A 72089-nucleotide genomic window follows, 5' to 3' on the forward strand; every position below is an offset into this window, starting at 1 on the left:
TTTTGAGTTATCGTGCCCGCCATTCGCAAAAGAGAAAAACGCGTTTAAAGTTTGAGAAACCCTTTAGCCGTCACTTGATGCTGACACAATAAATCGGCTATATTTTCAAGAGTTCTTAAGATGTTCACTTGAAATTTTGTTGGGACATTTTTGAATTAGTGTAGATTCGAATTAAATCAAAAACAATTTTGACCCCCCCATGCATGAACTCAAGGTTACATTTTTGTTTTAATTCCGTAACAGATGATATGGGCTCATCTCGAACTCTTCTTAAGATTCTTTTTTCATCGCCCACGCGTTTCATTTTCGCAGAACAGCCAACTACATCTTGTATAAATTTGTAAGTTTTTCCTTCAGAAATAAATTTTGAGTGAGTTCTCGTTTTTCTTTTGGTCAATGTTTTCCGCGGCCCATTTTTCCAAATCTTTTTAACATAAAGTGCACGTATTTGGATTTTTTAAAATTATTATTAGCTAAGAATATTCTTTTGGGAAAACATAACTTGAAAAACTTCACCCGAAAGAGAGATGTACGCAATTTACCTCAAAAATAGTGTGCCCTGAGCCATCCATGGACCATGGCTCTTAATGGAACGCATTGTAATAAGTATAGATCGATGTATTTCTTTTTAAGGTGCACACCGCAATCGGATGCGCGTTGAAGCCATATAGACTTTTCGGAAATTATTCGCGTTTTACGAGTTGTTGGGCACTTCAATGCAACATGTAGTACGTCTTAGCCGTCAAATGAAATTTCACAAAATATACATGGATGGGAAGATAAACTTTAGCACTTCCTGGAAAACGCATGCGCATCTAATGATTTTAGGTATTACGCGATTTAGACGCAATTTTAAATGTATATTTAATAATATAGTTTTCTTTTAAGATTTATTTCTATTTATAGAACACAATATTGCCCATATATAGTTTATGGGGTCTCCGTTAAATATTTTAAGGTTTTCAAACGGAGTGCTAAATTCCACTCCACTTTATGGTCTTATTTGTATACAAAAAATTTTTGTAATATCCATTCACCCAATAAGTGGAAAATCCATTATTGGCAAATAACTTCCGACGGCATGAAACATATATATATGACATTTCCACCTTAAGTAAGGTAAGCATAGAATCGACAAAAAATACTCTACACAACTACCACTAAATTTCGCGATATTTTGACTCTCTTATGATAACCGTATTAGTATATCTCCCATCTCCGCCCTCTTACATTAATATGATGGATATAAGCTAAAGTGATTGAATTGGTATCAGTATCAAACACTGTCAACTTTTCCCGTACATGTGTTTTTGTGAGTTGAATTTGTGCACCATAATATGCTAATTTTCTCATAATTTTGTATTTTTCCTGCCACGCATGCTGCAAATCCACGTACCAATGGGTAATCATTTAATTTCCGCACCACCAAATTGCCCGGCAATGTTGAGAGCAAATTTGAAAATAATGCTTTTATTAAAATATACACTAAAATGAGTATAATACGAACTGAACATATACCTATCGGTATACTTAATATTTCGTGGCGTTACAAATTATCGTGTAGCTAATAATAAAGATATTCTATACATGTCCACACATATGATGTTGCCCAATATATGTATTTTTCAGACTTACAATTATTGAGCATAAAATAAACTTGTTTCTGCCGTAATATCTAGAAGCCAATATATAAAAATGAGATTATTTTATCCTATTTCATTATTTAGAAAAATCTATTTTTTATTAATTAAATACAAAACCATCTGTAGCTGAATTATGTGATTCCTGATTTTATTTCCATTTCCCAAAAATTCACTTTGTAGAGTCATAAAATACAATTTCATACGATATTTGTTCTCTTTAAATTCGTAACTTTACAACGTTTTCAAATAAATGTCTCATGAAATTACGCCTTATTATTTGTACTTTAGCACTCATTATATTTACAGTTTATTTTTTTTTCTATTCAACTCTTAAAGAGACCACACCCGATGTCTGGTGTCATGTTTTTCTCACATTGCCAACATAGGTACAATATGAAACGGCAACAAGCATCGAACCAGCCAGCCAACCAACTACAAAACAAATGATTATCAAATGATAGAATCACATGGTAAGCCGCACGCAGATGCATTACATTTCATCGGAACCCTAAGCCGCTACGTTAGCAGGAGCAACGCTCAACCAAGCACCAATAAAGCAACAAAACCATGTCATTTTTAATGGTAATGAATGAACACGATCGACAACAATTTATGTTACACCTGCGTGCATAAAATTCAAAACGAATCGAATGATGATTGCCGAATGTTTATTTTACTCTGTGGAAGAGGCAGTTGATAACGACACTCAAAAAACCATACATACTTGTATGTACATAATGCAGCCGCCAAGATAAATCCAATAGAAACACAAAAGGGGCCATGTAATCTTCAAAAACAGAAAAAGAAACGATGAACTAGCAATAGCCTAAAGCAGATGCTAGAAATAATTCAAATATGTACTCTTTGATATATGAATACAACCATATAACCATGTAATTAGCTGTGTGAGTGTGTGTGTATTTGTATGTACGACTGCATCCGCCGATAAGTAACCAAAAAAGGAAACAACAAACATGATTACCAAACCTCATAAAAAATCTACAATGTAACACAACACAACAACAAGAATTGTGTTTGATTAGAGACTAGCCTAGAACGCCCCGCATGCGCTCTGCCTGTTTGCAGATGTTTGCCCGGCTTCACAAATAAAAAATACAAAAATAAAACAAATCCTAATTACTTTTGACGCTCAAACTCTGTGTTCAACAAACATTTTGTGATGTCTGATCTTTGCTGTTGTTTGAATTGTTGAAGAAAATCGCACTTTTTAATTATTAACAAAAGCTTAGGCGTGTAGCAAAAACAACAATAATAGAACACTCAGTGAGGGGAGGAGTTATTTAGAAGTCTACCAGATTCCAAATATAGTCTACATATCATAAGACTCTTTTGGTAGACTACACACATTGTGGCATTCTTTTTTTCTTGTGTGTGTTCCTTCAGTCGAGAGAACAATTCGAAAAATATCATGGTGTGATATACATACACACACTACTCACGGCCATCTGATGAGAGTGAGAAAATTCATTAAACTCAAGCGTTAACAATTACACTTTGCAATGAAGTGAATGGCGAGAAAAATGGAGTTTCCCAAAACGGCAGACATTCATTAACAGGGGGCTTCTGCTGTAAAAACAAACAACACAATGAGAACTCACTCCCTTTTGTAACGGCAATTGGCTGTCTCACTCTCTCCCACTGTAATCTCTCGGCTTTATTCGTCTTAACGGGGGTTGTTTGTTAAACCAATCAGAAGACACCAAAGATGGCATGCTCTGAGCAGGTAGTTGTTTGTTGCCATATTGCCTGTGTGTGTGAGAAAAAGAGATGCAACATACAAGGGGACTTTGTTTGTGTAGGAGAGCCTTGTTGTTTTGCGTCGTTGTTGTTTGTCCTCTTCACCATGCAAAGAGAGATCTTGTTAAACTGGATTTTGTTTGAACAGTGTTAAGAACTAACTCATCTTCATAGAAGATCAGTTTGTTAAGAGACGTTTAGCCGTTCAGATCGTCGTTTGTGTTTATGAGAAGAATTAAAGTGACTTGTATGTGCCGTGTAGAAAATAAAACAAGTTATCATACAGAAACAAATTATATTAACTGAAATATCTAGAAAAAAAAAAGAATAATTGAAAAGCGTTTTTATATATGAAGAAAAATTGAAATTTATAATCAAAAGAAATATTAACAAAAAATACAATAGAAAATGTTTAACGTACACGATTTAATGGAATATCGCATGCAACAACAACTTGCCCAAGAGATTTATCGACAACAGATCATGCAACGCATACCAGGTAAGTTTGAAGAATAAAAACAGATATTGAGTACAAAAATTCCGACGGCAAAAGTTAAAAATAAAAATATAATAATTTAAAAACTATTTTTTTAATTAAAAGAACTGTTTGAAAAATAAGTCAATGTTAGAGAAAAAAATGTATAAATTAATTTGAATAATTGTTTATATTTATTAAATTAAAAAAATGTATAAATACAAATAATTATAAAATTCACAATGACAACTTTTAATAAAAATATATATTCAAAATATTCTAATTAAGAAATTGAATAATGCAAATATTTTTCGTAGCCAGATTCTATATATGACAAAATTTTTGTTTTTTTTATTGAAATATTATGTTATTTCTTACTACCTATTTCAGTCGAAAATGTTTCATTAATACATCACCCAACAAAGGGGGAATTCCATATTCACGCCATTGAGATTTTCGATTACATTCGCCTTATTATAAGATTTTTGGGAATTCCCAAATATTTTATAATAAGGACGAGAATAATTTAAGAATATTAATACGTTCATATTTTACATTAAGAAAATAAACAGAAAAATGTATAAATGTCCAAAATATTAAAACATTTTCTAACGAAATCAATATAATTTTTTAATGTCAAAGAAAAAATTGAACAAAATCTATAAAATTTAAAAATATTCTTAATTCCGATTTTGATCATTTCTAATCCCTTACTCTTTGTCTTCTTTCTGACAGATCCCTTTCCACCCATGCTGCCAATGCATGTACCCATGCCACATCATTTAATGGCCGCACCACCTCGTCCCAAGCTGCCCGGCAATGTTGAGGCCAAATTGGAAAATAATGATTTATGGCAACAATTTCATAAAATTGGCACCGAAATGATTATAACCAAAAGTGGAAGGTAAGTTGATATACATAATTCATTCTTTTTTGAATTTAAGATTTATTGATTTTTCAAATCCTAAACAAACACTTTTCCAAGTAGTATTCTTCAAACAAAACAAACAAACATTAAGGTGGCGCCTATGAATTAAACTGCAATCCTATTTAAATAATCACAAAAAAAGCAAAAACAATTTTGAAAATTTGAAGCGGTCATTTAAACTACCAGAGTTTACAATGCATACAAATAAAATCCTAAATAAATATACTACTTACGATAACAAACAATCCGTTCGATAAATATTGGAAAACATATCGTTTAGTCTGAACAAATATTTAAGAAATGGCGCCATTGAAAAGATTTTCAAACAGGTTAGATTTTCAAAATAAAAATAATTTCAGAAATTTTCTAAAATTTTAAACGATAACAAATTTATTGAAATCATTTTTTAATTTTACCAAAAAATCGATAATTTTTCCAATTTTTATCAAACGATAACAATTTTATCGAAATATTTTTTTTAAAACAAAAATGTAAATTAAACATTTTATGTATTTTAAAAATTTCCTCAAATTGTTTTCATATTTCTGAAGCAGAATTTTCATTCTTTTTAAAAATCCGTCTCAGCTATTTTCAGTTTTTAACATTGAAATATATTTTTAAAAAGAAATTAATCGAAATTAGGCTTAAAACAAATTTTCATTCATTTTTGAAATATTTTTCTTTTATTGAAAAAATAAAAATAATTCCCAATAATTATCATTAGTTACGCTTTTAATATCGTAACGAATAAGATTTTATTATTTTTTTTGTTGAATACGACTTTTTTCGGTACGACTTTGTTGTGGCAGAAACAAAACATTAAAAGCAACCTACTTGCTGGCGCCAGTAGGGTCATAAAACCAGCATTAGGTCTCTTTTATGGGCCCTTCATCATTTTCCAATTTTTCACAAAGACAGAAAAAATTACAACAACAAAAATCTAACCAAAAACACTTGTCCATAAGCGGAATGTGAATAGGAACGAGGAGGATAGCGGCAAGCGGGTTATTGTTGACAATAATACAGATTTTTTGTTTAGAGGAGAGCATTTTTTTCTGGACGGACAGATTGACAGACAGACATGGCTATGGTTATTATTTTTATTGACAAATATGAAGAGAAATATAAAAGAAAGGGTCAGTGCAAAGGCTAAGACTGATGCTGCCGCCAGGTGATCAACTACCTGAGATTTCACACATTTTTGTTGGAGTTGTTGTTGCTGTTGTGTGATATCACTAGATATGTTTTTCTTGTATAAAGGCAACCCGAAAGATTGTGACGTTGTCGTCGGCTTCTTTTAATAATTCATTAGGTCCATTGTTTTTTTGTTTTGTGATCGACAGAAAGAAGAATTTTCGATTCCATAAAGCAGGTAGCTGCCCAAAATCCACTAAATTACGACAGGCGACATTATTTATGTTGTTTCTGTGTGTGTTTAACATAACACAGAAATTAACATAATTATGTAGATTTTTCATTTAGTTTTTCTTACTGACAAAAATTGGGTATCGCATTCGGTTGGGCTGCTTTGGGTTGGGTAGGGTAGTCTTGTTGGAAGTGACCTACCTTTTTCCTACTAAAAGTTCGTTTTGGGTGAAATTGTGTTTGATTTTTTTTTTTCAAATGAGTATGTGTGTGTGTGTTAGTACACTTCATTAGTTAGTCATTAAAAATACATAAAAATGAAATTAGCCAAAAATCGACAGCAGCGGGTTCGAAGGTTCTCACAACTAATTGAATTCTTATGAAAAGGAAAAATAAATATTTTAGGGATAATAATTTTTAATTTGAAATTCTTAAAGGTAGTTTAAAAATAATTAAGGGAGATAGAAAATCAATTCTATAAAATATATATAAATATGTTTAGAATTTGTATAATTAAGAAGGGAAGGTTAAAAAATAATTGTTCAAAGGGAAATATTTTTGGAATCAGACAATATTTTTTTAATAAACATTTGTATTTTTAGCAGATCGATAAAGAAGTTTTCAAATATTTTTTTTTTTTTTTTTTTTTTTTTGAAACCATAAAAAATTTTTTACTCAGCTGAAAACAAATTAAAAATTTTCAAAATATATGTTGTTAATTGTCTTAATTTTCTTTCATAGAAAAATGTATTATTTTATTTTTTATAAAAATTCCCAAAATTTTCTTTGCCACATGTCTCAGCCCCTAAAAGTATGCCCCAATTTACAATTATTTTTATTTTACCTCTCAATAGTGTGTTTGTTACTTCTTAGTATTCCCGTCTAAACAATAATTAATCATTTTCTTAACAAGATTTGGTATCGTTTTAACTCCTTCCAAAAAAACCACAAGCCAAATTCCCCACAGTAACTACCCACATTTCAAATGTTGTTAACTTGTTTAGCCTTCTGGGCCTTGGGATTGAAATTTGTTCGATTGTCTGTCTGATCTGGCTGGCTGAGAGAATACACAAATCTGTCAAAAGGCGCCAGTACTCTTTTTTTCAATAACTCCTGCTGTTATAATAAAACACCCTACCTTGATGATGATCTTGATGATCATCATTCTCATGATGATAATTATATGCTGCCAAGTCATTTCACTTGTTTGTGTGTGAGACATAGAGATTTTGTTTGTTTGTTTTTTTTTGAACTCTACTCAAATGCAAAGCCACAAATCAATAGCCGGTTAACACCCAGTTTTTTGTTTGTAGAACATGATTCAGAAAAAAATAATAAAAAAGAAGAAGCAGATGTGATGGTGATAATATTTTCTTTTATTAATTTTATTTCTCTCCCTCTCTTTTGCTTTGCAGACGTATGTTCCCCTCAATGCGTGTATCGGTAACGGGCCTCGAAGAAGATACCCAATATTGTGTGCTTTTGGAAATGGTACCCATTGGCGATTGTCGCTACAAATTTTCCGGCTCACAATGGGTTCCAGCTGGCGGTGCCGAACCCCAATCGCCTCAAAGAATGTTTTTGCATCCCGACAGTCCCGCCAATGGTTCACATTGGCAATCCCAGGCCATACTCTTCAACAAGGTTAAACTAACCAATAATACCCTCGACAACAGTGGTCAGGTAGGTTTCCTCAACAAACCCCCAATTATTGGAATAGATTACTAATTTCATCATTCTTTTTTCTGCTTTCTTATAGATTGTTTTGGCCAGCATGCATAAATATCAACCACGTTTACACATCATCAAGACCTCGGATTTAACTCAGCTTCCATGGTCTCCCCAGCAAAATTTCGTTTTCCCCGAAACCGAATTCATTGCCGTGACTGCCTATCAGGTTAGTAGTAATAGTAGCAATATTTAAAATAAAAAACATACTTAAACTGTCTAGACAAAACTCCCTAACCAACAATGACACCACAGGACTCCACTCCACTGTGTAAAGTGACACTCAATGTTCCATTTCAGGACACTTTTCATTATCCTCATGTTTGAGGACAATTATTTAAATAAAAATGTCACGCCTAGCAAGGTCACACGCAACAGGATATTAAAATGACACATACACTCAGACACAATTCAAGTGATCACTTAATGTGACGCGTCACCATGCACTTAATGACGCTGACAGTAGTAGTGACGACATCAGTCGAACATCTCAGCTAATTACTGGCGGCAATTTTGACAATTTCAAGTGTTTTTGACACTCCCCGGAACCCGACCAATAACAAGAGACACTCAAAGAAGACTCCTCTCTCTCCTCCTCTATTTGAATAACATTATTAATGAATTATTTTCTCTTCTTCTCTTTATTTTTAGAATGATCGCATTACCAAACTAAAAATTGACAACAATCCCTTTGCCAAAGGTTTTCGTGAAACTGGTCAGTCAAAATGTAAAAGGAAGCTAATGTCGTCCTCCTCGTCAACATCGCCCTCATCCTCCAATTCCACACAAGGTGAAGAGAGTGATGATTGCCAATCTAAGACCGAAGATGATCGTTCCAGTGTTGGCAGTTATGAATCGCCCCAGCAAAAACGTTTAAGACCTTCGGAAAATTCCGACGAAGAGTCAGGCTACAGTTCATCACGTTCCTCTCGATCGATTTCACCACGTTTTGAGGAATATGCAACACAGCAACATCACTTACACCACCACCAACAACAACAACATTATGGTCATCAGTTATCCGCCTACTCTACCTCACCCACCTCATCGTTTTATCATCCCCAACAGCATTTAATGGCAACGGCATCATTGATGCAACATCCTCTGCAGACCCTGCTGAGAGATTCCCCACCAACACAGCAGACAACTATTTCTTCACCAGCAACATCTTCTCCCTCAACGGATAACACCGAAACTTCATCAAATACTTCATCGCCAACAACATCTCCCACACCTCCTGCCAATCAATCAAATTCCAACTCCCAGAAAAGAAATAATTTCAGCATTTCAGCTATTTTGGCATTTTAAGGTCGACTGTTTTTTTTTTTGGCTTGAGATTGGAATGTGATTCGTCGTCTTTTGTGTGGTGTGGAAATGCTGAGCATCTCTGCGCGCCCTCCCCCTTGCCCTATTCTCGTAAATTCTACCTTTCAAAGAATTTTAATTGTTAAACAGTAATCAAATGTTGTTAAATTAGTTTTTAGGTTAGTTTTTTAAGAAGACTCTTTGTAAACAAATTTAGTTTTAAGTTTAAACATTTAAGAATAAATAAAGAACAAAATAAATACAAATTGAATATGTTCTCTTTTATTAATTCGAAAAGCGAACAAGATAAGACGAATTATGGTGCGGAATAAGCACTTTCGAGCATCAGATCAAATAAGCGCTATTACCAATAATAAAATTAGCATCATAAAGTAGATTCGGATGTTCAGATATATTGCAGGAAAATCACCCGATGAAGATTTGTCCCTTGGAAACATTCGTTCCCAAAGTAAAAAGCAACAACAAGCAACGACAGGTCAAATGGGAATACGCAAAACAATTAACCGTATATGCACCTGATACTACTGGTCGGGCATGACATGGGACATAAATAGATTCGTTCGGAGCTTTAATTTCTGTCAACGCTATAAACCGTACCAAGTTACGCCGGCGGACAATGTTGGTTCCAGAGAAGCACTGGGTCACCGTTTGCACGGAAACACGATGTTCGTGATTTCCTTCGATAGTTTCTCGAAGGGAAACTGACTGCAGAATGTGTAGAGAAGGGGTTCCACGAAAGAATCTGCTCGCTATGGAACCCAAAAGATCCTCACAACCGACAATGGAAGTAATCTTAGCCGCATTTTCAGGAAATCCTTAGATGAAATCGAGGAACGCCACAACCATATTGCCCACAGGAAAATCCGATCGAAGTCGACACGATTAGTCCGGCCTATTTAACACAATGTCTCGAATCAAGACTATCAAAAACACTATACGACTTGTCTGTAGCCGGAACTGGACAAACCCTTAAAATTCCTGACGAGAGAGAGAGAGAGTAAGCGACTTGCAAGAAGTTTTTAAAATAGCCCGGAACCAACTCAGTCTGGAGGCTAAGGTACAGCGTCGACACTATAATCTCCGTCAGCGGCCTTGGAAACCTGTAATAGGGAAATGTATTGGTAATGCAGCACATGCACTTGAAATCAATAGAACAGTTCGCTGCTAAGTTGGTTTCAAAATGCCATGGGTCATTCGAAGCTATGGAATTTGAAGATTTTCGTTTTTTAAAAGATTTTTAAGAAAAATAATAAGGTTTGTAACTTTGCACATATATACAAGATTTTAATTTACAAAAAATGTTTGTTTTGTTGTTGTTTTTTGTAATTAAAGAAAAGTCATTATTTTTGATGGCGGGCATGATAACTCCTCACTGAAACATCGGAATCGGAAAATTCCAACGGTGTTAGGATTATCGACTTCGCTCGAAAAATTAACAAAATGGCGGACCTTTGAAAAAAATCGGAGATTTTCCAAAATATATGAAATTTGGAATCGATTGGGTGATTAGTTTTTGAATTATCGTGCCCGCCATTCGCAAAACCAATGTTTGGAGAAAAACACGTTTAAAGTTTTAAGAAGCCCTTCAGCCGTCACTTGATGCTGACACAATAAATCGGCTATATCTTCAAGAGTCCTTGAGATTTTCTCTTGAAATTGAAATGACACCGAAATGGGGGGTCCCCTTAAGTGATCTCAAACTATTTGTAGCTTATTAACGTTTTCCCATTTACAGATTATACCATAACCATAGAAATGAGAACCAAAGCAACATTGAAGAAAGTTATTGATGGGCCAATCACCAAACAGTGTCAGATTCGCCTAAACCTGTTGACGACCGGGGCCTCCTCCAGGTAATGGGGGACCGAAAAGCTCAACCCTTCCCGAGACCACTGGCAATTCTAGAATGCCCAGGAATCACCGAGGAAGTCGCTTCACCAGATACCAAACACTCCGTCCCCTGTGGTATCGCCGCAGTTGGCGCAGGCGATGATTGGAGTTGATTAATTTTAAGTCCGGTCCCTGCTAAATACATTGGGCCCCCTGTATAACCTCCGGGCACGGCATCCAGGATAATTCGCCTAGCTTTCTATATATTGTCGGTAGCCCAGGGAGAAACGTCTCCTATCTGCAATAACTATGGGAAGGGGTCCCAAAACCAGAAACCTCAAGACCTTCGGCTAATTTGGAAGCTGCACAAGTTATAGAAGGATTGTTGTTGATTGTTCCTGTGGTGGTCTTGCCGAATGGGCCATGTTTCAAGACACGGTCAGGGAACTCTAAACGTACCTCAAGGCTGCCATATAACTACATAGACAGGCAATCAGTATAAATAATTAGTGACTTGGTTAGCTTGAAGGGAAAATGTGACGACTAAAAATCGTTACACTCAGTTATTCTCTTGTGACAAGTGTATCAAAACACATTCCAGTTATTCCGTGAAGAAAAACGTGTGAAAAGCGAATTCTGTGCTAGAACAATGAATCAAACACATCGAAACATATTTAACAAATTTCTATAGCCATCATAGTGTACTTATCCAGGCGTCTGTTCCCAAAAGTATTACAACTCTTTAGTAGAATCCTTCCATGCTTGAGCTTAATAAGCTATCTTGCCGTAAAATCCGTTCGGGACCTTGATTGAATACTTACTAATGTCTCTTGCCGTTGAATCCTGAGTATATTTCACCCCCTTTGGAATAGTTCCACTTATTCAAAACCTAGTTGAGGCATCCGACTTCCAGCGATTGTGAGTGTACTTATCAGGGTCTCTAAATTCACATTCCTCGCATAGAGAACTTATCCAGGTTTCTTGTACCATATTCCTTCCTCGCCAAGGACGGCTCGACATTGAAAGGCGGCTAAGCTGACAATAAATATCGGACAAACGGAGACCCCCTAGTAATAAATCATAGCTTAAGTTAGCTTAGTGTTCAAAACTTGGATCTAAAAAACATTTTTTAGAATATAAACATCAGTCTCTCACTCTCGCATATAAACAAGTTTTTCTTTTGCAAAGCGTTGGCCCCCAATCTTACTCCAGCCCGAGAGAAAACCTGTCGTAGCACTTCCCACATATTGATGTCTTGAGAACCCTTTTGTTCAAACTAAATAGTGTGTAAAGACGGTCAGCAATCCTTATATCCGATGCTCCTAGAAGTACTTCTAACGTTGCTCTGAATGGAATCATAAATCTTTAACAGCTTGATTTGTTGATTAGTTTTCAAGCAACCAGAAATGCCTTTAGGTTAAAGTAGATAGGCAGGTGTCGATATTCCCTCTATGGAAATGTGATATCCTAAACTTGACAGGAAATTACGGACTTTGTCATAGTCAAAACTTAAGTAATTATATGTCCCTCGACTCGACTTTAAGAAATATAAAATTGTCATACCAAACAGAATGTCCTGTCAAAATATACAGATATTTCAAAAATAGGAGAAGGCGCATGTGCGGGGGTTTTCTGTAAAGAACTTTCAATCAAGAACTCTTAAAAAATAAGCGACAAATGTCATGTTTTTTAATCAGAGATTTTATTTTAATCAGAGATCTTGAAAGCGGTGTGCATTAGTGACACGGGACTGGTGACTATATTTGTCAGGCGGTTGTTAAAGTAGTCAAATAATCGACTACAAACTCTAGATCGTTCATAATTGTAAATCAGCTCTGCGGGATATACGATATTTTGTTAGACTTTATTAAGTTCCAGGTCGTGTCGGTATAAAGGGAAGTGGATAATAATACTGTCGGACCTCCTCTTAGCTACCACTTTGCTATGATCAGCAAGATTTATAGCGAGAAAACGAAAACAAGATGGAAAGATAACTTTGTGTATCGTTACTGGTCATTCCAGAATCAGTTCTTTTTTTAAGTGGGGTATTAAGGAGGTGGAACACTACAGACTATGCGAGGTTGAATTGGAGACGAAAACGACCTAACATCTACGACCTAACAAGACATCAATTTTTTGAGTTTTGTTTTTATGCCTTTTTATGTCATTCATTGTGATCTATGCTTTGCAACCGAAGACATCAATTTTTTTCGTTAGATATGTGATAGACACGCTAAAGTTTTTCTCCGTGATAGACCCCAAAAGCATTTACAAATTTGACAACATCTTGTCATGGTTGAACATTTTTTTAAATTGCGTATGAAGTAAATATAATATCCTATTTGATCATTTGTGTCCATCACTCACTCCTCTCCACAGATAACCAATTTTTTGGATGTCCTGTCACAATCTATATTTCCGATTGATGCTTGCTAAATAGATTTTTTACCCTCAGCATTATGGCTAATGTTTCGATTCGAAGTATAGATTTTAGACACCAAAATGGTGTCAAATCGAATGATCTTGGAAACCAGTTAATATCGTCACGATGAGGAATTACGCTGCATTGAAACCACACATTCTACAAACAGTACTCTTCAACAGCAACAAAAAATCGATTATTATATACTCCGAATTGAAGGTGACATCCGTTCGATTGTCGTTTTCGACGAAGTAATGTCCAATCACATCATCGGACCAAAGAGCGCACCAAACTGTGACTTTTTCTGGATGTAATGCCGATCTTCAATTAATTAAGGATTTTCTGACCAATAGACCAATGTTTGTAAATACATTCGGAGATCCCGCTTATTTTTTTGTAGTGTTAAAGTTCTTAACCTAGTTTTCCATCTTTACTGTCTGTAATTTGGTATTTAAATTTTTAAGAGTATGAACTACCTATTAGCAGTCTGTTTACAATGCCATTGTCTCCATTTTTTGCTGGAGGATATAAAAATCACCACGTTTTAACATGTTTTAAATTAAAGCGATTTAATATGGTTTGTAGTCGTAATCTGGCCAAAGTAGCCGATTTTTAATACAACATTAAAGCATGCTAAATTGGTTGCTTGTAAGTTAAATATCTATTTTTATTCAGATTGCTTCACATGATTGAAATCTATTGTTTATATAATTAGTAGGAAACATAACAGTAAAAATTTATATAGCAAATTTTTATTACTCCAAAAAAAAATCCAGTTATGTTTCGAAAGCATGCCAGATGTAGTTTTTTTATAGAGCACCAGCGCCAGAAAGTTGTCTTCAAAGGTGTTAAACATTGTGATATTTAAATTAAATTTTTTAAATATTATTTTTTTGTTATTGTAGTCGGATCGTAAATATGGGTAGCATCTACATTTGTTTTGTTTTAAACCAGACTGAGTACTTTTTATTGCCGATGGTTTATTTTACGAGTTTAATAACCTCTTTTATTGTCTGTTGAGATGTTGCTGTTGTTGTTGTTGCCGGTCCCTTCACTCCACAATACGAATTGATCTAGTCCAGTATGTTATTAATAAACGACCAATAAACATAGGTGAGAACAGAACTGGTCCACACAACAACAACAACAACCACGACAGCAACACAATTCGCAGCAAGCGGCAACGATAAAACGATGTGATATTTTATAAAAATAATCATTTGACATTTTTTGTTTCTGTTGCCGTAGAAAATAATGGTAAAGTTCGGTGATAAACCTAATGAATCCGAAGGTGCTGGGTGCTGCTGAATAGAAAACAAAAAGCTTTCATATGCAAATCGATATCGCTTTTGACAATTCATTAGACACCATACAGCTACTGCCATTGCCACCCAACCAACACCATATGTTGTGTGGAGTGGATGTCGGATCGTTTGTTTTGTGGACTTAGGCTCATAAACCCTAATCCACAGCGAATGAGGTAAACGATTTTGAACAGATACACTCAAGCAAAATGAGTCATTGAAAATAAAAGTATTGGATACATACCATAATGGAATTAGTAACCACTGACGGGTTACTACGCTATAGCGGTAATAGGCAGATTATTTGTTAGTCATTATGCGGCATTCTGCGGGTTTAGAGTGCAAAACATCGACGTAGCCAGAGTAAATTTATGTTTGCAACAGTGAATTTTTTCATTTTTTACTAGCGGCGATTCTGCCACAGTTACATATCGTGCTTTATGAGGAGACTATGGAAGTGCCCGCTACTTCGTATGCGGAATGGGTATACAAAACATATAAATAATATTTTATATGGAAATTCTGAATTCTGTATAATTTTTTGCATTATAATTCCGAATTCCACCTCTTTTCCTACATCTAATGTGAAGTATATAATTATTTATTATTTAGTACTCTTTATACACATATGCACTAATTTCCGAATTTTTTTTTCTTATTTCCATTATACAGATTTAAAAGTGATCAGAATTCCAATTATATATTTTAGCAAATGTCAACAGGTTCCACATTTTGTTCCATTAAGCAATTTTCGACCAAATAAGTACAAATTTTCAAGACTACATCCATATATCAATCGTTCTTCTAATTTTACTACATTTAGTACTTTTACCCATAAGTACGAATTTCCAAAACTACCTCAATCCTACACTCCAACAGTAATTTTTATTCCAAAATTCAGGAATTCAGCTCTACCAGTTTACACAAAATCAAATTGTACCAAATTTAGCACCCTTTACTTTAACTTTAAAAACAACCCCAAAATCTCAGTTCTATATTCCAACAGTAATCATTATTCCAAATTTTAGGATTCCCGCTCACACAAAATAAATTGTACCATTAGTATCCATTAGTACAAAATTCCAATACTACCTTAATCCTGTAATAATCCTTCCAAATTTAAGTTTTCCATCTCTATCCGTATCAATGACGAATTTTCAAAACTACCGACATATCTCTATCCTGCACTCCAACTGTAATTTTAATTCAAAATTTCATGATCTCAGCCCTATCCGTTCGCACTAAAACTATTTGGTACCATTTAGTACTTTTTGTTTCTATAATTAAGAATTTCCTAAATTACCTCAACCCTACGCTCCAACAGTAATTTTAATTCCAAAATTCTGGAGTCCAGCTTTATCCGTTCACATATAATCAATTGAAGTACATGATTGAAGTAGTGTTGGAAATTCGAACTTATAATACCAAAAGTACTAAATGGTACTAAATATGGTACAATTTGAATCAATGTGAACGGATAGGGCTGGGATCCTGACATTAATGATTAAAATGACTGTTGTAAAGAAAACCGTACTTACGCTTACGAAAAGTAATAAATGGTACTAAATTTGGAACTATTTGGACTTTCGTGAACGGGTAGAGCAGGAATCCTGAATGTTGCAACTAAGATTACTGTCGGAGTGTAGGATTGGCATAGTTTTGGAATATGGGTATGAAAAGTACAGAATGGTACCAAATCTGGTACAATTTGGATTTTGGTCAACAGTAGACCTAAATTTGGACTAAAGATTACTATTTGAAAGCAGGATCGTGGTACTTTTGATAATTATGAGTACGACAAGTACTAAATTTGATACAATTTGGACTTTGGTGGAATAAGAATTACTGTTAGAGTGTAGGATGTATTTTTAGAAATTCTTACTTTTGAGTAAGAAAAGTCCTAAATGGCTGGACTCCTGAGATTTGGGAGTGTAGAATTGAGCTATGGAGACAGCTTTGGAAATTCGAATTTATGTGTACGAATAGTACAAAATGCACTAAATTTGGAACAATTTGGATTTGGGTTACTGAGAGAGCTGGAAACCTAAAATTTGGAATGTTGGCCACAGGCGGAGTGTTAAAAATAATTCCAATGGGTTTTTGGTACTAACTGGTACTAAATTTAGTGCAATTAGAAGTACGATTGATATATGGAGGTAGTCTTCAAATCAGACAGTATTCACGATTTCCACATAAAATATTATTGCTTTGTTTTGTCTTATTTTCCGCATACGAAGTAGCGGGCACTTCGCTAGTTTAATACATATTCCAATATGGAGTTACCTTTTACGTGTGTATGTATCACTGCTTTGCCATTGGCAATTGAGGTTCCGTCTATTGCATTACAAAAAAATTGAAAATTGTTTGGAACAAATGCTTTACAGTTTAATTGTGGAATATTAAATTCTGGACTTTTTGGAAATATAATCTTATATTGCAATTGTCCATTTCAATGAAATTTAGCATTAGGGTTCGTCTATACTAGTTCCTAATATTAACCCTTTGAGCCCCGAATTTCTGTTCACAGATTTAATGCAACTATCCTAAAAAGGATATGCACAAAATTTTACATCACTACATCTTTGTATTCGGGAGATACAGTACATTCTTTCGGAAAAATTTAAGTTCAATATCAAGAAAATCAAATGCAAAATCACCAGAGAAAATAATTTTAAATTGTTCTCTATATTAATATTTACAAGAATCAAAAATAATTCTGATGACAATTTGAATAAGAAGCGATTTAAGTAATTTGGACAGTATACACAAATTAGTACTGTACACAAATTTACTACATTGAAAAGTTCATAACATTACGAAAATGTTGATTTTTTTGATTTTTCTTTTGATATGTGTCGTCCATAATCAGGTCTTGACATATGAAACCCAAATAATAAATATCTACTAGCTGCATATTAAATATAAGCTCTAGAACATTTTGTTGCCTTTGGGCAACATTGGACCACAAAGGGTTAATATCCCGCGATAGTACCACATATTGTCATAATATTTTTTCGAGTGTACTCTTAACAAAGATGATTCCGAAACCTATTCATAGGGAAATTATTCTTGGTGACAATGTGTACAGAACAAGGCGTTAAATATTCAGTCTAAAAGAAATTAAAAAAAAACGAAAAAATCCAGTGATTCCGCACAAAAGCAACGATTTAAAGCCATTTAGACGAAACTGCCTCCTCGGCACTTCTCCCCCAGACAAAAGCCTAGTTTGCTATGGTGGCCATAATTTAGCATTGGCTATGGCATTGCGGTTTGTTACGATTCTATTTACGAGAGGAAAAAACCCCACGAATAGGAATTCGACAAAGATTTCTTATTATGGGCCAAAGAGCCAAAGTAAAACCGAGAGAACAAAAGCGGCAGTTTGGCTTTTAAGCCGTCTTAACAAAGTCCAGTAGTTAAAACAATTTCTGGTGATAAGACATCCATTATGAACAGCAGTTTGACGGCTTTTAGAAGTCTTTTAACTTTGCCGCACATTGGCTGGCGGTGGCTGGTTGACGTTTTCCGTTTTTGTCCACAGTTTCATTAGTAACTCTTTACAGTTGTTATGAAATAACAACAAAGACAACAACGACGGCGACAACAACACCATCACCACCGATCACAAACGCATAAAACAAAGTGAAATAAATTGAGACAAAGTTGTGAGGGTAAATTCTCTAAGCCAAGAGAGTCACCAAGGAATGTTGTATTGCTTTCCTTACCCCCACTTTCTGTCCTGCAACCGCCTTTTAATGATTACAGCAACTGGGAGACACATTTGTCGCTTTTCACTGATAAGAAGTTCGAAATGCATTTCGAACTGAAGGTTCGTTCGCTTTGGTTCGTTTGGCTCGTCTTGCTTGTCGTATAAAGGTGTAGAAATAACATGTTTAAATATTAGCTGGCAGCAACAACCACAACATCAAATGTGAACCAGACCACCATCACCATAACCTTAAATGCTGGAAGGTTGCATGCGGTGCACCAATTCCATTCCACTTTGCTCCGATGACTACTTCATCGGCTCATTGTGTGATAAGACCATAAAAATCTTTACGCTTTCGAATCTTGGTGTGCGGTCGGCTCGATCGCTTGAGTCAGTGCTGTTGGTGGCGTGGAATCTTTTTTCGGTGGCGCCATGATTTGAGCATTTCAGTATTTCTGATATGATTTCTCAAAAAGCGAAAACCAATTTTCAATTAACAAAAAAAAATAAATAAATAAAAAAACAACAACAGTAACCCAAAAAACCCAATCGCCATCTCGTGATGCTACTGCTGAGGTCAAGTTTTTTTTATAGGAATGCAACATCATTTTACAATGATTAGCATAACGTAAACGGGGGGAAATGTGTAGGATGTGGTTGTCGTAGATGAAAAAATCAAATGAAATAGCTACCATAAAATTCAAAATATATTGACTAGCAACTATTCCCGTTTCATAATTAGTGGTGGTTAATTAAAAATGAATAACATTTTGTGAAGTTTTCTATTTGACAACGGAAGCAAAAGGCGTTTTGTTTTTATTTCAACGGATATTGCAATGGATTTAGAGATTCCCCAAAAAAGTGAAGGTTTTCATGAAATATCTACCCACACTTTCCTGGCTGAGATTGGCATTTTAAAATTAAAATATTTGTTGTTGTTTTATTATTTCGATCTTTTATTTGCAGGGATTAAGTAATATTAGTAGAGAATAGCAAACACTTCGGTCCCCGGCATTGAAGAACAGTTTGAATATTCAGCTGGGGTATAAAGAAAATGGCGTATAAATCAAATTTGCCTAGTCTTACAATTGTAGTGGCGACTTATTATAAATTTGGACATAATTGGACATGCTGATTAAAGCTATTTGGACTATATTCCGACTCCAACTAATATTTTTACTAAACTCAGAATATTAATTCTTAAATCTTAACACAACTCATGCGACTTTATAAATTCATGTTACATACACCCCAATAGGGAAAACTATGAATGTTACGACCATCATATTTTGCGATTTACAGAACAAATAAAGCATTCTTCCAAGAACTAAGACGAAATAACCTGCTTTCTCCCTGTTCGGTAGGCTACAGTTTATCCACCTATTACATAGCATGTTAACTGTTCAACAAGAAAGGCTTCGAAGGATTGGATAAGAGTTTCAGTGCCGACATTGTTGAATCAATATATACATTTTCTTTTCGAAGGTTCCCTCAATGTGGTGTACACTCTAAATTAATTGTTGAAAATTCCAATTAACTACAAAAAAGTCATATTTCATTTAAATTAAGGCTAACAAACTTCAAATATATATATATATATATATATGAAATGCATTGTCTCTCATCATCTGTGGTTGATGTGCCTACAATTGTTTAGGTCAGTTACAATCTTTTTTATAGTATATAGGGGAGACTGGGGCACCTTCGGCATAGGGGCACCTTCGGTAATCGCGTTTTCGATACGAAGCTCTCACCGTACATCACTAGATTCGATACATAGGTATCGAATATCGAAATAAATAACTGACGCAAAGTTTGAAATTTCTAGCTAATAAGCTTATTTAGATATATAGGTTTTTGTATTTATACCCTACACAACTATGTTGTCAGGGTATTATAGCTTTGTGCAACCCTAAGAGTTTGATATTGGTCCAAGAACCACCTTTAAGTATACCGATTGTCATATCTCGACTAGCTGAGTCGATATAGACATGTGTGTCCGTCCGTCTGTCCATTATATTTTGTAAACACGATACAGGCCACAGTTATGGACCAATCTTCACAAAATTTTGCATGTAGGATGGGTTCTGGCCAATGAAGACCCCTATTGTTTTTGGTAAAGTTCGGTTAATATCTATGGGATGAAATGGACCAAATACTTATTTTTTATCGTTTTTTCTGGTCGCTCTAGAGGCCGCAATTATGAACCAAACATCGCGAATTTTCACATAGAGAAGGGGATCGGGCCAAAGAAAAGGCATGCCTGTTTTGATAAAAAAAAATTGTATTCTATGACGTATACATTTACTCCTGAAGGACATAGACCAGAGAAGTTGATAGTATATACAAGCGGAGTGGTTGACCTTTAAATTGATACCAAATATATGGTCGTATGTACTCAGATGTGGGAGTTACACTTAAATATTTACAGGTGCTTATGTATTCAGATATTATTTAGTAGCTCTTTACCCTACTAGAGGGAATATAGCGCTGATCGCTTTAAAATGTTCCATGAAGTTCCAGTTATGGTCAAGGATAACGCTTACAATTTTCGGTGACGATCAGATAATTATATTGTGATGAAGTGGCATTGTTCTGTTAAAACAATGCCTTTTGATGTTATTTCTGCTTGAAATTAAACATTTATACAAATTACACAATATTTTGTTGAATATTACGCACTTTCAAGAAAGTACACAAAAAATAACAGTGATTTTAATTGGAAATTTTCAACAAATAATTTAGAGTGTACACCTCATTGAGGGCACCATCGAAAAGAAATGAATTTGTTGATTCAACAATGTCGGTAGTTGAACAGTTACCATGCTATGTAATAGGTGGATAAACTGTAAACAGGGAGAAAGCAGGTTATTTTGTCTTAGTTCTTGGAAGAATGCTTTATTTGTTCTGTAAACCACAAAATATGATGGTCGTAACATTTCTAGTTTTCCCTATAGGGGTGTAAGTAACCGGAATTTATAAAGTCACATGAGTTGTGCAATATATTATAAGACTAGCGGGCCCGGCAAACGCTGTCTTGCAAATGAATATTGTTGATGTATAATTCACATAACGATAGCCCAATATTATGTTTGCTTTTTCTACTCTCCACGATTTGAGATGGTGCTTTGAAATTTGCATACTCCTAGGATATTTTGTATTGAAAATCTTCAACATAAAGTCGCAATTTGAGACATTTTGACGATTTTTTTCAACAGAATTGGTTGTAATTGAGTGTCCTTACCAAAGTCTTCATATAATGAAAGTCTTCATATAATGACACTCCACATTATACCATCCTTTGGGGATTTGGACACTTATTTCCAACCTAATCAGATGTAATTGGTTGATTTATTTGATAGCATGAATCCTACTAAAAATTGTCAATATTGGGCCACTCATCTGTATTTTGGAGGTTTGGTCACGTGCGTCAACTAAATTGGCTGTAATTTTATATTTTAAATTATCAGTGAGTACAAAATCTCCTTACAAAGAATTATTAATATTGGTCGAAGTTTCCGGGTAGCAGCAATATAATGGTATACCCCCTAATTTCTCGTGTTTGGATAGGATACCTTCCTACCAAAAATTAATATATATCCATTCCCATTGTAATAGCTAAAATATGTCATTCCGGGATATTGGGGGATGAGGCACATATTTGCGAATAATTATCTATTTAGGTCCAAGTTTTGATATAGCAATACATACATGTCTCGCCCCGTTTTCGGTATTATAAAGACATTGATCGAATTTTCTCAAAGAGTTGGCTTTAATTATAACGGAATCCTGTAAACGGATTTCTGTAAATAAAAAACATCATCTCAGAAATTATGTACAACTTGAGTGTTATCGGCATGTTCAATACGAATATGTAACATCGGACGGAGGTTTTGGTATAACCTTCAAATAAGATATTATGTCTTGGCTACTTTTTCTAATATTACTGGTTTTTATTAGTTGTTCTCTTTCCAGCTGAGCTTAATGATAGATTTTAGCAAAGAAAATATCTCGTATATTAGTTTTCTCTGTGATATACATTTTGCTATCGGATATATGCGAGGTTTTCTGTTTATGTTCAAAGATATTGAAAAACAATTAGGCATATAACCACCTGACACCCGTGGTATATCAACATTTCAGGTACTTTAAGGAACAACATGTTCCTATTATTATTATTTTCTACAAATAGGGCATGGATCTTAGAATCCGAATACCCTGAATAGACACGAACTCGATTCAGAATATCTTCCATCCATGCATTACTCCTAAAATTTACGTGCATTCTATGGAAAACGTGACTGATCGCGTGTACATGCAATAATATACTTCTCAATTTTTGTATTGTCCCAAAAAAATTGTCAATACAATGTCAATTCAATTGAAAAAAAAAAATAATTTTGAAAATTTTCAATAATTGACAAATGTAGGCTTAAAGGAATGATACGCTACCAATTTTCGCCTATAATATCACAAAATAACAACAACGACGTGGTGCTATCAAAATATCTCGATTCTAAATTCGTGGAAATGCAAATAGCTGCATAATATTTTTTGCAAATTTTTCGTGGTTTTCGATGTTTTTCACCGTTTAAACCTTTACTGAAGCTCCACGAACATTTCAAGACTAAGATAAGAAAAATCCGTTCACCCGTTCTCGAGTTTTAGCGAGACTAACGAACAGCAATTCATTTATATACATATGAATATACATACATACATATATAGAAGATTTAATTTTTGTAATTTAAGAAATATTTTTTCATTATATCAATTATCATTTAATACAACTACAAATTACGCATAAATGTGCTTGGTTTTGTTGAAAGTTTTTAATACTTTCTGCTTAAAATCTTACAACAACAAATCTGTTGAAAATTACTAATTTTAAAAACTATTGAATATAAATATATAATTTATTCTGAGACTTGAAGTGGTTTTTGACGCAGAATATTTTATTCTTTGACATTATATACCTAGAATTAAGTTTCATGTTACTTTCATGCACTGTTTTGAAAAAAATACTGGGAAGTGTCTTTGAAAAAATACAATAACATTTTAAATTTTTGGTTCAAAATGTATGACTATATATTCGGTATATACATTATATATACAGATTTCTCTTGTTCAGTGACTTATATTAAAAATTGATGGAGAATATTTTTGTTTCTTATACTATCCTTCTAAAACGCCATCTTGTGGGAAAAATGGGTAAAAACTAGTAATAAGTACGATATTAACGCAAAATTGTTTTCTTAATATTTTTGACATTTAGGCTGATTTTTGAGTTTTAGTCTATTCTGAGACTTATAGTAAAACTTAATGGCGAACATTTCTGTAGAATATTCTGAGCAGCTTTAACCCCGTTTTGAATGAGTTTTCAATCACTCCTGGAAAAGGGTACCGAAAAGACCCCTTTAATGAGTCGGTTTAGGGTTAAAGTTACAGACCAAAATATTCCTCGATACTTTATCAGTAATATTGCCGAAGACACTATATACCTAAAATGCAAGGATTTCAAGAAATCATAATTCGAAAATGATCAACATCCTTGAAAAGGGGGAATATTGCCCCGCCTTTTTTGGTTACCTCCCGACGTGAACTTTCAAAACGCCGTCTTCTTTGTCTTCTTTTTTTAGCCCCTCTTTCATAATCTGTTGGAATTTCGCGGTAATTATTTTTTGTGTTGCACAGTGTTATCATTGTGATTTTAACAAAAATAATTTAGAGTGTACGCTCTCGTGTGTAGTTTCGACAGATTTCCCCTTTATATACTAAGTATGTTTATATTTTAGCGTATCATTGGGTATTTTGCTTTTTATAATGGTTTAGAATGTCTGTTCCATGATTCTGAATAAAAATTAAGTATTGCTTATTGGCCGGTAAGATTTTGGCTTTACGTTAAAGACAACCCTGGCTTTCTTGCTAAGCTTTCAAAGATAAGTTTGACATATGTCCTCAAAAAGTATTAATAAAACAATGCTTTTTGATACCGTTTCTGCTTGAAATTAATACAAACTACATTATATTCTGTCAAATACCAAGCACCTTAAAAAAATCAAACAAACAAAAAATCAAATTTTTATTGGAATTTTCAACGAATAATTTAGAGTTTAGCCTCCTTAATAAAATAGTATAGCTAAGCACGGTGATAAATTGCCTGTCTCTTTTTGTAATATAGAAGGGAAGACGTCTCGTACCATTGTCTCGCCAATTTTAGGATTCTCGGATCTTATATTACCATTAACTCAATGTGCCTATGTTAAGGGTTATTAGGTCGTTAGTATTCGAATATTCTAGAAGGGCCTGGCTCCTTTTGTCTACCCCACGCAATGCGGTGTGAGTTAGCATATCTACAAATTAGTACTGTCGAATTCAGTTAGCGAAAACGCCTAATTTCAGAAAAAATTTTCTCTTTTAAGCAGGATTTTCAATTAAAAGAACTTCGGATAAGCCAAACTCGTTGCGCTTTCAATCAATGCCTGAAAAATCGTGAAATTTATAAATCATATTATAAAATGATTTAAGTAAGAACTTATTTTTTCATACACATTTTCTTGGAAAAATGTGCAACATAATTTTAGGGTTGCACATCACATCGCCCTTACAAAAATGATATTTTCCTCTTAAACGGTGCTCGTTTCATATATGGGCAATATTGCCAATTTTTTAACATAGCTGAAGCGGAGGTTCACCCCTTTATAACTCGAGAATTACTTAAGTATATGAAAAAAAGTGAATAGTTTTGAGTTAATTGATCTGTCGTTGCAAACTGTTCATGATATTGACCACCAAACTTTATTTTGGTAGAAGCTGTGTCTACTTTAATGTAAAAAAATGTGTAAAAACAGGTTGAGGCGAACCATTTTTTTATGTTCTCTATCGATTTGTGATTAAGCCACTCATTTCACGGTCTTCGTGTCAATGTAAAACTAGCCAACAAAATGGGGACTACGCCCCTTATGTATTATTTTTCAAAATTTTAACTGCATCTACCTTTAAATGATGCTGACATTTTGAAGCTCGATTTTCAGTGTTTTATAATTTTACTTCTAGCTTTAATACGCAAACAGGAATTTCTAAAAATCGATTATAAGATTATTGTAGCCGCGAATCTGCGTAATATGATATGTATTTTGTGTATGTAGTATGCACACCTTCAGAGTAATACTCATCCGATGTTGAAAATTTTGTGAGATCATATTTCTAAAAAATCTATTTTTCGGGCCAAATTTTTAAATCTGTCAACTGAATGATATGGGTACCCGCGATCAATAAAGTTGTTTACGTTTCGGATGATATAAAATCTTCTTCGTGAAAATCCATCTACTAGAACTGCGGGAACTGGCCTTCTAAAAACACGAAATTTGGCAAAAAATGTTTTTGAAAATATCGCGGATTTATTTGCGTTTTCTGTAGATCATTTCCGCTTTAATAAATGACCACATACGAATTTTGTTCTTTTTCGAAAAGAGAACTTTAAAAACGTCAGCCGAAAGAGAAATGTACCCAATTTATAGTGTGAGTTGGCACATCCTGGTTCTTAATGGACCACATTGAAATCGGTATAGATCGATGTATTTTTTTAGGGTGCACACCGAAATCGGTTGCGCGTTAATGGCATATGGAGTTTTCGGAAATTATTCGCGTTTTACCATTTTTTGGGTACTTCAATCCAATATGTGGCACATCTTAGCCGTCAAATGAAATTTCGCAAAATATATATGGATTTGAAGATAAACTTCAGTACTTCCTGGAAACCGCATGCGCATCAAATGATTTTGAGAATTATGCGATTTAGACGCAATTTAAAATGTATATTTCATAATATTATTTTATTTTAAGATTTATTCCTATTTATAGAACCCTAAGATTTATCGGAAGAGTCTTTATATAATCCGCAAGGCGTATACTTATACATAAAAAGTGATTATTATACATGTTAATTTTTCGGCGAAATTCGGATAAAATAGAAGAATAACCCCAATATTTGTTTCTGAAATTTCTTGTATAAAATTAAAAAAATAAATATGATGACATTATTTCTTCGAACCAAAAACAAATATTTTTCCTCAATATTTTGTTTTGTTGTCGCTGTGATTTACAAACCGCTACACGGACTTGTGTGATTTTGATATCATTTGATTCATCATGGTGTTTAGATTATGTAGATATTTTTAAATTAATTTTTAGGTGTGTGTATGTCATTAATATAATGAAAATATTGATGTAATCTATATTTTTTTATTTTTCTCATATTTCGCGAAGATGTGCAACTTTTTCGCGATTATTATAATATATTCATATACTTATTTTACGGAGGAAGATATATATATACGTTTTTGATCAATATAATAAACGGCGTAATTTTAAGATTTTTTTCTTATGCCCAAAATTAAAACCTCGATAACTTTTGCGCGCATCAACCAAAAATTTGATCGCGAACGGTTTCGGAGTCAGAACATTTTTCTCTATATGTGTACCAAAAATCATTAATGTGCCACAAAAACAAAAAAGCTGATTTTTTGAAAATGGAGTATTAAAAAATTGGCAATATTGCCCATATATTTGTGTTTTTGCTACAAAAAAGTCTTTCTCTTATACAGATTTTCAATTAACCGGGTTTCTTTTAAGCGATGTAAAGTGTTTGAAAATGACAGATTTTTTCGATAAACCAGCGTTCGCTTATCCGAATTCCACTGTACTAAGTTGCTTATCTTATTTGCTTCCCTTACCAGTCGCTTCAGATCCTCCCGTGGTGGTGGTATCGACGGGATGTAATCAGCATACCTAGGGAAATGTTGTCATTCCCCTTTTCAGTATAGTTGCGTCTCCTTTTTTAGTTTCCCGACACACTACTCTCGACGATCAACATTCGCATAATATGACAGATTTTTACCAATTTTTGGTACCTTCTTCCATCTTAGTAAAGTCCAATTTTTGAAATTAACGGTCTTGACGGAAGATCGAGACGTAGCGCTCGTCTTTTTGATATTATAGCCAGTATCGCCGCCATTTATGTTAGTATTACCCCTCGTTCATACTCGCAATTTAATTCTTAAACTGAGATCCATTTTTGCCCATACCCTCAACTACATGTGCCAAGACATCCACATATGTAAGAGACGTTTGCACACGATATCAGGATGATGACGGGCAGAGCAACGACACCCGCCGTTACTGAGTTATTTAGGCTCTGCATCGTAACACTATTCTACTTCGGCGTTTGATATTTTAATTAATTTTCATTAATTTACTTAAATGGTATTAATTTTTAATGGGAAGAGGTTTAATATTAAAGCTGAGAAATTAAGGAAAACGAACAATGAAATTTGAAATGTAATTGTACACAGTGCTACAAAGGTATTTAACGAGCACTAGAAATTTGGAGGATAGGTGCCTATTACGGTACAATAGGATGAAACCTTCAGCTACCTCTGAAATGAAAATTTTAATAATTTAAAGTAAGAAATAAGTGATGTGACTGTACGCCGGAGATTGATCGAAAAGAATGTATATACCAGAAGTCCTAGAAAGTTCCCCTTTTTGACAAGGAAGCATGCCAAGGCTAAGTTGAGTTTAGCAAAATTTCATATAGGCTGACCACTAGAAAAGTGGCGGAACAGGCTGCAGACATTATGTTCGAATTCCCCCAAACATGGAATACCAAACTCAATACACAACCAAAATTGTAAAGCTTTGCAGCGTTGGGCCTAATGGTTTGGGCCTGTTTTTCATATTATGGCGTAAGGCCAACCTATATGATTAATGATGTTAAGAGTAGATCAGTGTATGTTAATGACCTAAAAAGCATTATGCTATCATATGCCAGTTAAGAAGCCCATTAAATGGGTATTTCAACAGGTTAATGATCCTTAACATACCAGCAAACTCGCAAAGGTCTGATTTGTATCAGAAAGGATTGACGTAATGCCACGGCCTTCACAGTCATCGGATCCTTATCCGATAAAAAGTTTGTTGGCAGATGTGAAACGATGTGTGGCCAATTCTAAACCAACAACAAAGGCTCAAATATAGATGTATTTCAAGAAACATGGGCCTAGATACCAGAACAGCGATGCAGGGACCTTATCAGCTATATCCGTGCCGTTGCAACGCTGATCAGAATAATATTATTAATCGATTTAGCCATATATGTCTGTCTGTTGAAATAACGACGAAGATAGAGCTTTGAAATATTACTCATACATTATTAATATTCCTAGAATGTTTGGTAATGATAATTCGGTTCTTTGACGTTTTTGGGTGCGTTCTTCAACCTGTTTAATATTTTGAATTCTTATTGTGTAGAAAATCTTCCTAAAAAATCTTCCTCCTAAATTATAAATATTGTACCACGTTTTAGGTTTCCCCCAATATTCGGTATTTTGTGGAGAACATATGTCAACAGCATGGATTGAAATTGTATTTCCATTGATTATCAGTACAATTTTTCGAATAGGCCCCATATAATGACTTTACCTATTAATTGGTGTTCGGGGGTTGGTCACGTTTTTCAAGCGAATTAAATCTAATTTGAGTCAAACCTTCATAGCAAAATTTATCAATACGGTATCGACATATTTTCTTTGTTGTGGCTGCAGTTCCAGGATATTGTAGCGTAAAAATATTTTTTGGCAAAAAATGTGCATATAGGTCCAAATATTGATATAGACCCATTTTTGGTATTTCTATGTGGTTTTTAACTGCATTTTCTGATCGAAGAGCTATTACTGTGGGGTTCCTTGTGAACAGTGTTGCCAATTTAGCACTTTTAGTGCTAGATTTAGCACTTTTGAATATCGTTTAGCACCAAAAAAATTGATCTAGCACCTAGCACATTTTTTAGCATTTTTATTTATTTATTTTTGGAATTAGTTACAATTTTGGGTATTATTTCGATTTCACATTGACACATTAAAATGTCCCTATGTTTCACGCTATGATTTTAATGTTCAATTTAAAAAAGTGCCAGTACATTTGTAAATATGTATTAAAGTTCGGACGGTCAGAACTGTTTGTACCCTGCACCATGTGGAGTGTATTAAAATTTTCTCAAAAAATGGTCGGGTACTTCATACTCTTACTATAGCATCGCCTGCTAGTAGGTTGTTTATTAGGTAAAATGAATAACCAAATTAAGAGCGAAGTAAAATCCTGGACCTAAATCGGAAAGGAGAAATGAGTTCTTTATTCATCGGGAATCCCGAATACCAAATTGTAGCCATTTCAGAGTACCGAAAATGGGTCGCGTCCCACTTTATAATGGGGTTATGTCAAAAGATGGACCTACACTTCGTCGGGAAAAGGTTCAAATCCTTAAAGGACACAAATAGGATAGAATCTTCAAACGAGGGATATGTCCAAACATAGACCTATGTAGAAAATTGTCCGCATAAATATATTCTACCCTTGGAGAACACAGATAGTGCGTCTAAAACCTTCCACATAAAGATGGTAGAGCTGTAATTCAATATGAGTACATGTGCCTTGACAATTTCTGCATATATGCCATTCTCCGAAACTCCACAAAAAATTATTTTCAAATTATAGTCAATTTGATGAAAAACTTGCTCGACGACTCCAAAATGCCTTTCTCTAGGGACTACCTCGAAACATAGATCCACATTGATAATTTTTGGTAGGGACATTTTTACCTAATAAGAAAGCAACATATCATATTTAGGGGAACCCCCATTTTCGGTTTAAGCAAAATATTTTGTATTTTGATTTAATTCGAATCTACAAGAATGTCCCTATGAAATTTCAAGTGAAAATCTCAACAACTCTTGAAGATATAGCCGAGTTATTGTGGTAGCATTAAGTGACTTTAAACGCATTTTTCACCAAACAGTGTTTTTAGAATGGCGGGCACGATAACTCAAAAACTAATAATTCGATCGATTCCAAATTTTGGGACGTTTCTCTGTGAGTGTATAGCTGTCGTATGAACTAGGATAAATCCAATCGGTCAAGATCTTCCTTAACGTGGTTTGTGGTAAAAAATAGGCGATTTTTCAAAAATACGACAACAACATCAAAACAATAACATAAAAATTGTAAAACATTTTTCTTTTTCTTTAAATCTTCAAACATATATCCGGCCCATTGAAAACCTTGAAAATTTAAAATCGGAAATGGAGGTGGGGATGTTCCCTTAAAGTCAATTCTTCTAATTTCTCTTATACAATTTTTAGCACTTTTATTTGGCACTTTTAAAAATTTTTTAGCACTTTTTTAAACAAAATCTAGCATTTTTAATCAACAAAGTTTTGGCAACACTGCTTGTGAATAAAATACGCCTTTACCAAAACTATTCAATATAGGTTAATGTTTTAAAATATTTAATTAAAAATACTAAATTTCGAACATTATTTTTTTAGAGCATGAATAATTACTACATATAAATGTTCGGACAGATTCGTGGTATAATAAAAGAAGGTAACAACTAGTGTTGTTGTACAACAAACGATAAAACAACCACATGGGAATTTGTTGTTGTAAGTTTTACTAGTGTCAATGTCTTTTGACAGAAAACTGTAAACAAACAAACAAAATATCAACAAATTATATTTATTTTAAAAATGAAATATTTTTGAATCCTCAAAATAAAATTTGAAAAACATAAATGAAAATCTATCAAATTTATATTTCTATCGCTTCCACATCTTTCCCATAATTAAGCCATTGCCACTTATATGTGTAACACGTATGAAAATGCAGGGAATAGCGAGTTATTCCATGAAGAAAGATTTGCTTCCTCAAACGTTCCCAGTAGGCAGATTGAGTAAGTTGAATACGGGACCACATTTAATAAAGAACAATTTCAAATTGTATACGTTCCCAATTTTCCTGTTGGGTGGTTTTTAAAAACATAATTTGTCAAATTCATATTGACATTAGTATTACGTTGGAATCAAATCAGCTGTTACCTTTTATAATTGTACCATGGGACATATTTAAGGAATTTTGAATACACACCACGTGTTACAGTGTATACAAAGTTCGGAAATGTCAATTTGTTCTCATCTATTGGTCTAGTAACTATATTAATTCAAGGCAATCGTTCGGAAATTAACAAATATCTATGAATTTTCCTTGTAATATTGAAATTCATTATTTCGCAACAGAAAAGAAATATATAAACACAATAACAAGATTAGCTTCGATAACCCCTTCGAAAACGAAAAACTGGAACAAATGTTAATAAACAATTAATTATAATTAAAAATCAACGAATTAATTTTCTAATATTTATAATGATTGGCCATTAAAAATATCATAATTTATGTCAAACGCCAATCAGCAAACACCGTCCAATCAAGCAAACGACTGAACGAGCGATCGATCGATCGCCTTTGATTAAATCATATCTAAAGTAGAAAAAGATTCAAATATTTAGTTGATTTTTTTGTCTTTGCTTGATTTGCCTAACGACTTCTCCATTATTTCACACCATCTGCAACATGTATGTCACCCCAAGTGACTACCGATTTTATTTCAACTTGAAATATTACGACTAAAAACCTCATAACTTTACAAATACCAGATACATATTAAGCAAGATGCTGTGCATGATTTACTAAATTATTAGTAATTTAGCCACAGTCGAATAGTTTTCAACGAAAAAAAATTGAAAAGAAACAAAATTTAAATGTTAATTGTCCAAGACAAACATGTTGGTTATTGTTTTCCTTTGTTTCGTGGTCTCATAAAATTATCTACGGAGACCAACCCAAAAAAAAGAGGAGATATCAAGCTCTTGGTAAAGGCGAGTAGATTATGGAATCGACGACGACAACGACAAGAGAGAGGAAGTGAAATGTTGCCGAAAGACAAATACCGTTTTAATTAAGTAATTAACATAAAATCGCAGTATTTTTCATACCTAAAAACATAAACATCAATTAAATATTCATTTATTGGAACGTTTATTTCGAATGATCTACAATTTAATGTGTACAGTGTTTTATGATAAAAAAAAACTAGAGAAATTATGAAAAATATTTGAACGTTGGACGATCTAAACATTCGTAAACATTTTAGTATAATTCCCATATCCGAATATATACATCGATATAATTCATATGTATATATCAACACTGAAAACACATCCGAAATATTGCTTCCCGGATTGAAAAAAATCCATAGATTGATATTTTCACACAAAAGCCATGCCAACATGTATTTTCTTTGACCAATTTCACCAATTTCGTGATCTTAGGGTCATAATTGTGACCTCTAGAGCTAAAAACATCAGATCGGGCAAATATCAACATTATAAACCTAGTTTTCTATTTTTAATGTAGCGACTCTCGAGAAATTCGGAAGCGCACACTTCATTAACATCGAGGAACCCAAGATATTACATACTTTATTGATATACGTTATAGTATACCAGCATATCCCAGCTACTTCGTTAGCGAATATGAGAACTATTTTCTTGACCGTAACGGTCAGAATTGGTGTATCCAACGGTCCAAAACTAATACCAAATTTCATAATTCGAGCTCTATAGGTTCACACAAATCTTAATTTTACCAAATTTAGTACCATTTAGTACACGTTAATATATATTCAATATAAATAATATTTCCCAATTTCAGGATTCCAGCCCGATCCCTGCGCTCAAATATATGTGTACCTAATTTATATATATGTGTATCTTAATGTATCTTAACTCCAAATTTCAAAATTCCAACTCCATCGGTTCACCAAAATCCAAATTTGTTCACCAAAATCCAATTTAGTACACTTTAGTACGAATTTCCGAAACTTTCTATGTACCCCAACAATGGTCCTAACTCCAAATTTCAGGATTCCAGCCCGATCGCATCACCAAACTCCAAATTGTACCAAATTTAGTACACATTAGTACGAATTGCCAAAACTTCCTACAAAGCCTATTCTTACTCTCTAACAGTAATCTTAATTCCTGCTCTACAAGTTCAGCGAAATCCAAATATGATACACATTAGTACGAATTTCCAAAACTTCCTATATACCTCAATCCTACACCCCAACAACTATCCTAACTTCAAATTTCAGAGCTCTATTTGTTAACCCAAAATTCAAAATGTACCAAATTTAGTCCAAATTAGCTTAGCTATCTATATCATACAACCAATGAAAACCTTATTTCGTGATTTCAGAAGCAGTCCGATAGCTTCACCAAACATTAAATTATACCAAATTTAGTACACATTAATACTAATTTCTAAAACATCCTACATAGACTAATTCTACACTTCAACAGTAATCTTAATTCCAAATTTCAAAATTCAAGCTCTATCGGTTCACCCAAATCCATATTTAGTACCATTTAGCTCACATTAGTACAAATTTCTAAACTTCCTACATAGCCCAATCCTACACCACAACTGTGACTCTAACATCAAAATTCAGGATTTCAGCTCTATCGGTTCACCCAAATCCAAATTTAGTACACATTGGTGCGAATTTCCAAAACTTCCTACATATCCCGATCCTACACTCCAACAATGACCCGAATTCGAATTTCAGCATTCCAGCCCTATCGGTTCACCTAAAATTCAAACTGTATCACATTTTGTGCACATAAGTAAGAATTTTGAAAACTATCTATATCATACAACCAATGGAAATCTTATTTCCCGATTTCAGGATTTCAGCTCTATCGGTTCATCCAAATCCAAATTTGGTACCATTTAGTACACATTAGTACGTATTTTGAAAACTACCAATACAATACAGTAGTAATCTTATTTCCAAATTTCAGCTCTATCGGTTCACCGAAATCCAAATTATATTGTATATAGTACCATTTAGTACTTTTAGTACACATAAATACAAATATCCAAATTTACTTACATATCCCAATCTTACACTCCGACGGAAATGTTAATTTTAAATTTAGGATTCCAGCTTCATCCGCTACTCCAAATTTAAATTGTACCAAACTTAGTACCGTTTAGTACTTTTCGTATACATGAGTAGACACTTCCAAAACCACCTTATATCGACGCTACTTCTCAACCTGGATTTACATTCCAAATTTCAAGTTTTTAGCTCTATCCGTGTAGCTCCACCCTTCTCCAAATACAAATGATACCATATTTAGTATGTTTTAGTACTTTTCGTGCCGTTCAAATACGAATTTCCATACACCCAACCATATCTGATGCATTCGGACTAAGAGTGACCCTCCGAATCTTTTTCATCTTTTAAACCACTGTGCATTTTTATCCATCTTATCATTGTATCGACATATTGCTTGTTGATTATCAGATTTTTATCACCATAATCAACAACTTCTGTTTGATGTGGTTGTTTTTCTCACATTTCGTTTGAAGTCCACAACGAAACGAAAGAAAACTAGCAGCAGCATTAACACAAACCAAAAAAACTAAAACTGGTCAACACCATGTGCCGCCGTCACTGATCTTCAAAAAGGTGATTTTGCCGATTACTGAAAAATTAACACTCAACGTATGGCCAACCGGCCCAAGATAGTCTATGCTAATGCAGTAGCCAACAAAAACAACATTTGTGATGTTTTTTGTTTGTACCTTCCCTCGTAATCGATACGCAGTAGCTGGTGTTATTCAAATGGTATCGACTTTCGGGTTGATATTCATAATTTTTGAAAAATTGCCACTGCTCTTTTTTCTGTCTTTCCGCAACAAATACTTTATTGTCCATCTGTTCATTGTTTTTCTAATGAAATCGGTCTCTAGTCCGGCTGATTGCCTCCGTTTCACCATCAACACCTAACTAATAATCGAATACGCGTCAAGCTAATAATCATAAAATACGCATTTGTTATATTCGTTAGGATTTTTTGTTGATTTTGTTTTAATTTTAACTAATCAAATCAACAACAAGTATTATTCGGCAGATGGTGATGGTACAACGATGGTATATAGGAAATTCTTGATTCTTAATTTCAAAGTGAGAGTTAACGATTTTGGGTTAAAATGTTTTGAAAATAGTTAAAAATAGATTTAAACCGTGGCACGCAACCATAATTGGCAAATGAAAGTTAGCGATTTTTGTAGAACATATTTTTTATATTAACATGAATACACACAAATTTCGTTCAGTTTCAGTGTGTGTGACTTTGATGGGGAAATTGGCCATTAAGGGACCCCCCCATTCACGATTTGAATTTTTTAAGATTTTCAATGGGCTGGTGTGTGCTTGTTAAGGTGTAACTTTGCACATATATAATTGAAGATTTAAAAAAGAAGAAAAATAATTTACAAAAAATTTTTGTTATTGTTTTGTTGTTGTTTTTTGTAATTAAAGAAAAGTCCTTATTTTTGATGGCGGGCACGAACATCGGAATCCGAAAATTCCAACGGTGTTAGAAAGAGTACATGTCTGGCTCTCGTATGAACTAGGATTATTTTTTAAAATTAACAAAAATTGATTTTTGACCAAAAACCAAATTAAAAAATAAGGAAGATCTTCACCGATTGGCTTTATCCTAGTTCATACGAGAGCTATACACTCCCAGAGAAACGATGCAAAATTTAGAACCGATTGGATTATTAGTTTTTGAGTTATCGTGACCGCCATTCGCAAAAAAATGTTTAGAGAAAAACGCGTTTAAAGTTTGAGAAACCCTTTAGCCGTCACTTGATGCTGACACACTAAATCGGATATATCTTCAACAGTTCTTGAGATTTTCACTTGAAATTTTGTAGAGACATTCTTTAATCAGTGTAGATTCGAATTATATCAACAAAAATTTTGACCCCTAGAGTGGGGGGGTCCCCTTAAAATAAATACAAGTTTTTCATTGTGGGTGTTGAAACCTAATTCATGAATATAATTCATTGACATTCCTGTAGATGTTTTTTACTACTTGATATTCAAAGAGGCTGCGTCCTGTACAGGTTCACTGTGTAGATAGGGATAGGTGAGTGGTATGTGGACCGTTATCACAAGCTAGAATACCATGTTATCAATACACCACCCAGACCTCAATTGCTCTAAAACCACTCCAGTAGGTGTTCTCAGAGGATTGTGTTCACCCTGTATTCTCGAAGGGCTTCTTCAAAAGCCTCAGTGGGAATACAATTTAATCCTGTTTTATTGTTCAGTTGATCTAGAGGCTCTTTTGGCCCTCTTTTCTTTACCTTGAGGTAGTTATCAACCCTCATTGGGGAACTTCCCGTTTCACGATTTGCGTCATTTATATAACGCTGTGCGACAAGATTTTGGCGGGTGGAAAATCCCTATTTGCGATGAAAGGCCTTGGTGAATATATGAAAACCCCAGAAGAAATTAAATTAGTCGAATGTAAATATGTGATCTTTATCGACTAAAATAAAAAAAATACAACAGCCGATTTAAATCGGACAAACCATCATTCTAGACTCTGTTTAATACGCTATGCAGAATTTCTTGCAGGGTGCGGAGAATGAATAAAATACACTCTTTCTCACGAATGCTCACGCCGAGAATTCGAATGTGTTTCAATTTATCACGAATGATAAAGTTACAATGAATGAATAAGCATTTGCAATCTCTCGCGAATGTTCACATTGTACGAAAAATTCATGAACGATAAAATTTCGCTGCAAACGTCGTCGATTCGTTCGTTCGTGAGCATTTGTTGCTGAAGAACATTCTTTTGAAAAACTCAAAAAACAAATGCTCACAAGCACTGTTAAAAACAACCACAAACAAAAATATCATAAAAAAGTAAACACACACAACAAATGAATGTGTGAGTAGCAGAAAGTGTGTGGAATAACAAAACACATGTCCAACAACTATTGACTTCACGAACGTTTGTTTTTATTGTTGTTGCTGTTTTGAGCATTCGCGAGAATTCGGGAATGTTTGTTTTCATTCGTGAGAGAATGTCAGAAAGAATTTCAACCACGAAACGAACGATTGTTGTTGTGTGCTCTCACTCGTGTGCGAACATTCTCTGGCGAATGCTCGAGAATTTACCGCCATAAATTCATTCCTAAAATGATCACAAACCGAAAAGAATGTACTTTAATTCAATCGCGAGCGAATTTTTGCGCACCCTCATTTCTTGTAAATCGAAAGAAATATAGGGGATTTTGGTGCCCCATTAAAACGGAAAAAATATATAAAATATATAAGGATCTATATCTAAATCTGAACCGATTTCAATGAAACTTAACACACGTTTTTCTAGTCTTAGTAGGGAACATTATTCTAAATTTCTTCTCAATCGGACTTACTTTGGGGTTTGGTGGGTCATTTACCTAAAAACGGCCAAAAATATATATGGGAGCTATATTTTAATCTGAACCGATTTAAAAAAAAAGACTTAACAAACGTCATTCTAGTACGAATTTAGTACGCAATGCAAAATTTCGTCTCAATCGGACGAAGAAGTTGGTGCAGCATTTACATAAAATCGCCCGAAATTATATAGCAGCTATATCTAAATCTGATTCGTCCTTGCCAAATAAATGAGCTGTGTTAAATTTCATCTCATTCGGATCATGAATGCGACCTATACTTTGTTTATAATTTAACATGGACAGACGGACGGACATGCAAAAATCGACTCAAAAAGTTATTCTATGCATATTCTCAAAAGGAACCATGGGTCTACCACGTTTTATTACATATACACAAAGATATAATACCCAGATATAATGCCCAGTGTGGTGTAGGGTATACAAATTGGCTGTAGGTCAATGTTTGGAGACATTAACATTTCTTTAGCAAAAACAAATGAGGAAACCTTTTTGTAGAACATTTTTTCATTCTAACTCCTATGTCCTTTTCGTCCTTAATTTATTGAACCGGACTCCAATTACATATGATTTTAGGCAGGGTCCTCCAAGAAAAAAATCAATATAATGTACAATGACAATAAAACCACATTTGTATGTATATAAATTCTTTGTTATGAAAACCGTCCGATTCGTCCGAATTATGTACTAAAAACGTATATAGTTATGCCAAAAGGCAAAAAAAATCAAATTTTGAGGAAGAACCGGAGCGTTTATTTTCTAGCTTTCTTATGATATGCACAAAAGGCATTAAAGCCGTTTTTTCTGAATATTTGATTCAACATTTTTGAACGCCGATTCGGTCTTCCTCAATTTTTTTTTTTGCGTATTTGGCACGTCCCTTTAAGCCCTTTCGTTATGGAAATTGCGCCCAAATATGTTGTTGTACAACGCTGCTTCCGGTATCCGTGTTGATAATATCAAGTCAACTGAACAGCATTCACTAATGGTGGAGAGTAACAATGCCTCAAGTATTTAAGCTAGTGGAGACAAAAGTAAAATCGGCCTGTAAGACTCACATTTCTGGCATCCTTGCCTGGCTTCAGTAGTGGGACCAATGTGCCTATTTTCCAGTAATCGGGAACTATTAGTATGGCTACCAAAAAATTGGGACTTTCTACATCTGGCTCATATAGATGCTTTAACATCACCATAGAGATTCCATCAGGACCAAGCGCCTTTTAAGCTTCCTATGACACTCCAACAACAACCTCCAATATAAATTGTGGTGATTTCTCCTTGGATTAAAGAGATCGTATGCTGTGCAATACACTTCCCTTCGCTCTGTCACTCTTGGGGTGCTCTGTGAATTGTCTGATAAAATAACTCGCGCACCTCTTCGGATCTATCATCATGCCCTGATCATTACTTAGAATGGAATGCGATAATTCAGGTACAGGATTTCTTTTTCCATTCCATTTGTATTGTTGCAAGTTCATTTGAATTGTTTACAGCTCATTTGGCGTTGATACAAAATTATTTTAGAACTAGTGATAGCGCCATCTACTGATACTTCATGAAACTACATATTCCTGAACTGATTTTTGTCTAAGCTACCGTTATAAAAATAAATCAAATAACGTTCAGCAATATTGTGCACCTTCCCATAGGTGGCGTTCTGCAGGGCAACTAAATAAATTTCGAAATATATAAACAAGATTTGCTATCGTATAAATAGATGACTGGCAGTAACGCTAATTCGAAGTTTTAGAAATGTACTAAAAAGTTCGAGACAAAATTTGATGTATTCGACCGACATTTCGAATATACAGCAAAATAAACTAAATAAGTTTGAACACTATTTAATTAATGTAATACATTATTTCAATAAACGAATTATATTTGATTTAAAAAAAAAAAGTTTTTAAATGTTCATATTTAATTTCATATTGGAATATAAAAAATATGTCGTCACAATTTATACTTAGCCCAGCCACAAACCTTAACTTAACGAATGTGGCGAATTTAATTGGAATTCTGAACGAATTAACAAGAAATGTCCCAAAAATTGGAACGATATTTCCAAGTGTTTTACTATTTAGTTGTAGTTGTAGCGAATTCATAGGCGGATACATATTCTCGACCAAAAGTGCAAAATTTACAAAAATATTTACACGTTTTTCTACCCAATGTATATTAAATGTATGCTACACCACGAAATATTAACTTATATATGAACATATATTCTTGATCAGAATAAAATTCTACACAGATTTAGCCATGTCCGTAAGGTTGTAATTTTAATTGGAAATGGTAAAGGGTAATGGTTCCGCCACTTTTTTTCGAAGATTTTAGTCACATTGATTTACCAAAGTGGCTGTAATTTGGAATTTCAAATTCCTGGTGAATAAAATACTACTATCCAGAAAATGTTCAATCTAGATCTATGTATTTGACCCCATTCAATTAGCCAGCTTAATATGATATATTTAAATTCCTAGCCCAGTTCTTCGACAGTTTTCCGTGTCTGTAATTCAGTATTTTATATTTTCAGAACATTAATAACCTACTAGCACACAATTTAATAACATTGTCTCCATATGAAGGTCCCGACCAATATAAATTGGACCCAGCCCTATTGTTGTTATGGAATTCAAGAATTCCTTTTGTAAAGACCTAAAACGTTTCTGTCAAGTAAATGTGTAGTTATGGTTCATGTGGGTTCATGTATGGTTCATAATAAATATACACTTCGAAATTTTTGCGGATTTTGAATACTCACCCACAAATTCCTAATTTTTGTATTAAAATTGGCCAAGATTTAAATATTTACAGATCACTGAGGAAAATATAACGGTCGTATCTAACAATAATCCTAACATACGAGTAAGTTGTACTCCAGATCTGGCAGACTAAACTAGATTCAAAATTGTGACTTTTCTGGGTGTAATGGCCTCTATTCAATTTATTGAAGATTCTCAGAACCCCAAATACCATACATGTGTTTATTAAGCTGGACGATTATGCAAACCACAGTCTCCTCTTGAGGGGACAAATTTTTATATGAAGAATCGGGCCAAAGAATATGCATGCCTGTTTTGATAATGTCGGTCAATATTTAGCGGGTCAAAATTTATATTCCATAGTGCATAGATTTACCCCTGAAGAGGAATGGTCGACCTTTAAATTGATATCAATTATATTTTCGTATGTAATTGGATTTGGGAATTACACTTAAATATTTACAAGTGCTTACGTATTCATATATTATTTAGTAACCACACTATAGGGCGAAAATATAGCGCTGCTCCCTTTGGAATTTTCCATGAAGATCCAGGTATTGTCAAGGACAACGCCTATAATTTTCGATGTTGATTAGATAATAATATTGGGATGAAGTGGACCGAAAACTTAATTTTTTTGTGTTTTTTCACAACATCACAACACAACCCTCGGTGAAGGGATTCCGGAGAAGTAATTTGAAGGGCTGTACTGAATCTTAGTAATATTTGTTGACCTCTAGATGGTCAAGAGGGTGCAAATATCTAGAATATTGCCCAAGCTCAGAATATAGAACCACATATAGTTATATTTTCGTGGAAGTTGTGTAGAGAATCATAGGGTAGGCCCTACCCGACTGTACTGCTCACTGGTTTTCTAACTTGATTTGTGGTAAAATTAGGTAATTTTCCAAAAATCAAATTTTATAGTTCTGCCATTTTGTTAATTTTTGTGCGATGTTTGTGAACCAAGTTTATACTGGAGCCGAATACGTATTCTTCAATAGCAGGCAACAAAGTCGGTTATAATATGACCATAGCACTCCGACGGTAACAGTCGTTCCATTCTCGTTTTCGAAGAAGCAGCGACTTTTTCTGGATGTAATATCCTCCCTTCAATTACTTGAGGTTTCTCAAAACCCCAAATACGACAATTTTGTTAATTAAAGCACGATATGTGGCTGTGATAGAATCAACATTTTAACAGTAGGCTTTGATCATTTGTATGCATTGTAAGATAGTTAAACGATTCATTTTTGTCAATGTCAACTTTAAAACAGAAACGAAAACACTTGGAATAACAACTTAATTTGGCAGATTTCCAGTATCATACTTTTAAAAACTCACAATGGATATCCCTTTTATATAAAAACTTCCTTACCTCAGTTCGACTATGGAAATCACAAAAATTATATTCATTTATAACATTTACTTTTATTTATTCTTATTTTACAGTTTTTTATAGTGGCCTGACTCTCAATTCGTCTAGAGGGACGCCCTGGCCTTCAGATCGTGCATAAAAACTACCTAAACTTCGAATAAGCTCATTTATAAAGTTTTGTGACTCTTCAACTTGTTTATATATACTCCCAGTTCCTAAGCTTCAGAACATCTTAAAACTCCTTATCTTCTGTAACACCCTAAAGTCTTCCTACTAGAATTCTACCTGTACTTCAGCTCGGTAATAAAGATCAATTCTCATAATATGTTCTGATCCTCATTTTGTTTAGGGGACACTAAAACAGGCTTTGTTCTTTTTCAACGACTTTATTAATTGGTCTATAAAGACTACCAGCATTAGCTGGAAAAGCTGAAAAGACTCCCTGTCATGTCAGCTATGAAGACTACCGTCCGATTTTCTATAGAAACTGAAATATTTCTCCCTTTCCCAGAACCCAGATCCTATTTAACATCTGAACCATCAGGCTTCGATATTATGTCTTCATGTTTAATTTTGAAAACTAATTGTTATAGTTCATTCAAATATTATTTAAACATATTTATCCACGTCGTCAGTTGGCCTATTTTCTTTGTGATAAATAACCATCGTTTTATGTCGTTTAGCTCATCGAACTTTCGAGTAAATTGTTTGTGATGTTTCTCCCTCCTGAAGATTTTTTCGAACTCTAAGCTAAAGAGTATCCTTGAATCCATTATGATTCACTCTTCAGTTCATAGAACAGCAAATCAGTAAAAATTATTGAGACCTTTAACTCAACAGACTCTCTATCATACACTGATAATGCCCCGTTAAAAGTTGACCGAACATTAGAGTTGAGCTGTTCCGGTACAAACTAGTTTCGAAAAAGGAACGATCGGTACTATGTACAGTTCATTTTTCTCCAGTCGTTCATGTTTGCCCTCATTCAGAAGAAATGACACGAGTTCAACTCCATAAAAGGTCGTCATATTAGCCCTTTGAGTAAAAAACAGCAATTCCCCACCCGAAACTTAGTTGTCGTGCTGAATTCTTCCAACCAATTTAAACAAAATCTTTTTTCGTAATTATTTTTTTATTAAAATAATAAAGCTTTTGTTTCATAGTTTCGTTACAAAAAATACTACACTGTAAAATGTTAAATAATAAACAGAACTACAAAAATACAGAAAATTAATTACAGGAAAAATTAAAGTGACGATTTTTAAAATAACACTTGAAGAACAAAAAAAACGTAATTACAAATTATAAGAATAGGAATTTAAACAGGAAAGAAAGTAATTAATTAAATATTTGTACACTTTTACATCGAATTGTGATTTATAATTTAAATTATACTAAAGAAAATAATTAATGTTATTGTTATGGTGCAACTATGCCTTCATTACTTTAGAATAGAACTAAAGAAATATACAAAATAGGCGACATGGGCGCAGGGCTGAATCCTTCCCCAACTTGCCATTTCGGAAAGAGGAAACTGGAAAATCTACATTAAGTTAATTAAGTAAACGATGGCAGTCATCAAGAGAGCGCCCAATGAAATGCTCATGGCATTAGCACCATCTCCACAATAGTACGCATCACAATCGACATTCACGAAGTGGCTGTAACGTTCCAACACCTCATTCCAGTTGCAGAGACCAACCTTGCACCAACTTAAATCAACAGCATCCTGGTTAAGGAAGAATATGACCTTTTCCTTATTTTCCGTATCGGCATCACATTCATATTTGACAGCAACAAAATTGGCAGCGAAGGGATCAATTTTCGAAGTGGCCCATTTACGATTACCCTGTTGGTCATAGTTGCTGGCCAACAGTGGCACTTCATCCTTATCAATACCGAGAGCGCTAAGCAATGTCTGTACACCAGTGGAATGTCCAAAGTAGCTGATAACATTGGGTGCGGATTTGCTGCTCAATTTCTCTAGCATATCTTGAACGGCATGACAGTTAAGGCGGGAATTCGCGGGATAGCCATAGCCTGATTTGTAGAAATATTTCAAATCATCTTCGTATTCGAGAACAGTAACATGTTCGGGAAGGAAGGCCTAAGAAGAAACAAAAATATAAAATTAGAAAAAAATAATTGTAAAACCTTAATGTGATTTATTGAATGGACACTGTAACGTATACGTTGCGACAACACGTATACGCCACCCCTTTCAATTATTTCAAATACGAATTACTTACAGCACACCAAACACTGGTACGATCAACTTGCCAGGCCTGTTCATAACGACACATATCATACATCAATTCAATATCGGAGACCTCCAATGTATATTTGAAACTGTAGATATATAATTACCATTGCATTATCAAATATCAGTCGACAAAAAAAAATGTTGTTGCAAACTTACCCCAAACGTGCCGATATATCAGCCATTGTCTGATTCCATAGAGCAGTATTACGGAATTTAGCAGATTCTGAACCATCTCCTTTGAAATTTTGAGCACTCCACGATGTACAATAATCATAGGGACGCAATAGTACATCTTTTTCGGGAATATCTTGAGCAACGGCACCGCTGTTGGCACCAAACAAACCCTCAGTGAATGCCTTGAAACTTTCGGTAGTACGTTGAGTGTCGGTATGGCGGAACTATGGCAGGAGAAAAATACAATTTAGAAATATTCCGGCGAAGAGTTGTAATGCCATGCTTACCAAATAATGTTCGCTGTCGTATTCCTTAATCAAAACTTCGGGGAAATATTTCTGATAGGTTTTGGCAGTGCCGCGCAAATCTTCATAACCCTAAAAAATAAGAAAATATATTTTAACAATTTGTAGCATGAACATAAGTAGACAAGGTATAAAGTTTGATAAAAGAAGTTATTCTAGACGACATATGGAAGGTCACAGATGACTAATTGTGAATTTATGCGTATGAGCCGAAACAAGTGCAGCAATTCACCCTGGATCTTCGAAGACGAGTCATCTTCAACAAAAGGTGTTCGTGAAAGAAGCACTTCGAAGGAAATTGTAACCAGTTTCTTGTCATGTTGCGACTGCTCTGTGTGAACATCGTAGGACGTCCTTATGATTCGTACACGACTATTTGTCTGAAGTCTTCGGGGAAAATTTATAAACCGAACAAAAGAAGAATAATCACCCGGTCTTTTATCCGGACAAAACATGTGATTAACGGTTCAACTATTTTATATTGTATTAACCATAACTTCGCGGGAGTCTACCGGATAACAACCATTAGATAGAACACAATTTTCTCTTCACTTTCATAAAAAAAACTAATATGAAAATGTTTCTTCAGGTCACAGTTAGGGATACGTAATTGAGCACAAAAGCTTTAGATTTTTAGACTTTTGAATTTGAATAAAAAGTCCACTTTTCGATGTTTCGATCTTGTCAAACCTGTTCAAAATCGATTTTCGACTTTTACCGACCGATGCGAAAATCGAAAGTCGACTATTCGATTTCCTCAAAGATCAAAAGTCAACTTCGACAATACAAAAATTCGATTAGTCGAAAATCGAGTTCCTTATCCCTAGTTCTAGTATTATTAAATAAAAAAAGTAGGAGGAAAGCCGTATGATATTCCCTTTGGCCACAGTGTCATATTGTATTGACCATAACTTCTAAAAGGAAATGCAAGCGTCCAAAAGATTTTTCAGGTCCAAGTATTATTAAATTTAAAACAACTGAGCGGAGCAGTATAGTCGGACCGGGAGGACCATATGATACCCTACACAACATCCACGGAAATGTAATTTTGTGTGGTTCTTTAGTCTGAGCTTGGGCAATATTTCGCGATATTTGCAACCTCATGACCTCTAGAGGTCAGCCAATATTACTAATATCCAGTACAGCCCTTCTAATTACTTGTCCAGAATCCCCTCACCGTTGGTTGTGTTGTGATGTTCGGCGTTCAATTGTGGCCTATAGATCGACTCGAAAAATAGCCTTGACCATAGCTGGATCCTCATGGAAATTTTTAAAGCGATCCGCGCTATATTTCCGTCTCTAGTGTGATAATGTTTTACTAAATAATATCTGAGTACGTAAGCACCTGTAAATATCCGAGTACATACTACAATGTAATTGGTATCAATTTAAAGACCATCCACTTTGATATACTATCAATTTCTCGAGTCTATGTCCTTCAGGAGTAAATATATACGCCATAGAATACACATTTTGTCCTTTTTCACACAAAAGTCAGGTCCATTTGGCCCGCTAAATATTGACCGATCTTTATCAAAGCAGGCATGCATATTCTCTGGCCCGATCTCCTTCTCCATTTAAAAATTCGCAATGTTTGGGCCATAATTGCGGCCTCTAGAGCGACTAGAAAATCAGAAAAAAATTAGTTTTTGGTCCATTTAATCTCCTAAATATTAACCAATCTTTACCATAAACAATGGGGGTCTTCATCCTACATGCAAAATTTCGTGAAGATTGGTCCATAACTGTGGCCTGTGTCGTGTTTACAAATTATAATGAACAGACGAACGGACGGACACACATGTCTAGATCGACTCAGCTAGTCAAGATATGATTGGTATACTTAAAGGTGGGTCTAGGTCCAATATTTCGCGGCGTTACAAACTCTTGGGGCTGCACAAAGCTATAATACCCTGACAACATAGTTGTGTAGGGTATAAATAGGTATTTTTATGGTTCTAGGCACATTTTGCAACGAACTATATTTTAGTATTATATTCAGGCTGTAATTTGACATTCTTGGAACTCCTTCATCAGGAAAAATTTTCAATATAAGTTCCCTTGTCAGCATAGCCACCATGCAAAGCCCAAATTTCCCTATATGCCTATAGTTTTGTATTTCGTTTTCAAATGACAGCAATTTACCCTAGCATAGTTCCCATAGATTTTAAGTATTTTGCAAGTCCACTTTATGGTGAAGGGTATGAAGTTGTCAGCCCGACCGAATTTAACGAAGTTTTTTCTTTTTTTTAATATTAGATTATATCACTATATCGTAGAAAACCAAATCTCACTGCCGTAGATAAACTATGTACGTGATACTTCGATATCATTTAAAATTTTCTGAAATCGAAGCAGATGTCAAACTACAAGACAAATTATATACACATTAATTTATAGATAGTTTGCTAATAACTTGTGACACTTTTTATTTTATTTTTAATCAAGCACTTCAGATAATAACCGATGTTAGAAGTATCTGTTTGATTGACAAGTAGCTGATTAAGAAATTTAGAGAAAAACATGTATTAATGATACATTGTTATACAAAAATGTCAAGATAAAATATAAAGAAATTCTAGTAAATATTTGCCACAAGTTACATTCTTTCAATTGATAATTTCCTATAACGGAAATCTAATCAAACAAATTCAGACTGAAATGACAGAAACTAAGTTTTATTTTTATACTGATGACGTTTGCTACAATTTCTATTTGTTTTTTACATTTGATAATAATGCCCAAATGACCTTGTTGTGTAGGGTATAAAATCTACTTCAAATAGTGTACTATTCGACAAAATGGAGCTTAAGATCTGGTGAAACTTTGTTATTGGGGTGAATTCCCTTGGCTAGTTTATGAAGAACCCCGAAGCATACATTTGTTATAGGACAAGCATACAAAGACATGATAATTGTATACGTTATATATCATACGATAATGGTATATATCTGTCGGCAACACAGACAGACACATAAAAACTCACGTCCCTAGATAAGTTATGTACGTAATCATATTTTTTTATTTTAAATTCTCTGAAATCGAAGCAGATGTTAAACTATAAAGGAAATAAACTAAAATCTATAGATAGTTATATAGTTCTTTGTTAACTTCAAGGAGCCACTTCAGATAATAACAACTATTAGTTATTTTTACTCTTCCTCTTCCATTGAAGCACTAAAGGAATTAATTTGCAATAGTAAAGCAAATTAATTCCTTTATAGGGGATGATAGATACCAAGCAACGGCTCTGATTAGCTTTAACATGGCGAAGCCCAGGCTTATCTTGGTCCCTCTTTCATCTCAATTGTGGACACTGACCTCCCCGCGGTGCCACCTGGGGAGCTATTCTCATCACCCGATGAAATAGTGAGCTAATATGTGCCGCGAGTTCACCCATAAGAACTATAAAAAAATGGGTTGAGGCGTCGGGTTAGTTGCCCACTCTCGGAAAACCCAACCTACTATGAAAAAGCAAAGAAAAAGAAAACCAAACCCCCCTAATGTTGACGACCCCCGCAAACGTATAAAGGACCACGATCTGCGAATCTGCACTTGGAATGTGCGCACGCTATACAGAACAGGGGCAGTGTTCGCTTTGGCGGATATACTCAAGAAGTACAAAGCCGATATTATTGCCTTACAGGAAATGCGATGGAAAGGGATAGGCGTAAGTAAATCAGACGATTACGCCCTGTATTATAGCTGCCATGAAACGAGACATGAATTTGGCTGCGGATTTATGGTTAACAGGAGAATAAAAGACCTTGTCTCCAGATTCACTCCAGTAGATGAGCGAATTGCTATAATCCGTATAAAAGCGAAGTTCTTTTACATCAGTCTAATTTGCGCCCATGCTCCGACCGAAGATAAAGATGAACAGACCAAAGATATATTTTATGAGCGCCTAGAAACAGCATATGATCGCTGCCCAGGCCATGACATTAAAGTTTTGCTAGGAGATTTTAATGCAAAAATCGGAAGGGAAAATATCTTTGGCCCCACCGTCGGAAAATTCAGCCTTCATGAAGAAACATCCGATAACGGCATGAGGTTGATTGACTTCGCGGCAGCAAAAAACATGGTAGTTAGCAGCACCAGATTCAAGCATCTCGATATACACAAGGCCACCTGGATTTCTCCTGATCAAGTAACGAGAAATCAAATTGATCATGTTGTGATAGACGGAAGGCATGCATCCAGTGTTTTAGACGTCCGATCGATCCGAGGAGCGAATATCGATTCGGACCATTACCTTGTGGCAGCCAAGGTACGCACCCGTCTAAATGTTGCAGCAAAGGTGCGATCTAATACAACACGGAAACTCGACGTCGAAAAGCTGCAAACACAACAGGTAGCCGAGGCCTACTCCGCTCAACTTACCCATCTGCTTGAAGAAAGCACTTCTTGTCCCGATAATAGTATAGAAGCACAATGGCAAAGAATTGCCCACTCCCTACAAACTGCAGCAAAAAGAACAATTGGGTACCAAAAACCACCACCAAGAAACCCATGGTACGATCAGGAGTGTCGTATTGCTACTGATGTGAAAAACGCAGCGTATAGGGCAACCCTGCAGACAGTAGCAACACGTAACGTGATGGAGAATTATCGGGAGAAAAGGAGAGAAGAAAAACGTGTTTTTAGAAAAAAGAAGAAAGAACAAGAAAAACGTGAGCGTGAGCAAATCGAGATATACAGGAGTCAGAATGAAGTCCGGAAATTTTACCAACGAGTAAAACACCAAACCGAAGGCTTTGGTGCAGGCACATCCTCCTGTAGAGATGAAGAAGGAAACCTGGTGACAGATACAGACAGCGTGTTGAGGATCTGGAAGGAGCATTTCGAAAAGCTGCTAGTATCAAATAGTGGCGATGAAGAAGATACCCCAGAACCAATAGGAGATGATGGTATAGAGTGTATACCACCTAGCCAAGATGAGGTCATAAAAGCAATTAATCGGCTCAAGAACAACAAAGCAGCAGGAGCCGATGGGTTACCAGCCGAACTATTCAAGGCTGGTGGCCAGATGCTGGTCAGGAGCATGCACCAGCTGATTAACACAATTTGGCTAGATGAATGCATGCCCAATGATTGGAACCTCAGCATCCTGTGTCCCGTGCACAAAAAAGGAGACAAGACGATATGTGCCAACTATAGAGGAATAAGTCTCCTTCCCATCGCATATAAAGTGCTATCCAGTGTGCTGTGTGAACGATTGAAGCCAATGGTCAATGACATCATCGGACCATACCAATGCGGCTTCAGACCTGGCAAATCGACCATAGACCAGATTTTCACACTGCGCCAAATCCTGGAAAAGACCCACGAAAAACACATCGACACATATCACCTATTTGTCGACTATAAAGCCGCATTCGACAGCCCTATCCGTTCAGAGGTGTTTAAAGCCATGTCTGCGTTCGGCATTCCTGCAAAATTAATACGGCTATGCAGGATAACTTTAAGTGGCACAAGGTCAGCCGTTAAAGTAGGAAAGGACCTATCGGAGCCCTTCACTACCGAACGAGGATTCAGACAAGGTGACAGTTTGTCGTGTGATCTTTTTAACATCCTACTGGAAAAGGTCATACGAAACGCAAAGGTGAACAGAAATGGCACTCTGTACACCAAACAACACCAGTTACTCGCCTACGCCGATGACATCGATATAATGGGTCGAACATTGCGAGCGGTAACAGCCACCTTTGAACAAATTGAAAAGGAGTCTGCCAAAGTGGGTCTGGCAGTAAACGGCGAGAAGACCAAGCTGATGGTATCAACGCGCAAGACGTCCTGTAGACTCGGACCAACTGTGGAACTTGAGAACTACAGCTTCGAGGTAGTTAAAGACTTTATATACCTTGGTACCGCCATAAATAAAACGAATGATATCAGTTTTGAAATTCGGAGAAGGATTGTGATGGCCAACAGATGCTACTATGGTCTAAGTAAGCAGTTTAGAAACAAGGCCACCTCTCGCCAGACCAAACTCACACTTTACAAGACGCTGATACTACCCGTGCTATTATATGGATCAGAAGCATGGGTACTTGCGCAAGCAGATGAGGCAGCGCTTGGGGTGTTTGAGAGAAAAATTCTCCGAAAGATCTACGGGCCGATCTGCGTCGACGGTGAATATCGGCGTCGAATGAACCACGAGCTCTACAATTTATACGCAGACATCGACATAGTCAGTCGTATTGAGCTGCAGCGACTACGGTGGCTAGGCCATGTTGTGCGGATGAATGAAGAAGCCCCAGCTCAAAAGGCATATAAAAATGAGCCTACGGATGGTTCCCGTAGAAGGGGAAGACCACGAATTAGATGGAAAGACCAAGTAGAAAACAACATCTTGGAACGTGGTCTTCCAAATTGGTGGACTTGCGCACAAGACCGGCGCGCTTGGAAATCTTTTTTAAGCTCGGCTTATGGAACAACCGTTCTGTAACAAGCCAGCTAAGTAAGTAAGTAGTTATTTCAATTTCTATATTTGCTATACAAACTGATTAAGAAAATTAAACAAAAAAATTGTTAATGATACATTGTTATAAGTATGATATTGAGAAGAACTGGAAATGCCAAGATAAGTTGGAAATTTTCAAAATATCAAAAGTAAAACTCGAGTTTATTTTAATTTATTATACCCTTCACCACGCTGTGGTACAGAATATTATGTATTTGTGCATATGTTTGTAACAGGCAAAAGTAATCGAGATAGGCCCATGGTTCCTTTTGAGAATATTCTGAGTCTGAGTCGATTTACGCATGTCAGTCCGTCCGTCCGTCCATGTATTTTTGTGAAGAAAGTACAGGTCGCATTTATTATCCGATTTGGACGAAATTTGGCACAGTTCACTTATTTGGCCCAAGAACGAACCCTATTGAAATCGGAGGAAATCGGTTCAGATTTAGATATATCTTCCATATATATATTTTCGTCCGATTTTATGTAAATGATGCACCAAACTCTCAACATTTGTCCGATTGGGACAAAATTTTACACAGAGTTCTGAATTAGATCCAGACTGATGTCTGTGAATTTTTGTTAGAATCGGTTCAGATTTGGATATAGCTCCCATACATAGTTTCGTCCGATTTTTTGGGAAAGATACACTAAACTCCCAATATTGGTCCGATTGGGAAAATTTTTTTCACAGAGTTCTGAATTAGGTCCAGACTGATGTTTGCGAATTTTTGTTATAATCGGTTCAGATTTAGATGTCGCTTTCATATATAGTTTCGTCCGATTTTTTGTGAATGATGCCCCAAATTCCTATTGAGACAACATTTTGCACGGAGTACTGAATTAGGTCCAGATTGATGTCTGCGAAGTATTGTTAGAATCGGTTCAGAATTGAATATAGCTCCCATATATAGTTTCGTCCGATTTTATGTGAATGATCCACCAAGCTCCCAATATTCTATATATAATTTCGACCTATTCATGTTAACCTATGCCAAGGATACAGAATGGCATGTGTAGATGTTAGTTTATATGTAAATAATGATCACATTTTTAAGTTTATTCAATTTCATCTCAATGTTCCTTCGAAAAGGCGACATCTGTTAGGATACATATGTAGAATATAACCAATGTGGTGAAGCGTATCATATAGTCAGCCCAGTCCTACTTTACTACTTTCCTTACTGGTTTAATTAGAAATTATATTCGAACAAATACGGAATTTTGACTTTGTTCTCTTGTCATTTGTAAACCGTGACCCACAATGTTATAAAGTGTTACTCGAAGTCTCCGGATTTGAAATATATAACGTTATATTGGCTCTACCTGAAATTGAGTTTTTGAAAAAAAAATGGATTCCTGGCCCATAGTAAAATGCCAACATAAAACATTGACATAATTTTGCTATATAATTGTCATAAATTACTTTGTTTCAATTGATAATTTCCTTTACGGAAATCTAATCAAACAAATTTAGACTGAAATGACATTAGCAAATTTTTTTTAAACAGGTCACGTTTGATACTCGCCAGTTTGTTTTCATTAGATTAGATAAAATACGCGCAGGGTATAACAACTGTTCCAAGAAAATCTACTTCAAATTATCAGCAAAACATCTAATTTTAATCAACATTAAGGGGGACCCCCATTCTATTTTTGAAAAAAAAATGAATTTTGATTTTCTATATAATTTTGATTAAGCGCATCGGGTTCTCTTAATCAGCTTTACAAAATTGACCTCAACTTATATGGAAGATAAATCTGAATCGATTTCAAAACAAAACTGTGAACTATTGTGGAATCGGACAAACCTATATATGGAGCTATATCTACAACTGAACCGATTTTTAGCAATTTCAATAGGGTTCATCCTTGGGTCAAATTAAGCAACTCTACTAAATTTCATCTCATTCATATATTTTTCGAATGCCTACTATATTCAATTATCCAATGTTTCTGTACTCACTTGACTGGTCAGGTAATTTTCCATATCCGGGGTAATACTGGCATTCCATTTCCACATTTTCAAAGCAATCAAATCTTCCTGACACAAAATGTTCTCTGGCAATTCGTCCCGTTTGCGATAATTTGTACCAATTGAATCGCGCAATTGTTCCAAGCGTGGCGCTTTCTGAATTGTACTCTTCGATGGTAGTCTGGTGCCATGTCTATGGAAGATCCATATTTTCTGGGGCGTACAGCCGGGCACCAAATATTGTTTCTCAATATTTGTGCTCTTGGCAATTTGATAGGCAGTCTTTGAGGTGAAGTGGCGGGTTTGTGGTCTCAAGTTATCCTTGCCGAAGCAATAGTCATCCTGAGCACCAATTTGTACAATGACCAGGGCCAAAAGGCAGGCGGTGATGAGTAACGAATTCATGGCTAAAATAAAACAACAAAAAACGAAAAAAATTATCAGAGATTTCAAAATATTTATTGGTGGTAATAATCATAAATGGGGAGAGTTCTTCTCCTTCTTCTGTTAGTAAAGAGATTTAAAGCGTTCCAAAATCTCATTAGCCTAACCTGGTTATGATGTGAGAAAGACAGTCAATCAGTATCCATAAATTTTTATTTAAATAAATGACCCACAATGTTTTTTTTCCTATCTCCCTCCCTTCCTTCTTTCTTCCATTATTTCTCATTTGGTGGTTGTACAATGTCTTTCGTGTGTGTTTCTCCATAATTTGTTATGTGATTTAAATGAATTCCACAGAGCATAGCAAAAATATGTTATTAACACATTCTTCCATTTGATTGACGAGGTGCTGCTCCCAGTTTCCATTCTGACTATTTCGAAAATCCTTACAATATATTTATTTTTTATTTATATGTTTATATTGACCAACCAACAACCATCAGAGGCAATTCCGAACATAGTTTGCATGTGAAAACTACTTAAACCAAAGTCTATTCCCGTGTGGTATTTATGGCACTCCTTTTTGAATACCAAACCAAACACTCACACACACTCATCCGGTCTGTCACAATTTTCTTTCCTAGGAAAGAAAATCGAGAACACGAAAACCTTTTAAAGAGTTAATCAAATATCAGTTGATTGCTAACACGTGCTTTATGTCTATTCGCCGTCGTTTTTTGTTAGCTTCGAAATTTATTTCCTTGTTATTCTGGCCTCTGTGGAGAGGACTAGTAGGCCAAGTAGACTAAGAAATACAAACTAATTAAATTTCAATATGCCATTAAAGGTGTGGAATCTGGGTCATTATTTTATGTTAAATAATTTATGTTTTGAATATTTTTTTTTTTCTTTTTTGAGTTCAAGGTTATTAAGATTGATAGTGCGATTTTCCCTTAGATGATTGATGAACATTTGATAGGGAGAAAATATTCGTTATATTTCAAAACAGCAAGAACCTTATAAAAAAGGGAAACTCCATCAGAAGAGCTTTGAAAGCTATGAGCTAGAACGTTTGGTATTTGTTGGGTATCCCGCATATAACGGATTCGCCCCAATATTCTGCATTCTGAAGCTGTTATTGGGGTATTGGGGGTTATCATTGGGTAGAAAATCTTCCTACAAAGAATTCCCAATATTTGTCCACATTTTACGGTACACCCCATATAACACTGCATCCCAAATGACTATTTAGGGAATTTTGAGCACGTGTTTCTACCAAATTGTTTTATTTCTTTAGGTTTGGGATTCTCATTGAGTAGAAAATGATCCTAACAAAAATTATCAATATTAACCCAAGTTTATGAGTAGTCCAGTACTAGTGTTCTTATTCGATTTTTTGTCACGTTTGCTCGGGTTTTTTTAACCGAATTGGCTCTAACGTGATTTTTGAGGTTCTGATGGTTTGTCAAATGGTCGTACAAATTTCGGGTTTTTAGTGTAGCTCCCATTTTCTGCATTTTGAAGGCTTAAGCCGCATTTTCCCACCGATGTGGCAGTAATTTGGTATAAAGGGTTCTTGACGGATGACGCACATCTATAATACAATGATTCACTTTTTGACATAACCTCTCTTGTGGTAATGCCCCATTGTCAGTATTTTGATGACTTTAATTTAGCATTCCGGGTTAATGACTGTAATTTAGCATTCCGGGTTGCCCCCACATTAAGGTCCCGACATACTTAAAATGGTACCTAACACTTACAGGGTGAAATAAAAAATCTGCAACAAAGTCAAACGCCATAATTTTTTTAAATCTTATTGATTGAAAGCAAAAAAATTCGGTAATAGCATCAAATTTTAGAATAAGTTTAGATTTGTTCGATTTGGTCACCTTTGGCACGAATTATGGCCTTCAAACGGCCACGCTGGCCGAATGTTGCTATGCGGTATTTTGACCCGTACTTCAGACACAATAGTGCAACGGATTGGTATCCGCAAATTTTGGTGGCCATTATGCGCTGGAAATGGCGCAAGCAACATCATTTTGTAACCATTCTAGGGTGGCGCGTGCTGATTGCAATGGTGCTGAGTCCTGTTGGAATGTCCAAGGTCTGCAGCCAAAATGTTTGCACGACCAAGGCTTTAATACACCCTCTAGAAAATTTTCCAATAATATTCGGCATTTATTCTGATGCCACGGTTGATTAATACGAGCGGAGAGCGACCATCGGCTGTTATGACGGCTCACACCATCACCATGGCCGGCGCTTGAGTTCTGGTGGCCAACCAAAGGTGCAAATTTTCAGCTGACCTCTTTGGCAAGTCAACACGATAATCGTTTACAAACTGCTGGACAACGAATGTTCGGAGAAAACCAAATTCGGCCGTTCACCACTTTCGGCCAAGCGAAGCAACTCTTTATCTCTTTTTGAGTCTATTTTCATTCTGTTGCGGTGTAATCTTAAACGAACGACATATTGCACTTCCACGGAGCATTTTTTATTATAATATTGAATATCTGTGCTGAATTTCAGAACATCTGTATAAGAACCCATATCGTCAGTTCAAATACCAATACCCGCCCTAACAATCATACCTCCATTTAACATAAGATATGAAATAATTCTGGACACAATATGTAATTTTAAAAATGAAATCTATTGATGAAATTCCCACGTGTGAGATGGTCTAAGATCCCGCGCCTCCCCTCATTGTCTACAATCTCCCCACCTATCACTAAACAATAAACCCAATTAAACAGCTGTAGATAAATAAGAATTTGAATTTGAAAATAAACCAATCATCAGTTTGAAATACAAACAAAAACACAGAACAATCACCAATAGATGCTGACATGAAAAATACCCTAAACAGGATGTGTATATTTTGATGCCCATAATAGGGATTTAATTAGGAAAAATTAAACGCTTCAAAGATTCTTTCATAACGGCCTAAGTCTATTGTAAACTCAATCTCAAGAGTTCAAAATGACTTACCTCGATTCCATGTGTATATAATGGTTATCATTAAGGTAAATGGATAAATGAAAAAATCTGTAGTCCATAAAAGTCTGTATACCACATGTCGGTTGGAAAATGCGGATATAACCTTAAAAATACCCAATCTCGGGATATTGTTATTATCATTTCATTTTCGACGTCTTGGTATATTCGTCGTATTCTCTACTCAATTAACTTATATATCAATTATCTATGTCCGTTGAAATTACGATATAGATCACAGTATTGAAGATAGAACTTTTGAACATACATTGTTATTACACCGAATATGTTAGGTATTGAATATAGGGTACATTGGTCGCCCCAATATAACGTTTTTGAGCCATTTCTGTATTTTGAAGTTGTTTAACGCACTTTCCAACCGAAAGAGCTGTAATTACTCAAATTGATTTTTTGGAGGATGCGAAATATTTTGACAGAAAGTTTTCATGACTTGAAAATATTGACCCTTTGTGGGGGGTTACCAGAAGGAAAGGACCACCTTCGTTCTTCATCTTGCCTTGGTAAAGATGCTAGGTTATGTAAGGTTTTAAACCCGACATTCTATTAGCCTGGTATTGGATTAATATTGCATGTTTTGACCATTTGTGGGGGAAGTACCAGAAGGGTGGATCAATGGGTCTCACCTTCGGGTTCCATCTAGGCTTGGTAAAGGTAATAGGTTGTACAAAGTTTGGTTCAAATCGAATAGTCCGTTTGCATGACTTTATACAATTAATTTTTAGCACAATTTTGGCCATTTGTGGGGAAGGTACCAGCAGAAATGGGCCGATATTTCCCATCTTCGAACATAAACTAAGTTTGGAAGAAATATTACGATGTGCATAGTTGGAATGAAATCGGTTACTACCTTTGAGAGTTATCGTGTGCACCAGCCAGACAGACGGGCGCACATTTGTAAATCGACTCCAATTTGTCTGAAACGGATTTGGTCCAAAAACATGAAGTCTGAACCAATATTTCGAAGAGGCACATTTTTGCCGTAGCACAGTGTATATAACCTCAATAGCCATAAGGCTATAATAAAATGAGGCTATTCGAGTTTAGGTATATTTTCCTTTACTTCTCTTGCAACATATTGTCAAGTAGTAAACATATTTTCTTTTGCCATCCCTACAGAGAGTAGGGTAATAATTCAGAATTACATAAATACCAATAATTGAAAATAGAAATTTATGAGCTTCTAAATAAATAAATAAAACGTTTATCATTTCTACAATCAAATGTATAACATCATAGATCATCATCGGACAATGTACGTCTGCTGTAAACAATAAATATATATACATATGTACTCGTACATACATTTAAGCATAAATGCCGTTGAAAGGGAATGCATCGAGAAATTCTTCTCAATATTAGGGTGGAATGCAAAAATAAAGACTTGAGGCTTATTGGCTACTCCGAAGCTTATTATATTTGGTTATTATTGCATGATGTATTTCCTTAATATACCACTAATGAAGATTCGTTTTTTGAGTGAACCACAAGGCCAACAGGAATTAATATGATTAGCAAATTATTATATTGTCGATGTATGAATGAATGTCGGTGTATATGAATAAGTGAGGTAGGCATATTAATATTTAAGCCAATTCAAAACCTTCAATTTCGTTTCAGTAGTTTTTTCATTTAGTTATATTTTCTAAGAGTTCTCCATTCATTACACCCTAATGTAAATTCAAACATCTGTCTTTTTCTCAAACGAAATGCAGTTTGACCCAATGATACAACATCAAAAACGAAACAAAACTAAAATAAGGAAACCTGTTGTAAAATGTATTTTTAAACAAAGAATCGAAAAAAAACAGTCCGACTACCAATAAAAACAAAATCTAATGAATTGAAATTTGATGGACTGACTGATGACTCGATGATGTGAAAAGTAAAAGTGATGCCAAAATAATAAAAAACAAGAATGAAAAGAAGACGGATGCCAATTAACAATAAACATAATCTAAATACCAAGACACGTTTGTACAAATTTGTTTGTTTGTAAACAAAAAACAAAAAAATTATAAAATTAACTATAAATACTAAATATTATGTATGTATGTCTGTAGGTAGATAGAATGATTTAATATCCCCAGCCCAGAAATAAAAACACGACAGATGTAAATAATCAATACATTTATTTTATTATTGCTTTTGTACTCTACGGAATAGGGTAAAATTAAAAATATTTTTTTTTTTTGCAAAATAAAATTAAAGATGTTTTGGCGCTCTTTTCAGTGTCTGTTAAATGCCAGTTTTTTGACACATCATCAATGAAATCTCATTATTCTTGAAACAATATCTGTCTAAAAATTCTCTTAATATGATTTGTATTTCTGAACATATATATTTATCGATTTGGAAATTTTCTCAAATGTTTATCTAATAATTTAAAGAAATAACCTCAATGAAATTCGGAATCATAAATTACAATTATTTGACAAGTGAGGTCAATGTTTTGTGGAACATTTATGGCATAATATTTTTGAGTAAAATATAAAAAAAAACTATTTAATTTGAAAAGCCTCTCGTTAATTTGAAAACCAGAAACAAATTACGTCAATTCGCGTTTGAAGGACTATTATACGATTTTTTAAAAAAATATTTTTCGTAAATGATCACACTTTGAAGAACAATCATAATGTTCCGGCGATTTAAAAAAATATATACGGGCGTGTCACAGATTCCGATAGGAATGGTTTCAATTTCGTATTTTCATTCCGATCGTATTTTTAATCTTCTCCAGATTCCGATTTGATACATTTTTGGTTTAAATATGGCAATATTACTCTAATCTAAAAAATAAAAAACCATAAAAAAATTTCGTTAAAGAGACTAAATATGGAACTAATTCCACATTCGATCGGAATTCATTTATGTCATAGAAATTTTTAAGAACTATCATCGTAATCGTAATATACAGCTATAAGAGCGGCTTTTTCAAAAATATTTTTGAATGAAAGCGTGAATTTTTAAGGATTGTCGTAGCCATAAGCCTGAAATTTTTTGAAACTACTATAAGCGTAGATTTTTAAACAACTAGCATTCTAGCATTTTTAAACAACTAGCATTCGATTTTCATTGCCATAAAAACGGATTTTTTTACATCTTTAAAGTAGTATTTTTAAGGGCTATCATATCCATAAGCCTGGAAAATTAAAAAAACAATTTTTGAAATCAGGATATCATGCAAAATTTAACAGGACCCATTCTCGATTTCAAAGTTTGAAATCGAATCGAGTTTGAATCGTACATTATATACAAGATTTGTAAATTGCATATATACAAAAACAAATTTTAATGAATATTTTTCATAATTTCATTCATAGAGGGAATGCCACAACTATTTTCCTAGTTCGCTCTACTTTACCAATATTTGCGCTCATTTTTCATATACGTATTCCTCCCAAGAAAAGAAAATACCACCACCACTCATTGTTCGGCTTTGTTTTGTTTTGGTATCGTGAAGACTATCACTGCATTCATAGCCAAAAGCTTAAAATGTTAAAGACTCTCTTAACCATAAACGTGGATTTTTATGGGCTATCATCAGTGAGTGTAACAAATATCTCTAGAGGAAATGAGTCCACATTTTTAAATTGTTCCCATAAAGAGATCTCACACCATTTCCGTTATTTTAATGGTCCTCGACGCGATTTCTAATCGAAGTGGCAGTAATTTCGCATTCCGAATTATTATTTTTTTATTAAGCTCACATATGAGGGTCTCATCCAGTGTTGAACAGAGCTTCCAGTGTTGGGAGAGCGTAACTGAGAGATCATCATCAAAAATGACTGACCAAAAGAGAAAAAAGAGAATACGTATTTAGCCATCACCGCTAACGTACTATTTTGTGCATTAGTTGTGTCATGCCATCCTAACCGCATTTTCTAGCAGTCCGATTTACCAACTAGTCTACCTATATGGTAGTAGGATGCAAATTCACCTGGAACATATAAATGTCCTGAACGAATTAGGGAGTTCTAATGCGCACCTCATTCTTAAGGGTATAAGAAGTTCGGCCCGGTCAAACTTAACGAAGGTTTTAATGGTTTTTTGATGTGCAAAAATAAAAAGAGTCCGCAAGACCCATCCATTTCACATTTTGGCCGTTCAAAAATGCACTACTTTGAGTCAATGTGTCATGGTAGCAATTCCCAAGGATATCTCAATTTAAAGATATATCAGCAACAATGTTCTGTACAACAACGACAGTGGTCTTTTCAAAATATTTTGTCGGCATACTAAGAATAAAGTTCATCGATGTAATAATTCACCAAAATATTCACAAGAATTTTTTTCTTCAAAATTTTAATTTTAATTTAATTTATTAATAAATGGTTTTTATACCCTACACAACTATTTTGTCAGGGTATTATAGCTTTGTGCAGCCCCAATAGTTTGTAACGCCGCAAAATATTGGTCCTAGACCCAACATTAAGTATACCGATGGTCGTATCTCGACTAGCTGAGTCGATCTAGACATCTGTGTCCGTCTGTCCATTATAATATGAAAATATGATCCAGGCCACAGTTATGGACCAATTTTCACGATATTTTGCATGTAGGATGAGTTCTGGCCAATAAAGACCCCTATTTTTTTGATATAGATCGGTCAATATTTAGCGGGTTAAATGAACCCTGACTTTTGAGTGAAAAATTACAAAATTTGTATTCCATAGCGTATATATTTACCCTTGAAGGAAATATACCCCGAGTTGATAGTATACCCAAGAGGAGTGGTTAAACTTCAAATTAATACCAATTATATTGTCGTTTGTGTTCGGATGTGGGAGTTACACTTAAATATTTACAGGTGGTTACGTATTCATATATTTTTTAGTAACCCATTACCACATTAGAGGGCGGAAATATGATACTGATCGCAAGGAGAACGCGTATAATTTTTGGTGGATCTTCATCATAACAATGTTAGGATGGCGTGGACTAAAAACCCCAATTTTTGCGTTTTTTTTTCGAGTAAGTCATATCGCAACATAACCCACGGTCAAGAGGGTGCAAATATCGTGAAATATTTACCAAGCTCAGAACCACAAAAAGTTAGATTTTCGTGGAAGTTGTGGAGCGTATCATATGGTCGGCCCCGTCCGACTATACTGTTCCCTTCACTGGTTTTATTAAATTTAGTTTCAGCATGAAGCTAAGTAAGTACAGAGCAAGATTTAACAATAAATAAAATAATTTATAGAAATTTACTGTTTTCTAGATGTGGTTTTGTTATTTTTGATTTTAAAAGGACGATGGTGTCAAGTGACTATACTTCATTTTTGGCAAATTATTTTTTTCAAACACTGTAAACAACACAACACATTGTTGTACATCAAATCGTATAAACTTTCCAATGGAAATGTCAGATGGCGCCTGAGATACATATAGTAGATCTAATACGAATTTCAATGTGGCCAAAATAAGCAAATATTTGGCTTAATTTGAAATACATATTCCTCAGTTAAGATGATCCTTAAAAATATTTTATTTATTTATTTATTTGTTTTACGCAAAACAGTACGTCATAATTTATTCAAGGTCTTCATAAAAAATGTTGTTGTTTTTCTATTTATTTTTTACTAATTGTTTGGCTATAAACAAAATCACGAGCAATCAATTTAGCCAAAAGTAGATATCTTCAAAATAAACAATTTGAAATAATTTCACAAACTAAATATTCGTATTCAAAATCTAAATTTAATAGGCAAACAAATTGATATGTATCATGACAAATGACAATTGGCAATTGATACCCAGGTAAATATAAATTCCACTGAACATGCCATTAATCAAAATCAAGTAATTGAGGAAAATTGTAGTGCAATTAATTGCTTCGGAACAATTTAATAAAGAACGCCCACTCAACACCGCCAATTAATTGACAGGCAGGTGGCGGCAGTGGGTAAATACTTCAATTTGACGCTATTAACAATTCATAATCATAATTTTGTTAAGTCTATATTTGACATTTAATTTATTGGCGGTTAGTAAAGAGATTTAATGCAATGACACATTAGTGACAGACAAAAAGTAGTAAGTGATTTGTAATGTTAATTCCAAAAATAGTCATATATTTATAATAGAGAACAAAATGATCGTATGTCTTTGTAGGTCGAAATTCACTGGGCTTGACGCATAGAGCTCTACTACTATTTAAGTATTTATCATCAGTCGCATACGTCACTGCAGTAAATAATCCACTATCGATCTAATAATATTTGTGAAATTTTTTCCCATGCCATATTTGGTTGAATGTCACAGAGATATGCATTTCCATGTTGTTCATCATGCAACCGTCCATTCATTGGCACAAAATAGTATTCTCAAATATGACCTATAATCTGCATCAATAAGTTTTTCGCTGCGTTATGAATGAAGGCCATTGTTTTGGCTTTCAATCGAATGTCAGCCACATTATCCATAATGTGGATATTAATTGAAGCGGTTTATTAAGAACAATAGCAACAACAACAAACATTTAAAAATTCTTCCTCTTTACTATAAGACATTATTAAATATTGTATTTATTGCGTATTTGTATTTTTAATATATAAATTTCTTCAATTAGATCGGAGATAATTAAAAAAAAACTTGGATGTAATCATGGATTTTTAAACAATATATTTGAAGCACCATCGGAGTAAAGATCGTAGGTTTTTAAAAACTATTTTGATTTTCGAACGTGAATATTTTAAACATTATTTTCAAAGATGTTGAATTTGTTAAATATATAATTAAGCAGAAATTATGATATTAATATTTTCATAATTTCATTCATAGTTTATTTCTTCCATTTTGTACATGTACCTCACATAGTATACAAGTAAAAATTCGTATAATTATGAGAAATCCACTATATATCAAATATCAGAACTATTTCCTACTTCGCTATACTTTACCACTATTTGCGCTCATTTTTCCCTCTCTATCTGTTTCTTTCTATTGACAAACAAGAGTCCTCCCTTCTCCTCATCCCTTCTCACTTGGTGGTTGTAAGTTTTGCAATTGTTTATCCTGCTTACAACACCGTCTCTTCACTCACTCAATTGTGGTTAGTTTTGCATACCATTGTTGCCTTATTTGAAGCAGTGCATTGATGTTATAAAATTCCCATATGCATTTTCCAAATTATTTCGATATAAATGCCAAATATCAAACAAATGTTGATATGTCAACGAAGTGAGCAAGCAAACCGAATGATTAAATTGAACAGTTTATGGACACAATTTTCATGTGTAAGGAACCTTAAGTAGCAATCAATCAATCGGCTGAAGAATAATAAAGCAGCAGGTGCCGATGGATTACCAGACGAACTGTTCAAGACTGGCGGTCAGATGTTGGTCAGGAGCATGCACCAGCTGATTAGTGCAATTTGGCTAGAGGAATGCATGCCATCAGCATCTTGTGTCCCGTGCACAGAAAACTATAGAGGAATTAGTATTCTTCCCATCGCATATAAAGTGCTATCCAGCGTGTTGTGTGAACAACTGAAGCCAATGGTCAATGGATTGGACCATACCAATGCGGCTTCAGGCCTGGCAAATCCACCATTGACCAGATTTTCATTCTGCGCCAAATCCTGGAAAAGGATCATCATCGACACATTTCACCTATTTGTCGACTATAAAGCCGCTTTCTGCAGTCCTATCCGCTCAGAGGTGTTAAAAGCTATGTCTGTGTTCGGCATTCCTGCAAAATTAATGCGGCTATGCAGGATAACTTTAACTGTACAAGGTCAGCAGTTAAAGTCGGAAAGGACCTCTCGAACGAGGATTCAGAAAAAGTGGCAATTTGTCATGTGACCTTTTTAACATCCTGCTGGAAAAGGTCATAAGAGAGGCAAAGATAAACAGAAATGGCACTCTGTACAACAACTTCACATGTTATCGATCCTCGATTTAATGGGTTGAACATTGTGAGCGGTAACAGCTACATTTGAAGAAATTGAGCAGGAGTCTGCTAAAGTGGGTCTGGCAGTAAATGGCGAGAAGACCAAGCTGATGGTATCAACTCCCAAAACGTCCAGTAGACTTCGACCAATTGTGGAACTTGAGAACTACAGCTTCGTGGTAGTCAAAGATTTTATATACCTTGATGGTGTTTCTATCTCTGTACGTACTATTTTAAGCTATTTCTTTTTAAAGGTGAACACTTTTTTCACTTCGAGTTTTTAAGCCATATTTTTAAAGAATTGATAGGGTATAGATATTTTTATGCCCCATTTTTGTGCCCCATCGAAATATTCATTTACACTTCCAATTTTTTTGTATTTGATTTAAAACTTAAGAAAAAACTGGCTCATGCACATTAGATATTCGCGAATTAATAAATCATTCCATATGACAATTTTTAAAGATGCCTTACAAATCAAAATTTAAATCGATCCTCACCAACAACATTGGGAGGGACTGATGAAAAACCCAATTAAATTCCAATTCCATACTGCCAAAATAATCACAACGAAATTTTACCATGTATCACAGTGAGATGTGGGTTATAAACATATGAGGTCACCGAACTATAAACCAAAAAGTTCTAATGTTTCCAATAAATAAAAAACAACAAAAACAAATCAAATTAAAGTGACGCACATATCTGCCGTTAGAGTTATCTGCAACGGCACACCATTTAATTGGCTGCATGCAACAAATTAAAATTCCATTATTTCTTGCAACATCTCAATCGAACGTTTAGAGTAATCCGCAATCACTCATACTACCGTTCAACCCAACCCAATCGTAACACATTCAAATTTCTATAAGAAATGAAATCTTTTATTTTCGATACGATTGAAATGAAATGAAAATGACGAAACATGAAATCATAAAAATAATTGCGGACAAATGTTCAGTGTTTTTCTTTCATTGGCAAAATTCACAACAACAATAAATTCATAACTGAAAATTCTAAAACAAAAACTATTTTTGAAATTTCTAGGTCGCCATCAACCCCACGAACATGATCAACGTCATCAACATGAATGTCCGTTTTGAGAAATACAACAAAAACAACAACACAAAGAAATAGCATTGCTTTAGAGAAGTGTTTTTTTGTTTTTTTTTTTTTTTTTGTTAGAAATCTGTTGTAAGAATTGACCAAAAATTATTTCTGCACGAATTGAAATTTTTCGTTTCGTTGACGGAAGACTTTCTTTTTTCGGTCGCTGATTCGATTCACTGGTCGAATTAAATTGTTGCACTAATTGATGCTGTATGGGAGGTGAAGAGAGGGGTACTAAAAATAATAAAAATACTATAGTATATGATATGAATGTTTGTTTTGTACATGTAGTTCACAAATATTTTAATAAACGATTAAAAAATCTTATTTTTATATTTTTTTATTTTTATGAATATTACCAAAATCGGATGGAATCAAATATATGTTCATGGTATTTATATTAAAATCCATAATCGTATATAAACAAAAACCAGTGAGCGGAGCAGTATAGTCGGACGGGGCCGACCATATGATACCCTACACAACTTCCACGAAAATCTAAGTTTGCGTTATTTGCACCCTCTTGACACCCAACTAAAGGTCAACAAATATTACTAATATTCATTAGACGAGGGCTGTACTTGTCCAGATTCTCTTTACCGTAGGTTATGTTGTGATGTTGGGCTTTCAATTGTGGCATATAGATCGACTCAAAAAAAAAACTCAAAAAGATACGTTTTCGGTCCACTTCAGACCAAAATTATTATCTGATCATCACCGAAAATTATAGGCGTTGTCCTTGACCATAATTGGAATCTCATGGAAAATTTCAAAGCGATCAGCGCTAAATGTTCACCCTCTAGTGTAATGGATTACTAAATAATGTCTGAATACGTAAGAACCTGTAAATATTTAAGTGTAACTCCCACATCTGAGGACATACGACCATATAATTGGCATCAATTTAAAGGTCAACCACTCCTCTTGAACATACTATCAACTTCTAGGGTCTAGGTCCTTCTTTTTTGCAATTTTTCACACAAAAGTCAGAGTCCATTTGACCCCCTAAATATTGACGATCTTTATCAAAAAAGGCATGCTTATTCTTTGGCCCGATCCCCTTCTCGCGGTGTTTGGGCCATAATTGCAGTCTCTGGAGCGACAAGAAAAACCGACAAAAATAAAGTTTTTGGTCCATTTCATCCCCTAAATATTAACCGAACTTTTCCAAAAACAAAAACAAACAGAACAACCGAACTTAAAAAAGATTTCCAGCCCTTTTAAAAGACCATGATGGTCTTCGAGAACTTTCCATCGAATTATTAGCCGTCCCCCACTTCGTGAACTATGAGTAGGCTCGCATTTATATGCCTTTTGAGCTGGGGCATCCTCATCCATTCGCATATCATGGCCTAGCCAACGCAGTCTCTGCAGTTCAATATGTCTGACTATGTTGATGCAGATCGGCCTCAGATTTTTCAAAGGATTTTAATGTTTTTAAAATTTTAAAAATTAAATAATGTTTATTCGCCAGGCACTTCGATGACAAAAATTCATATCATGTGTTATACCCTACAATATGTCGAAATGTAAAATAACCACCACTACAATCGAAAATTCTGCTTTGTTGGCTTGAGACAGATCATTTGATCCATAAACCGAACATAAAAAAGATCTTACCATCGAATTCTTGGCCATCGCCTTCTGCGAGGACCACTCTACTCATCATAGGGACGGTAAAGCTCGTGGTTCATTCAACCCGGTCCATGTCATTCGAAGAAATTTTCTCTCAATCATTCTCTCTCTGATCATTATACACACATTCTTATGGCTATGACATATTGACATATTTCTTTAGCCCTTTACCGTTAATATGGAAGCTATACCAAAACGTAAACCGATATTGAAACCTGAAAAATCAAAATAGAGTCAATTCGATTGGACCGAAATTACCCCCTAAATTACGAAATAATGGAGAGTACCATTATATGGGGGTTACCCGGAAACTTGAGCCAATATTAACAATTTTTGGTATGGATTTATAAAATTACTACCAATTTGGTTGCAGCATAGACACGTGCCCTAAATTACAAATTTGAAGTGAATCAATATTGGTAATTGATTGTGTAAAGATTTTCCAGTGAGAACCCAAAATACCAAATTGCAGCTGATTAGGTTAAAAAACATGCTCAATGGCTTCAAAATACCGAATATTAGTGGAGGTACCGTTATATTGGGACTAACCTAATAATAAATCGACAACGAATTTTATTCCGATCACGTGGTCTCAATGCAATATTTCGAGGTGTTGCAAACGGATTGGCGACTGATCTCGTTAATTGCATTCGTAAAAAAATAATTTCTGGCCGAAAGTGGACGTTGTCCGATTATAGAGACAATTTCGCATTAATTCCATTTGCATTCCCCAGCGGCTATTTTATCGACAATTTTGATCTATTCCATTCCCCCATATCCCCATATTCACAAAACAAAACATAATAAGAGAGTTGTATACAAATTATCCATCTGTGACAGTTTGATATAAATGAATGGACTTGAGGGGTCAACAAAATTAATGTCAATTCTATGAATTGTTTAGTCACTTCAATGGCCCACACACGCGCCCTCACTCAATCAAGCCAACATGTCTGTCTCTATGCCAAGCCACCCAATCACTCAGCCAGCCAGTCAGTCAATTATTGGTGGCGTAAATTTGCAATGCAATGATGATGACGCTGTCGCTGATGGGTCAGTGAAATTATGCGTGTGCCATAGTTTCCGTTGCCAAATGAGGTGCTCGTAGTGTCTAAATGAATGTATGAATGACGAAATTCATACATAAAATATCCAAACGTAAAATATACATTGCACTTAAACCCTTTCAAATACCTTATAATCAATAGATTTGTATCCAATGCTCACTGTCCTTGCCCTTACCATAGGCAAGGAAAAATTATTTACCACTAATTATAGATCGGATTGCAATAAGAAGAGCGAGATTTGGTCTAATCATAATTTAGATATTATGTCTTATGTTATGACTTACTTGTAAGTTATTATATTCCCAAGATTTATATATCTGAAAATAAAATTAAAATATTAATTTAATATAATGTTTGTGTTTTTATAAAATAAAAAACAATTGTATATTTTTTTAATTTAAAAGAAAAAACGAAAACATTCATTCGAAATACAACAAGTGTTTGGCATCATTGAGGTTAATGGCTTTTTGTCTGCCTTAAAAATGGGCAAACATATGGGTCGTTCCATTGAATATAGAATAGAAATAAATCAACTTGTCGATTATCGAGTACTTTAGTAAAAGGTAGCTCGTCACCCCTCGTCATTGGGTGACAAATCATTCTAACAAAAATTTAACATGACTTAGCCCGAAATTTAAGAAGGTGCCGAACGATTTCTCTTATTATTATTTTTTTGAATTTTTTCCTAATAATTTTATATGCGAAAAAATTGAATTTTTTCTATGCGAAAAAAAAATCCTGATTTTTTTTTATTCGAAATAAATTGTTCCTAAAAAAAAATTTACTGAATTTTTTTCTATGCGAAAAAATTTTAATGATTTTTTTTTTCTATGCGAAAAAAATGTTTCCTGAATTTTTTCTATGCGAAAAAAGTTCTTCCTGAATTTTTCCTATTCCAAAAAAAATTTTTCCAGAATTTTTTCTATGCGAAAAAGATATTTCCTGATTTTTTTCTATGCGAAAAAAATTTTTTCCTGAATTTTTTCTATGCAAAAAAAAAAATTCCTGAATTTTTTCTATGCGAAAAAAAATTGCAGCCTCACAAAATCTACATTAAACAATAACAACGAAATTTACAACATTTATTTTATATTTCAATATTAATATACACTCAATCATAACATTGATCTGATCGAATAGTATTTGTTTCATATGGAATGGCCCATACGCTCATCTTATTAGTTATATTGCCAAGATGATTTGAAACATCTTCAAATGGGCCAAACAAAATTGAAAAACACAATAAAAAACATCAAACATTTAGTTCCTCTGTCTATTAATTATTAAAGGAAACCAAAAAAATATTTTCCGTTTTCAATCATTTGCCAAAAACTAAAAACAAAAATAAAAAAACATCCTCTAAATAGCAATCATATGTTTTACGTTTAGTCACCAGCAACACAACACTTAACCTTAACATTCATAATGAAAATTGTTATTTTAAAAAAAAAGAAAAAAAATTAAAATTGTTGTTTGTTTTGGCGTTCGACCATAAAATATGTTCTCAATTGCAAATTAGAAGGATATATTTAGATTTGTGTGTTGTTGCGGTGTTATTTATTCGGAGGGCCTAAAAATCTTTCTTAAATTGTAAATAACTTAAAAAAATTGGCAACCCATTGTGAAAAGACGTCTTAATATTGTTTATTGAACAAATCTCATTTGTTTAGACAGTTTCATTTTTTTTTTTTTTTTTTGGCAGTGAATTTATCCAAATTTCAATAAATCACACAAATCGATTTTTTGATATTTTAAGATTTCAACTAAGAACTATATTTATTTATTTACGTTAAAAAAATAAATAACAAAATGATCTAGAAAAAGTGTTTGGAGGAAATCATAGCATTGAAATTAAGAAAAATGTTATTATGTTGAGAGCTTCTCTATGAATTAAGTAAAATTTACAAATAATAAAAATAATCACATCCTGCTTATCAATAATGTGGCATATTCTTAACATTGTTTGCAAGTCAATATTTTCTTGAATTTTAAAATAGAAAATTGTAAAAAACATTAATATAAATTCCCTCACTAAAAATGCAGTCCTTTAATATTATATAAATTATTATATCGCGGTTCTATTATATTTATTTGGCATTCCGGAGAGCATATAAAGTATATACCTATATCCCTAATCAGAATAAAATTCTGTCGATTTAGCCATATCTATTTGTTTTAACCACGATAGAGCTCGCAATATATAAGATAGAGCTTTAAAACACAGAAAAAATGTAAATGAATATTTTCATAATTAATTCATAGTTAATCATAAGAAAACCATTATTTACTGCAAAAAATGTAATCATTTCATTAATATCACAACTAATTTCCTAGTTTGCTCTACTTTACTACTTTTTGCCTTCATTTTCCTCTCCGTCCTCTCATATCACTCGATCCTTTCAAGAAAAAAAAAACCACCGCCGCAAACCACTATTCATTCATGTAGGAAAATAAGAGGGAACGAGACAAGACATAACAAAGAAGAAGGAAACAAAAAATCAAAATAGAAACATTTTCACCACTCTATTTAAAGTTTTATGAATTGTGTTCATAAAATGCAGAAATCCCAACATTGCCAACACTTTCTGAACACTATTCATATAATATACCAAAATTCAATCGATTTTAGGCATTTTAAATGTCCACCTCATGTTGAAGGTTATATAAATTTCGGTTCTATTTTTTTCTATATATTTTCAACAAGTAAAAATTAAAAACTTCGGCCGGGCAGAATTAATGTAGTATGCAGTTGCCTGTAAAACACGGTGTTCCCCAAGGATCGGTTTTGGGCCCTCTATTATTTTGCATTTACATCAACGATCTACCGGAGTCACTGACACATTGCAAATTACATATATATGCTGATGATGTTCAATTATATCTAGGATCGAACACAAGAAATTTACAATTTACGATAAATCTAATTGATGATGATTTGAGAAACATATCTAATTGGGCTGAAAACAACAGGCTAGGAATAAACCCCCTTAAGTCAAAATGCATACACATATGTAGAAACAAACAACAAACTCAAAAAAATGCCTTAAAAATTAATAATTCTACAATTGAATACGTTAGCTTCGCTTCTAACCTAGGAGTGGTATTTAATGAAACGCTGTCATGGTCGACTCACATTAATATAACAGCAGGAAAAGTACATGGAATGTTACGAAACCTCTGGGCAGTTCATACCTCTACACCCATGGAAATACGCATGTTACTTGCAAAATCATACCTTGTTCCGACTCTTTTATATGGCTCCGAAGTTTTTTACAACTGTGATCATGCTGACCAACGCAAGCTTAAAGTTACGTTTAATAACATTGCAAGATATATATTTAATAAAAAACGTAGTGATCGAATTTCTGAGCTTGCCTATAAGATTTTCAACATGACATTTGAAAACTACCTTAAATATAGAGCTCTCGTATTTCTTCATAAAATTATAATAAACAAGGAACCATCTTACTTAATAAAAAGAATACAATTTGCCAGATCTAACAGAGGCAAGAAAATAATACAATTAAAATTTAAAACTTCCAAATCGGAAAAACAATTTTTCATACCAACTATTCGTCTTTGGAATAATCTTCCACCTAATATACAGGTTATAAGCAACATCCTGCGTTTCAAACATGAATTACAAGATTATCTTATATAAAATGAACAATAAACATATTTTGTTACTATCTTTATTCGTAATATACTCTTGAAATATTCAATGTACCACTAGCACCATTTTATAAGAATTTTATTATTCTCACGGTGCTAGATTTATATCGATAAATAAATAAATAAATAAATGGATCTGTCCTCTTTTGAATGATGGACATTGAAAATGTATTCGAGATGGATTATTTATCCTATGAGAAACGTAAATATCAAATTGCAGAAACTCAGTTTAGAAAATTCGGCAAGGACCTTAAAAATGATTTTTTA

General features: G+C 34.3%; 2 protein-coding genes across 2 annotated transcripts; one reads left to right on the forward strand and one right to left on the reverse strand.

Moving 5' to 3' along the window:
* Positions 1-3796: 3796 nt before the first annotated feature.
* Positions 3797-9205, forward strand: LOC133325997 (T-box transcription factor TBX3-like). Its single transcript, XM_061534675.1, has 5 exons — positions 3797-3900; positions 4612-4780; positions 7585-7852; positions 7929-8066; positions 8549-9205. The coding sequence occupies exons 1-5, from the start codon at positions 3810-3812 to the stop codon at positions 9203-9205; spliced, it is 1323 nt and encodes a 440-aa protein (XP_061390659.1). The 5' UTR covers positions 3797-3809.
* Positions 9206-43394: 34189 nt separating this feature from the next.
* LOC133325996 (multiple inositol polyphosphate phosphatase 1) lies at positions 43395-53455 on the reverse strand. Its single transcript, XM_061534674.1, has 5 exons — positions 53032-53455; positions 44582-44671; positions 44277-44518; positions 44107-44206; positions 43395-43964 (listed from the first exon to the last, which is right to left on the reverse strand). Exons 1-5 carry the CDS (start codon positions 53443-53445, stop codon positions 43401-43403), a joined length of 1410 nt encoding a protein of 469 aa, XP_061390658.1. The 5' UTR covers positions 53446-53455; the 3' UTR covers positions 43395-43400.
* Between the last annotated feature and the right edge of the window lie 18634 nt (positions 53456-72089).

The sequence above is a fragment of the Musca vetustissima genome, unplaced genomic scaffold, assembly GCF_032173495.1.
Source record: "Musca vetustissima isolate MV318-11 ecotype Yass unplaced genomic scaffold, APGP_CSIRO_Mvet_v1 utg2070, whole genome shotgun sequence".
Classification (NCBI taxonomy): Eukaryota; Metazoa; Arthropoda; class Insecta; order Diptera; family Muscidae; genus Musca; species Musca vetustissima.

Bases quoted from the DNA above. Each gene is read 5' to 3' on its own strand.
- LOC133325996 (XM_061534674.1), bottom strand. From the start codon at position 53,445: ATGAATTCGTTACTCATCACCGCCTGCCTTTTGGCCCTGGTCATTGTA. The intron at 44,519-44,581 runs GTAAGCATGGCA...CTCCTGCCATAG, and splicing joins ACGACAGCGAACATTATTTG to TTCCGCCATACCGACACTCA. The intron at 44,207-44,276 runs GTAAGTTTGCAA...ATATATCTACAG, and splicing joins GATATATCGGCACGTTTGGG to TTTCAAATATACATTGGAGG.
- LOC133325997 (XM_061534675.1), top strand. From the start codon at position 3,810: ATGTTTAACGTACACGATTTAATGGAATATCGCATGCAACAACAACTT. The intron at 4,781-7,584 runs GTAAGTTGATAT...TTTGCTTTGCAG, and splicing joins ATTATAACCAAAAGTGGAAG to ACGTATGTTCCCCTCAATGC. The intron at 7,853-7,928 runs GTAGGTTTCCTC...GCTTTCTTATAG, and splicing joins CCCTCGACAACAGTGGTCAG to ATTGTTTTGGCCAGCATGCA.